The sequence below is a fragment of the Hakea prostrata genome, chromosome 1 (assembly GCF_041222555.1).
Source record: "Hakea prostrata isolate BN-2017 chromosome 1, UWA_Hpros_2, whole genome shotgun sequence".
Lineage (NCBI taxonomy): Eukaryota > Viridiplantae > Streptophyta > Magnoliopsida > Proteales > Proteaceae > Hakea > Hakea prostrata.
Window position 1 is genome coordinate 22,385,108 of NC_142600.1, and position 64,788 is coordinate 22,449,895.

At 37.2% G+C, this 64,788-nt stretch overlaps 2 protein-coding genes across 3 annotated transcripts; one reads left to right on the forward strand and one right to left on the reverse strand.

Annotated features, from left to right (window-relative positions):
• Positions 1–11,920: 11,920 nt before the first annotated feature.
• On the reverse strand, positions 11,921–46,289 carry LOC149028286 (serine/threonine-protein phosphatase PP1-like). The gene is made up of 4 exons (XM_089135766.1): positions 45,641–46,289; positions 28,245–28,804; positions 27,941–28,162; positions 11,921–12,411 (listed from the first exon to the last, which is right to left on the reverse strand). Exons 1-4 carry the CDS (start codon positions 45,813–45,815, stop codon positions 12,388–12,390), a joined length of 981 nt encoding a protein of 326 aa, XP_088991892.1. The 5' UTR covers positions 45,816–46,289; the 3' UTR covers positions 11,921–12,387.
• Positions 46,290–52,639: 6,350 nt separating this feature from the next.
• LOC149028287 (RNA-binding ASCH domain protein) lies at positions 52,640–56,994 on the forward strand. Of its 2 annotated transcripts, none has more exons than XM_089135772.1 (7): positions 52,640–52,981; positions 54,189–54,332; positions 54,681–54,748; positions 54,862–54,912; positions 55,029–55,088; positions 55,211–55,666; positions 56,501–56,994. In XM_089135772.1, exons 1-7 carry the CDS (start codon positions 52,858–52,860, stop codon positions 56,588–56,590), a joined length of 993 nt encoding a protein of 330 aa, XP_088991898.1. In that variant the 5' UTR covers positions 52,640–52,857; the 3' UTR covers positions 56,591–56,994. The 2 variants fall into 2 exon arrangements, with proteins under 2 accessions (XP_088991898.1, XP_088991900.1); XM_089135774.1 differs by having other exon boundaries at positions 56,550–56,994.
• Positions 56,995–64,788: the final 7,794 nt, after the last annotated feature.

Sequence of the window (64,788 nt, forward strand, 5' to 3'; positions counted from 1 at the left end):
AATACTTGACAGCATGTAGATACGCCTCTTTGGCACATTATATGTATACATTTAACCATAAGAATTTCTTATGCATGAATACGATAATCAACAGCTATTACAAAAGATCTTGTTACTTCAAAACAACTGGCCGAAATCCTTGGTGGATTCTCAAAGGATTTAATTCGACTAACAAACAATATAAATACTTGCCTTTATATAAAAAAATACCATATGTACTTTAAAATATAAAACCTTTAGAAAAATATATAAGAGGGAAATAGATCTAAATTGTGTCTTTCTATTCCCTCATTTAAAATGAGAGAAAAAAAAAAAAAAAAAAAACAAAAAGACAAAAAAAAACCCCCCCCCCCCCCCCTTTTTTTTTAAAAACTCCACCCACCACCCCCCCCCCCCCCCCCCCCGGGGTTTTTTTTTTTCAAAAAGAAAAAAACCCAAAAAAAAAAAGGCCCCCCCCTCCCCCTTTTTTTTTTTTTTTTCCCCCAAAACCCCCCCCCCCCCCCCAACCCCCCCCCCCCCACCCCCCTCCCCATCAATTCTCCCCCCCCCCCCCCCCCCCCCCCCCCCCCTTAGAATATTAAGAAATTCCACATAAGGGGGCCAGATGTGTACACTTGATTTGGTTCTTATGGCCCGATATGGGTAATATACGGTACTAGAACCTTATATGGATGGCTAGGTGGGTATAGGAACCGTAGATCTTGATGGACGATCTAACGGATTTGCCTATATAAAGGATGCAGGTCCCTCCTCAAACCCTAATCATAATCACAATCACATCCGCAGTGGAAAGGATATACCATCAAGCCGGTGAATAGGGAGGAGTCTAAAGGAGAAGATCCAACATCAAGTTGATCATAGAATCAACTCCACCTCAAGTTTGTTCCAGTGGGAGACATAAGAAGATATTCCGCGGCCGCCTCAAATGAACCATAGAAGGTAGCTCATCATCATCTTGTGTCATTATCATACTAAGGTGTTTTTAATCGATCTATGAGATCTTGGATAGAAATATTCTTACATGTGGTATCGAGCCTGATAGAATCGATTAAAAACCCAAGGATTGTTGACTGATGAACTTAGGGTTCTAGAATGGAACCTATGAAACTTGTGAATTTGTTCTCCGATTTTTTCAACAAAACCGTGGGGTTTTTGTCAATAACTTTTTTCTAGAAAGAATTTTGAAAATCTAAAACTACCACTGCGAGATCTCGGAAAAACGAAGAAATTGATATATTATGGGTCTCCATCGGACTTCGGACCGCCGGCAATCACGCCGGAATCCGGCAGCATTTTTTGATTTTTTAATTTGTGCGATGCTGACGTGGCAGTTTGACCGGGTCAACGGGTCGGGTCAACCCGACCCATGACCCGCCAAGGCGACCCGATTTTGAACCCGTCAGGTCAAACGGGTCGACCCGGTTGACCGGTCATCGGTCCAACCGAATGGATTAACGGGGAAGGATTATGGAACCAGGAAAAGGACAGGAGCAAGGAGAATAGAGATCGGTAAGATAAGATGATGATGGTCAATGAAGATAATAGATATGGTAAGATGATAATGTGATGATGGAATTAGATTTGATAATTGTATTTGGTTGAGTTCGGCCTAATAAGATTTGATTTATTAGACGTTTTTATTTGTGGTTGAACCAGTTTAATAAATAAATAAAAAAAGAATAATAGTAGTATGAGAAAAGAAGGAAAAAGGGGGGTAATTGGATCAGAAGAATGGAACCATCAAGACCAACACCATATAGTGAAAATATATATCAGTGGTGAACGAAAGGAAGATATTAGTAAATGAAAGTAAGGAATAAAGCATTGGGGAAGTGGATGGAAAATGGAATATCAGACCAAATAAATGTATGAAACATGATATGAATATATGTGATATGAATTAGGGGGAATTTAATAGGATTTATAAATGGCTGTATTGTAAGCATGTTATATGATATTATAAATTGTAAAATATATATATGATGTTATAAAGGGGATAGGAAGGAGAAAGAGAGCGAAGGAAAAAGGAAAGGAGGGAAGGAATTAAATGAGATGATTATAAGGATGCGGAAGGGAAGGAAATATAAAGGGATGATTTATAATGGAGCGGTAAGGATTTCAAAAATGATTAGCATATTGTGGGAAATAAAGTATATCCAAATGAGAATAGAGCTGATGGAGTGAGCAAAGTGGATATGGGGGAGGAAGAAATATAGTAATGGGATGTTTGATGTAATGCAAAGAAAGGGGAATATGTGATAGCATAAGAGGGAGACAGAAAATGGTGGGAGTTGATTAATAAGAAGTTATACACCAAAGGTGGAAAATAAGGGGAATAAGGAGGAGAAAGGGAGTATAAAATATGTATGAAGAAAAGGTGTTATGATGATATATGTACTAAAGTGATGACTTATAAGTTATATGACCCAATGGAAAAAAGGAGACGATATAAGTTACATATTAAAGTGCTAATAAAGGAAAAGTGATGAGTATCACAACTATATGATGAATTGAAAAGTGTTTTATGATAATATATGTGTGCTTTTCTAGTGATGTACTTATAAGTTACATATTAAAGTGATAATAAAGTGATGAGTATACAAGATGCATGAAGCCAAAGGTGTTTCATAATGATATATGTGTGCTTTTCTAGTGATGTACTTATAAGTTACATATTAAAGTGATAATAAAGTGATTGAGTATCACAACCGATGTCATGAATTCTGAAAGGTGTTTTCATAAGATATATGTGTGCTCTTTCTAGTGATGTACTAATAAGTTACATATTAAAGTACTAATAAAGTGAGGGAGTATCACAACCGTATGTCATGAATCGTCAAAGGTGTTTTCATGATGATATATGTGTGCTTTCGTTAGTCACATTTTTGTCTATAACAATATGATTGTTATTGAGATTCTTAAAAAGTAAACTTCAAGAAATTGTTGATGATGTGTTGTTAAAACATTTTTGTAGAGTAAGATGGATATGATATAAGAGTATAGAAGAAAAAGTTGTTTGAGAGGTGAAAAGTAGTTATGTTTTTACGCCCATTAAGAAGTCCATCAAGGAACACTGATGAATTGTTACCAGAATGCAGTTGAAATTGTTGAATGGAGGAAAGATATAAGTCATCTAGTGTTGAAATAAGATATTGTAAGAGTTTTTTATCATAAGGTGTGATGGTTTTGGAGGAGTTAAGGATTATTTCATGGGATGATTATTTTTAAGATAAAATTCATGATTCTAATGTTCTTTTATTACCTTGCTATTATCCATCAATGCCTTGCATCCTCTAGAGTTTGGAATTATAAAGATCAATACATTTTTCCAAGAAGAAATTGTTTATGAGCATCAATACCATAAAAATGCAGGGTAAAGACTAAGAGTGGGGAAACAATTGGGACTGGAAAACTCTATAAATAAAGATGATTGTTGAAGAGAAGTTGAGAGTAAAGGTCGTAACTAAGTGAAAAATGAAAGTAGATATGGGGAAGATGATTTGTAAGGTGAGATAGTGGTTTTATGCAATCTTCGATAAATTATTATTTCAATATTTGGATGACAAATTTTTATGCCACTCTTAATGGTTTTTGTATTCAATTAAAGAATAATCTAAATCTCTAAGATCTTCAAGAATTTTTAGTGAAGTTAAGAAATTGTTAGATCGATGGAGGAGAGTATTATGGCTGATATGAGGATGGAGGCAAGGGAGAAATACGGAAGAGGATATAGTTGGTCTGCTCACTATGTTTGATAGTCCGAGAAAATTGTGAACGAAAGGCTAATAAATTTGGAACATAGTGAAAAGATGGTATGAAAATATTTTGTTGAATTATTTTTTATAAGGTGAAGCGATAATAGCCTCTATATCCTTGATCATGTCCTAAATATGTTCTTTTTACTCCTTTTCCATGCAAATTATCATAAATCTAACTTAAACCATTTTAGCGTTGAGTTGTTGAAACTAAGGTTGAATAATCAAGTATTGTAGAAGTTGGAACATAAAAGTTTTATTGTTAATTTGTTTTTACTCAGATCTTGTTTTATCATCATGTTAAGACAAGAATGGAATCTAAATAGTTTCGGAGTTTGATATAGCAAGAAAGTAGCTTGTTCCAAATTGATATAATGAACATGAATATAACATTGGCATTATGGTTGACCGAGTACTAAAAAGTTGTTTTTAATTAGATTTATGATTGGGGAACGAGATATATGATATAGTTGATGAGACAATATGATGTTTGGGAAGCTTGTTAAGTTGCCCAAAGGCTTTAAACCCATTTATTTTAAGTGGGTGTATAAGACTAATAAATATTCACGAAGAAAGATTGTAAGGTTTAAAAAGAGGAGCAAAGAGTTTACTCATAAAGAGGAAGTAGACTAGTGAAATTTCTCACCTATCTCTTCTAAGGACTCTTAGAGTTATACCAAATAGATGTGAAGATTGCCTTCTAATTGAAAACCTAATAAAGAAGTCCATGTATTTAGCGAGGATTTTGGGTTGATGACCCGAGGATTTTGCGGTTGATGATTTTAATCATCTTGGTGTAGACTCAAGAAGTCTAATTTGTGGTTTTAAGTAAGCTTCCAACTATGGTGTTTAAAGATTAATAATATTGTGACTTCATCGATTTTGTTGAGAAACTGTAGATCAATATATATATATGGCAAGGTCGGTGGGAGAAATTTTATCTTTCTCATTATTTATGTTGATAATATTTGCTCACTAGTAGTGACGTTGGCACCGCAAAAGACGAGCAATTATTATTTGAGAATTATGATATAAAAGACCTTGGTAAGGCATCTTTGTCTTGGGCATTGAGATCCATAGGGATTGTTTATGCTATTTATTGGATCTTTCTCGAGGGCATATATAATTTATATTTAAAGAAGTTCAAGATGTAGATTGCATACTTGAGAATGGTTTGATTCTCAAGGGAGATACACCGAGCTTATTACAGTTGTCCTATAAAGGATAGTGAGAGAGAACAATTGAAGAAAGTATCTTATCTTGAGATACTTGAAGAGGACAATTGATGATAAGATAATCTACAAGCTTGTTCCGACCATAGCATAAGGTATATATATTTGACCTGCAATTGTCGAATAATAAGAAGTCTACTTGAAGTTGTTTTCCTTGATGGCATGAGGGATAATATTGTGAAAAGTGTAAAATAAGGTAAAATTACTTATTTCATCATAAAGGTTGAGTTTGCTACATGTTATGGGGTAGTTACTCAAATTGTTTGATAAAGAATCTCAGGATAATTGAGGCTCTATTTTAACATTTTGCATAGATCCATCCAGTTGTACTATGATCACAATCAGTTGTGTTGTTTATTAACAACAAGAAAGTGTGATCATAGGGTCTAAATACATGATGGTCGAGTATTTGACCACTAAAGAAAAAGTGTGGTTAAGGAACTCATTAGACAGTTGACATTTTATTGTGGATAGATCTATCCATGACGTGATAACAATCTGTTGTGTTGTTTGTAAACAACAATAAGGGTATCACAGGGTCTAAACACATGGAAATTAAGTATTTGACTATTAAAGAAAAGGTTAAAGAATGTGACACCACAGAGAGCATATTTGTACAGATAATATGGTATAGATCCCCAACTAAGGGTCCCGCCAGAGCTGATAGACATGCGGTAACTATGGGTTAGGAGGAACCTAGATGGGTTGTTAGTGGGAGTTTGAGAATTTTGCTCATTGTGTAATAAGGTATCCATCGACTTGTCTCTTGTATGCACCGATAATTTATTTGAATTCAATAAAGTTCTTTGGTGACATATTAATCTTCACATTATTATCATGTTGCATGTAATGAAAGTCTTAAAGTATGTGTTAACTTAAGCAAAAGCTAAGGCATCATGTAAGCCTAAGGTGTGTCATGTAACACATAAAGTAAAACTCGAGTTATAAAGATGACACGGGCGGGGAACCATAATGTACATATAATTCAGTGGCATGAGTCACGGGTTCGAACCAAAGTACATGCGGGATTGAGTCACAGGTCGAGGAACCGAAAGATATTGTGGCAGAGTCACGGGCGTGGGAACCATAAAGATACTCGGGCATGAGTCGGCGTGGGAACCATAAAGTGAGAGATTTGGATTGACAAGGAATGACACATGAGGATTCTATAAAGTGTCATTAGTGCCACACTACCATATGCATCCACAGAAAGTTAAGAGTATTTGTGACCAGGATGGCCGGGCAAAAAGAGCAAGAGACGGACAAGGCTCAGTGAAGGGATGAGCTCTAGGATATCCCGACCAATATAAAGTTGTGCACATAAAGGTCAAAATGTTTTCAATGTATCTTTTTCAAATGTTTTCTTAAAACAAAGAGATGTTTAGTTTTACTGAGTGTGTCAAATCAATATAGCCCAAGTGGGAGAATGTTAGAATATTAATTGAATATTCCACATAAGGTGGGCTTCATTGATTGTGTTACACTTGATTTGGTTTAGCCGAAGGGTAAAACGGACTAGAACAATGGAGCAGGGGGCAAAGGAACCGAGATCTGATGGACGATCTAACGGATTTGCCAAAAAGGAGAGGTCCCCCAAACCAACAAATCACAACACACCGCAGGAAAGGAAACCATCAAGCCGAATAGGGAGGAGTCTAAGGAGAAGATCCAACATCAAGGACAAGAATCAACCCACCTCAAGTGTCAGTGGGAGACATAAAGAAGAACCGCGGCCGCCAAATAGAACCAAGAAAGGTATGCATCATCATCTTGTGTCATTATCATACTAAGGTGTTTTTAATCGATCTATGAGATCTTGGATAGAAATATTCTTTTTAGCTGAAATCAAAAACTACATAGTCAGTTGTAGAGGTCTTGGTCTAAAATCAGAGTCTAGATCCTGTTGTATCTCCAAGAATAGAGAAAGAATATAATTTACTACTGATGCATTAGCACAAAACATGACGCAGGAGAGTTTGGGTAAGATTATTAGATATCAAAAGTGGAATTGCAAAGAATGACCAATTCCTAGTAGGATTTTGAGTGGTATGTTTCATCGTGATAGAACCAACTAAAGTTACAATTAGATGCATTGTTTTATCCAGCCAGATCTTTGGTATAATGCCTGAATGGAGATGTCAACTCCTTGATTTGAAGATGTAAAATCACGTAGAAACTGTGAGGGGTTGCTAGTTAGCAATAAATTAATGTCAATAATTTGAAATCCCTTGAAGACGAGGGGCAAATTGTAGTCTTTTTATTTAAATTTTATAAGTAAGCTATACTCCGTGAGGATTTAATTGAGGTGCACATAAGTTGGTCCAGACGAATCTCAATTCTAAAATATTAATAATAATAGTAAACAGATAGTTACTAACACCAACATCTCTTATGTTTGAGTTTATCCAAAAAAAAAAAAACATCTCTTATGTTTGAAAAAGAAAAGAAAAATAAAGACATACATGAACGAAACTCAAAAATTGTAGTTACTTAACTTACGAGTTACGACTTACGTTGTAAATTAATTAAGTAGATCATCTTCCATTGGGATTAACGGATAAGCGAGTGCTTAATTATATTTTTCAATTGGATTGATGATTTGTTGACAAGCAACCACTGTTATTATCCATTATTTGCTTTAAATTAAAGCTTAAATAAAGATTAAATTCAATCCATAATGATGTTGTCTTTCTCCATTTGTTAAGCTTTGTTTCTGTATTTTTCCCACGTTGCAATCCTTGAATCGATGTGGAACCAATGCAAAGTATGTTCAGATTATTGAGTTGGATGCAATTTTTCTAATCCCATCAAAGAGTAAATGATTATTTGGCTACTCATGTGTCTAGATACCACTTCTCCAAACAAATTTCTTTTTTATTTTATGATGATGGCATGTCTGGTCCCAGTCTTGCACTATATCTCCCTCTTTCCGTTTGGTTTTGGTTCATCAAAAAATACTGGGTTTGCGGCGTTTAATTTGACCCAATGAGTTGCATGCCCACCTAAGAAAACAAAGCTTTTCATGTATTGTGTTGTGTGTCAAATTTGGTTTAGGATGGAACGGAGAAGAGTGGGAGGAAGGGAGAAGGAAGGTAACAACCACCAATCTGCTCTACTTTCCCTGTTAATTAGAATGGACAGGAACTGAAAAAAGAACGCCGCACTTGCTCTCCGCCGCCCACCACCCACCAGGCACAACCCGCGCCGGCCCACTATAATCTATATAGCTCGTGCGTGTGCTGATTGACAGCCTCCTTCATCCAGACGCAGATGAATGAATCCTCGCTACACCACACAAAGTCACCAAAGTGGTGTTCTTTTCAAGCTCTGACTCAACCTTAATTACATGCCTTCACTTGCTCTCTTTTTTTTTTCCTCGATTAAAATAAGTTTTATGAACAAAAGCAGATAAACAAAAGAAAATTATACTTATATTTCTGCAACTCCTTATTAAATTGTCATTATTTCTAGAAAGGTGACTGGGTGAGGAATGAGGATTGGATGGTTCAACTCCCAACCTTCCGTGGAGTCATACACTCATACTTATCCACTTTGCTGACAAGTTGTACCCTGGAGATTATATACTTATTAATTGGAAATCTGATCATTAATTTGTAGGTTTGACTGTGTGTGTGGATTCTAACTTCCCAAGGTAGGACTTGGACTTAATGTGATGTTAAAAGCTCTATCTCTATCTCTATCTCTCCTCCATCTAATGGCTGGAGTGGGTGGGTATCTTTGAACACAACCGAGTTGAGAAGAATATTATTACCGTGAAGAAGGTGAGAGAAGGACCCATGACCTAATGGACAATAATTTAAGCGCAACCATTTGTGTTGAAGTAAGGACCACGAAACCCAGACAAAATACCAGCAAAACCAGGACTGTGACAAGTCTTGGGTTCCTTAATTTCATGATACACAGAGAATAACGCTTATAGCTTGTGGACCCGTAAGCTTGCAAGTAGTACAATGTAGCTGAATTTCTGAATTAGTCAAGCAAAGAAAGAAGATTAAGCAGAAGAGGGCCACTTGTATGGTGGTGACACGGACAAATATAGCAAGGACAACTTAATTAAAAGTTAGCAATTTGAAGTGTCATCTCCGGAATCTCCTTTGAATCTCTCCCGCTTAAAATCTCCTGTCCTATGCGGAATCACATGAGCCTATACATCTCCATCTATTATCATGTTTGTTTTTTTCTTTGGGTAAGTATACATCATGTTTGTCACATTACATTTGGGTCTACGTTCCTATCGAATCCACAAACCAGAAGACCTGCCAAAATTTGGTTGACTCTCTGTCCAGTCTTCATCGCATTTATCCACCAGATAGAATTCTTTGATCAGACACTAGATAACTAATTTTAGGGTAGGTGAAATTTGAAAAAGAGGGTCTTTTTCATTTTTTATCCTTTGTAGTTGATGAAAGTTAATTATGGTAATAAGGACAATACAATCTTATCTCAATTCAATAGAGTCAACAACATAGATCTCTGTTATTCGATACCATACATGCCTTTCGCCATATGATAAGTGATAAGCCATGAATGGAAGAGAAAGTTGCCTTCGGTGGCTACTAACTTTTCACTTGGTCTTGTTTCCATTGTGGTTTTTCTCTTTCTTCCCCCCCTTTTTCCTGTAGCTTAGAAAGATTCATCTACTTTGTTATAAAGTCAAAAGTAGACAGTAGGTTTGTTTATGGAAAATTTAATAATTCACAAAATTCAATTATCAAAGTATCACCCCTAAGGCTTTAGTCAAGTTACTCACCATCAGACTGGCTGTTTGGTTTGATTAAAAAGAAACGTTTTTCCCACTTTCACCAGTTGATGAAAAGTCAAAAGAGAAGTGGGCTATTGTTTTGTTGTACAGTGTTTGTTGATTTAGGAAGGAATACCCTTCTAGCTAATTTTCATCAAGAGTGAAGAGGGTGTTGTTTGGTCTATCGTCTATAGCGTTTCTTCATTTAAGACGCAAGGAAAACCCTTCTAATTTCTCATCTTCTGGCCGATGTTGTTTGGTCTACAGTGTGTGTTGATTTTGGACGCAAGGAATACTACTACTATAATGGAAAATAGATAGGTAAATTTGAGAAGAAAGATACAGGTTAAGGAGACCTCTATACAAGTCAACACACACCATTGCCAACTATAGGAGAAGGGTACGTACTGTAAGTTTCTGGCTTTGTTGAATTCTTGAAAGTTGGAGATGCTTTAAGTTAACCAATAGTGGTTCTATCTTCTGAGTCTCTATTTTAAGCATCAACTCATCTCTTCTTTCGCCTGCCTTCGGTGGTGGAGACAGATGCGGAAAATCAACACAGCACCGTCGTCAGAATGCGGCAAAGGACGCCCTCATAGATTTGTTACTGTTGTAATCTAAGAGTACTCAATTGTTAGTCAAGATTGCCGGCTCATTTTGTTATGAAACTTCAACAAAGAAGAAAAACGTTTCACCAAAAACAAAGAAGAGAAGAAAAAATGAACAAGACAACGACGCAGCCATTCCCCATAAAGCCTTTGAATAATAGGCTATTATACACATGATGATACATTTCGAGAAAACTTTGGATGCTTTTGCCTACTCCATTTCATTGCGCATTAGGCCTTGAGACTATTACAGGAAAATTGGTTGTGTTGACAACCCCACTGCACTGCCCCACATACCCACTTCAAGTTTAACCCAAAAACATACACACCCACTTCTAGAAGCACACATTATTTGAACGCCTACCAAGAGAGGCTAAGGCAGGCGATCAGTTGCCCAAAAAGGTAAGATTCTGACAATGACCTTCTTTTATGCAATCCTGTAAGTGTGTACACAAAAGAGAATCCAGAACGGACAGGTAGGTTCTAATAAATTTGAGATTCCTTATAGCCAGCCATATATACACTGTAATCAAGTATGGACCGGATTATTGGACACGCGTCAAGATTCGTGTTTGTATACCTAACTGGGTTTTCAGTTCAATGTGGAAATGTCAAGCCATGCTGCACTTTCCTAAACCCTCAACGGGAGAAAGAAGATAAGAAAACGACGACCACTACAGATGAGTCCGTGGACGTTAGGGGAGAACTTAAATGCTTCTGAAACAACCATATTGTCTATGGAATCTCTTGTGAATCTCAAGATTTGGCCCACAAAAACAAAAGAGACACCGAGAAATGGATGGAACTGATAAATTACCAATGGACGAGGTAAACATGCCCATCCATGATCCACCACTAGTGCGCAACTCACGGTCAGTCTCAGTCAAATTGTCAATATCTCATACACTTTGTTAACATAGTCAAAAGTAGATTTTGTCCGTGAAAAAAAGAAAAGGGATCATTCACCTAGTGGTCCTTGGTTTGATCTAAACTCCAAGAAAAAAACAAACAAACTAAAAAGAAAAAAAGCAACTTGTTCCCACTTCTCCAGTTGACAATTCGGAACCGGTGGTTGCTTTTTGATCTTTCCAATTGCTGGATTAGGCTGGGGAAAAAAAATACTACATTGCATTCGTATTCGTTTAAAAGTATCCATATTCGAAATTTCTTTTACGAGAAAATATCCGTATCCGTTCACTAAGCAACCAGGATTCGGATTCGGATAATTGCTTATCGGATCCGATAAATATCCAGATAAAAATTTATCCAAATGGAGTAAAGTATTTAACAATTTGTTGTTCCCTCTAAAATGGATGATATCCGGTAATCGGTAGTCAAAAATTTTAAATTTTAAATAAAAAATTTAAAAAAATGACAATCACCAATCAATAAACAGATAGTTTATCACATCAGATTATTATCGAATATCTGATAAAATTTCGGATTCGAATTCGGATGCCTTCTCTAAATTTCTGCTGGATTCGGATAGCGGTTTTGCTATTCGGATTCGAATTCTAGTGTATCCAAGCCGTATCCAATCTGTTTACAGGGTCTAAACGTAATGTTGGCTTTATAGGAATTTTAGTGTAGCGTGCACCTAAAAACAAATGATGGTCGACGGCCAAAATTTTCATTCCAAGAACGGGCATTCAGGAGGTTCAAGCTTAGAAAATAGGTTACCGAAAAGGGGCTAGAAAACTCAATATAATACTCAGCAAGAGCAAGTAGCAAGAGCAGTTACCATTCATAATCCACATCTGGCAACTACTTCAGTGCTGAAGAGTATACCGAACGCTGCACAAAGGTGTGGGGAGATAATAACACATTCTAGTTCACAAGTTGCTCGTTCATAGCAGTAGCTAGCGTACACGGAGTAAGCCACCTTTATAAGTGTAGAGAAAAGAATCTTTGTAATTCTTTTTAAATGAAAGCTTCTTCATTTCTTTACATTTTTTTAACTAAATTCATGAGATCAAATTCCTCCAAGATAGCAAGACAAACACATGCAGGGAGTCGTCTCCATCACAGAATCACGCTTTAGCACCAAGAAAAGACTGCAGAGTGAAAAAACATGCACACGTTGCCTCAGACAAAATTTTAGCCATTGCTAAATGAAGATTTGAACTAAACTTTTGGGAAAAGAATGCAGCATTCCATCTGAGAATATATGACTAATGAAGTAAAGTAATCAAATTTACGAGACAGTCTGGATGACGTGCATTTTAGCCAAACAAAACAATTTCAAACAAAAATTCACGAGGACATTAGCTGATAGTAACAGCCATAACACAAACACAGTAAGTGTAGCTATAGAAAAAGCTAATAATCAGTAAAACCCCAGAAAAACTTGACAAGGGATGGGATGAAGCTTAGGGGAATTTATGAAACTTTCAAATTCATCTATGGGGTAAGGGACTTAGTAAGTTCCTAACTGTATAACACCTGTGCCTTCCATATTCAATTACTAAAATAGTGAACCATAGATCATTTACAAGAATGGTGTACAACCAATGAAAATCAATTCAAAGCAGGGAATAAATGGTATAACTAGGCAGGCTCTTTGAACTTGTCACTGGGACCAGTATGTCTCGATAGAAATGAGCTAGCTGGTGTTCACCAAATGTGACTTTTAATCCTATTTGAGTTTCAGAGACAGACTTAATCGCTAGATTTATAGCTAGACAGGGTGATGCATAAACAAATAATTAGTTTATTAACATAAGAATAAATAAATAAAACAAATATATGGATATTTTTGCAAGTGTGTTTTAAAACTGGCATGATCAGCAATTCCCCCCCCCCCCAATCCTTTGGGATATATTGAGTATTTTTAATTTAGGACTGTAAAATTTAAAGATATATTCAATGCTGAGTGTCTAGTAAAATCAACCATCAGTTTTTTAAATTTACGCACGTATCTACCCTGCCTGCTTTTCCAAAATAATTAGTAAGTAACCCACACTCTTAACTGTTCCTGTTGAGTATCTAATATAACTACAGATTTAAGTGTAACTACCCTGCTTTCCAAAATAAGTACTAACTAAACCAACTTAGTAAACTGTTCCCATCAGCTGTGAACAGTAAGGGTATTTTAGTCACAAAATGACCAAAACACCTTGCTAGGTGAACAAATGCCCTTCAAGAAAGGTTCTATGCCCTTCACTGAAGAATCATCACTTACGACCATGCATCCGATCTAAACCCCAACTAATTTGTACACGCTCACTTGTCTCTCCTTTTACCTTCTTGACTTTGGCAGGGAAGGGTGGAAAACATTGTTCCTGGATCTAAAACCACCCGGCTACTTCTGAATTCCCAGGATTTGTCATCACACAGCCTTCTCTATCCCCTTCGCATTTCAAATATTCACCCCCTTTATTCTCTTCCAGCTTGGAGGAGATGTCTCATGAAGCCGATGCTCTGATGGGTCTTTGAGTCATTCCTGTAGGCATTTGCAGATTGCTGCCTCAAATTGTTTGATGTCTTGTGAAAAGGGGGGAAAAATCATAGTTTAGTAGTCACATGTAGACCATACAGATGCCTGAGAACCCATGGAAGTATACAATACTTTGAGAGAAAATTATGGTTTTTCTGGTTTATCAGATACGAGTGGTGACTCCAAACTACTTCAAATTTCTAAAAACTTTCACTCAATCAGTCCCTTGCACAACCAAAACCCAAAAACAAACTAAAGACACGCAATCTACATGGCTATACCACAAACCAACAATGGGAAAACAGACAAATCTGTGTTGCAAGATTTTAATGAGATAAGCTTCTGAATTCCCCCCCCCCCCCAATCTCTGTGCCTTGCGACAAGAATCTGGGAAGAAGTACAAAAGAAACAAGGGAAAGACAAGGGTATGATAAAGGATTTCTGTTCTTTTAGCATTTTGATCTCTGACTCGCAGTTCAGTGAAAAACCAAGAGCACTTTTTCACTCTCTAACTTTACAAAGGAATTCAGACAGATCCAGCACTGAATAGGCAAATTCACTTTGAAATTAATTTAGGATTGATAGAATGGGTTTGGGCCTTTGTTTCAAAGGTTTGTCAGGTCATGAGCCTATTCTATGGGCATAAAAGTTTTAATATCTAAGCCACAGAAGAATTTAGGAGAGTCAATTGATAAAATTGATCTAATTATGTAAATTCTGCTCAACTTAAGTTGTAAGGGCAGAATTTAGCCAATGTTTTATTCCAGTAGTTCTTTAAATTAGAAATAAGTCATTAAAGGGCCCATGATTTGGGATCCCAGTCAATGTAAAAGTGTGAGTCATAAAGACCTAATTGAGTCAGTATTTCTATTTCCTAGACTAGGTCAGTTGGTTTCAAATTTGAGTTAGGGTTAACTTGGGAGTTCAAATCATATCAGACCTCCTAAGTATCACGTATAAATAAGCCACTCGACTTGATTGATAGGGGAAAAAGACAATTCCCATTATCAAAAAAGCATTCTTAGTTCAAGACCCCTTTGTGAGCATTTTTGTTGCAGCAATGTTTCGTTCAATTTTGTAGGTCCAAGATTGAAAAAACACTGGTTTGTGTCAGCTTTGGTCAGAGGTCAAAGAGTTGAATATTCCACCAAGGTTCTCGGCAAAAATCCAGCCAAACCATTGATTTCAAATCTCCACAAGGCTTTCCATCCAAATACATGGCAGCAGAGCCTATCTCATCTCCTTCTCCTATCACCTTTTTTTCAAATTTTCTTGAGCTTTTGAGCTTCCAAAGAAATCCAAAAATTCAGCAGAGCCTATCTCATCTCCTTCTCCTATCACCTTTTTTTCAAATTTTCTTGAGCTTTTGAGCTTCTAAGGAAATCCAAAAATTCAGCAGAGCCTATCTCATCTCCTTCTCCTATTACCTTTTTTCAAATTTTCTTGAGCTTTTGAGCTTCCCAAGAAATCCAAAAATTCAGCAGCAAATCTATGCCAACCTAACTTTGGATTTGTCCCACACTTACGTACGTCATTCCACCAACCCTAGCGACCTTAGATCCTAGATCCTAGTCTGGTCTCATTCTAACCATCTAATTCCAAGACACATTTTCTCAGAATTTCTTATTTCCAAGAAACCTTGAAACCAAGAACCCTCATATCATCCAAGTTAATCATCCTAATTCCCCCCCCCCCCAACAACAAAAAAAAAAAAAACACACACAACACACACAAAACTTTGCAGGATCATATCTCTATACCATTAACTACCCTCCAAGTTTCATCCCATTCTAACTCCTATGGATCCCAATTCCCAATCTCAAAGAAATTATTACACATTTCCCGTGGGCCTAGTAATTATTGATACCCTTTTCCTGTGAACTCTACCTAAACCATCCCATATAAACCTATTATAACCTATTTGTCACAACCATAGCTTCACAGGTCACAGATTCAAACCCAGTTGAGGTCATCCCCCATAATTGATCACATAGGCAGCAAGAATTTCAAGAAACTTTTTCCTGGTCCCATTTAGGGGAGCCTAAGGTCAAGACATTGAAACAGCCTCTCAGCAAAAAATTGATGCTGTCAGACTGCATACGAAAAACTGCCCCCCCCCCCCTCTGAGGTTCCTCCTTTCTCTTTTTTAAGGTCCCACTTGGGTTGGTTCTCCGAAAGATCTTCAAAGAACTAGCCCTCATTCAATTGAGGCTACACCAAATTTTGTATCTTTGGCATTCTGACCTTTGATTTGAAATTCTAGGGGAAAACGAAAACAGCTCCATCTTATTCGTTCAGTTTGTCATTTTAGCACAAGGGGTTACAAATGATTTTTTATTTTCTATAGTATATAATAGTTATGAACTTAATAAGAGGAGGAGATGAAGAAATCGATTGCTCTTTCCAACTATTTTGAGAATTGGTGTGAAGATCCGCCAAGATATCAGCTTTCTTTTCATCAATGGAAGTCTTTCCAAAAGTCCCTCTTCCCATGTCCTTCTAAGGAACTCCGACGATGTGTGGAGTATGCTATTTCACCATAATCTTTTGGGAGAGTAGACCAACTATGACTTGGGCAGCCGGAGAGAGTAATTCTCCTCATCTTTATATTCCAGGTGCTCCTCCTGGCGAGATGCTTTAGCATTTCAACATCATTCCTGAGAGAGTCATGAAAGGGAAGATCCATCTCAAACAAAGTGGATGAGAAAGAGAGATTGAATGGAAGGACATATTTTTTGGGGCATTTAGGTCAACCTAACATGATAAAAGCTATGCTATGGTGTTGCCTGACAAAACAAGAGGCGTGCTACACTATAATGCGAATATAGTGATAAGTGGGCAAGGGTTAGCAAAGGGTGTTCCCCGTAGCCGACATTCACGCCCAGAAGCAATGAAAAGTAGGTGAGGATTCCCATGCCATAGGTGAGTGCGAGTAAAGAAGATAATCCATAAACATGGGATCAAATTGGCATCTTGGAACATACAATCTTTAACAGTAAAAGTTCAAAATTAATAAGGTTATGGGGAAAAGAAGGATTAATATAGCTTGCATCCAAGAGATTAAATGAAAAGAGTAAAAAACCAATGTTTGGACTAGAAAATTTGGTATATTGGGGATAAAAGCAACAAAAGTGGAGTAGGCATATAGTAGATAAGGATTTAAATAGTGATACTGATGTGGTAAATATTAAAAATTAGGCAATAGGATTATAGCTACTAGGCTTGTGTTGAAGAAAGACATAGTAAATATATAATTAGTGCATATGCACCCCAAGTAAAGCTAGATGAAAGTTCAAAGTTACAACTTTGGGAAATGGATGAATTAGTACAGAATTCATCAAGGAGAAAAGATTATCGTAGGGGGTGATTTAAATGGAAATATAGGTATATATATATATATATATATGGAGGAAATGGTTTTGGAGAGAAGAATGAGGAATGAATCTTAGTTTTAGATTTTGTTGTGGCTTTTCATTTATCTACCATAAAAACGTACTTCAAAAAAGAGAGAGGAGCATTTAATTACCTTCAAAAGTGTACACCATAGAAGCTAATAGATTTCTTCCTAACTAAAATGTTTGAAAGATTGTTGTGCAATGATTGCAAGGTGATACCAGGGGAAAGCTTAACCACAAAGCATATATTGGTGGTCTTATATGTGTTCCTCACTCCATGAGCTCATAAAAAGTGTGAGGTTAACTATCCTAGGATTAAGTGTGGGGACCTAAAGGAGATTGCTTCAAATCTTTCACTAATGAAAGTAATCAAAAAAATAAAGTGGGAATTTGAGGGGGACACTAATACAATATGGAATGAGATGGCTACATGTATTAAGAAAGTCACTAAGGACATTATAAGTAAAATCAAAACGAACACACCATTCTTATAGAGAGACTTCGTGGTGGGATGGTGAGCTTCAAGCAGCCATTAAGAGTAAGAAAGTCAGCTTTACAATATGGCACAGGAGTAAGGATGTAGAGGATATACAAATGTATAAGTTGGCTAGGAATGAAGCTAAGAAATTATGGGAAAAGCAAAGGAGAAGAAATATGACGATTTATGTAACAAGCCAAGCACAAACGAAGGGGAAAAAACTACTTATAAGAGAGCTAAAAAAGGGACATGAATACTAAAGATCTAGACCATGTTAGATGTATTAAAGATGAAGACGAAGAAGTACTATTACGTGATTTGGACATTAAAAAGAGGTCAGAAGTTAATTTCTCTGGCCTACAAATAATTCAGGTATATATGACTCGGACAATTACACCTTCATCATGGCACTAATTTTTGAACATATATATGGAAAATCATAGAGTTTGAAGTAAATGAAGCTCCAAGGAGGATGAACGTAGGCAAGAGACAAGGTCCTAATGAAATCCCAATAAATGTATGGAAGAGCTTAGGAACCTATGGGCTAGTTTGGGTGACCAAGTTATTCAACGAGATTATGAGCACACTAAAAAATGCTTGATGAATGGAAGAGAAGAATGGTGGTGCCCATTTAGAAAAATAAGGGGATATTCAAAGCCATAGTGGCCATAAAGGCTATAAAGGCATGAAACTAATGAGTCATACTATAAAATTATAAAGAGAATAACAAAAACCCATTTGAGACAAGAAACCACTACTGCAAAGAACCAATTGGTTTTATGCTGGGAAGATCCATGAAAAGATATAGGGAGTGCAAGAAGTATCTTCACATGGTCTTTATTGACATAGAAAAAGCTTATGATAGAGTCCCTAGAACATTAATTTAGTACATACTAGAGAAAAGAAATGTTGCTAGTAAATATGTGGTTATAATTTAAGATATATACATTGTTCGGTTAAAGTTTTAAGAAATGTGGGGGGACAAGGTGGAGAATTTCCAATTACAGTTATGTTACATCAAAAATCCACTCTAAGCCCATATTTATTTACACTTTAAGATGGACGATTTAACCAAAGACATTCAAGATGAGGTACCTTGGTGTATGTTTTTTTCTAATGATATTATTTTGGTAGATGAGACATAGGTAGGTATTTATACCAATTTAGATCATGGAAATCAACTTTGGAATCAAAATGCTTTAAACTAAGTATAAAGAAGACATAATATCTAAAATGCAACTATGGTCACGATTGGACAAAAGATGAGATGGAGAGACTTGATGAGAAGATCATTCCACAAAGCAATTTAGGTACCTAGGCTGAATCATAAATCAAAAAGGCGATATAAAGGATATTGTTTCCCAAAGAATTAAAATAAGGTGGATGAGGTGGAGAGGTGTGTCAAGGGTCTTATGTGATTGACATATTCCTTTAAGCTCAAAGGAAAATTTTTACAACATTTACGTTTGACTAGCTAAGTTGTATGGTGAGAACTATTGGGTTGTTATGAAGCATCATACAGATAAATTCAGTGTAGCAGAAATGAGGATGCTAAGATGGCTAGGAGGCAAAACTAGGAAGGATAAGGTAAAAAAGGATCATATTAGAGCTGGTCCAGAAATAGTTCCAATAAATGATAAGCTACTAGAAAGTTGATTAAGGTGGCACAACCTCAGTAGAGGCCTTCAAATGCCCTTGTGCAAAGAAGTGATTTAATTCAGAAGGAATTAGAAGAACTAGGGCATAGGATAACCTTAAGGAAGTGGTGACAAAGGATATGCATACCTTAGGCCTTATATCTAGTATGGCCTCAAATAGAACTAATTGAAAGGCAAAGAGTCATATGAGCAACCCAATTTAGTGGGAAAAGGCTTATTCTTGTTGTTGTTGTATTATATCCATACATAAAATTTATGAGAACCTTGACAAAAAATTACTAATATTGAATTTACAAGGAGGTAAGCAAAGATTAACCAAAAAAGAATTTCAACAATTATAAATTTGCCAAAACTTAGTTATGGAAGGGGGAAAAAAGAAGAAGTATGGGGGGAAAGGGGGATATGCAAGTGACAAAGACATCTTACATTCAAAACCTAAATCGATTATTGGGTTTCCAATTAGGTGGGAGAGAACACAAAAGGGGTGTAATCTCATTACTAAAATCCTTCGCAAAGCTTAAACTATTTGTATGTATTCTTGTGTGAACTAAGCTTGGTTGTCACGGCAGCAAGGCGATTTAGGCTAGTTGAGGCACTAAGGCGAATAGGTGTCCACCGAGGCAGTCAAGGCATTTGAAATGACATTTGAAGTGTAAGTACAGTTCCTATTTCTAAGCCCATATTAGAGCACTGGCTATATGTTGACAACCCCCATGATGCCTCGCTTCATCTCTTTTTCTTTTTATTATAAAGTTGTAAACAATGGAAAGGTCTTTGAAATTATGAATCATACTCCTCGCATAGAGGGTATGCTACTCATCGGTATGTCAAGCCGCTAAAGGGCGCACAACCAAAGATGCTTCCCAGGGCGTTACTAACCATTAAGTACTTAGGACTCTACTAGAGATGCTTATGGTGCCGATGGGCATACCAAATATTGTGCCCTAGTTATCCACCTCATCTAACCATCTATTATCGGGTCAACCAAATCCACTCCTATTCCAACTACCCCTGCTCTAGCCACTTCCCATTCCCGTGCGGGTTATGCCTCTCAAGCTACAGGTAGTGCAAGTGCTACTTAATCGGCTAAACCAAGTGCATCATAGTCGGATTAAAGCCCGAAGCATCCTTGCTAGTTACAACTCTCTCTCATCCGGTTCCACCCCTATCACTGATCCCTTCATCCCTATCACGATCTCGAAAGTCTTCCATTTCCTACTAGGAATATCTGGGAAGTTTTCGTCGTCCAGGTAGGTAAAGAGCGAGGGGGTCTTTGATACTATGAACCTTTCATCTCTTCCCCTCCCACAATAAGGACATGCCTAAGGATGCTACTTTAGACAGGCGTGCTTCTTTCTATGGAGGCGCGCATCACTTTTAACGTGCTTTACCGGCAAATGCATGAGTCGGAATGTAATAGCTAGGAACGTTACGGGGAGGAGAATCCAAAAAATATATTGAATAAGTAAGAGTCAACATCTCTCTAATCAAAATTATCATCACAAGCAATAGTTAAAACAGCTAGTTGATCCACCGGATCAACTTCTGCCTACCCCGCCCGATCAAGGACCGTCAAAGAGTGTTTTTTATTCAACATGAGGGTCAGCCTATTATCCCACCCACATCTATCCATAAGTAGTGAAAGCGAGCTTGGTTCTCCATTTCCTACTAGCAAATGAAGAGTAGAATGTGGCGGAACACATTGAGCAATGTAAAGGGCTTGGGGTTGGAGCATGGACATATGCAAACATTCAAACAACCTCCATTATAAAAAAAAATTTTAGTAGTACTTACATATTGACGTACAACCAAGCCCTTTACACTGCTCCATGTGCAAACATTCAAACAACCTCCATTATGAATCAACACTACAGGTACTATCTGGGCTTGACAAGACACCAAAATAGAAAGCGGGTGTGTGTGGGTTGTCCCATCAGCGGGGATCTCCCTATCGATGAAGGGAATCACCCTATGTATTGTGATTTGAATGACCAAGGGAGTTAAATAGTCTAAAACAAAGGCCTTTTGCATAATCTCAATCATCTACTCTCAGTGATGTTCCAAGATTATCAATAAATCAACAATTAAAATCTGCACGAGGATTTTCTTCAGTTGTTCCGCCACATTCTACTCTAGCTTCTTGAGAGCCTTGTGAAAGGCCTTTATTATTGGGTCTTTCTCCATTGCTTTCTCCTTTCTTTTGTCCTTCCGTGGTTCTCAAATGGTCAAGTTTGGAGCAATGTCCCGACCTACACATATTTCCTATCTCAGCACATTCTTCACCTTCTTTCTTGTTCACTTTCACTACTATCATCTTGGTTTCATACGTCCAAGGCACCTTGAAAGCCTTACCTTCCCTTACTTATAGGTGGGGTTGAGATAACGATAGGTGAAGGTTTAGAGATAGTGATGGTGGCTGGTGTGGGGTTCTGAGAGTTTTGTGGAGGCGTGGTAATGGGAATAGGAGTTGGGGTAGGTTGAAGAGGGACATGGATTGAATTGGTGCTGGCCTAGGTTGTGGGATAGTAATGAGAGCTGATGCAGGCCTTGGTTGATGGTTGACATGGATTGCGACAGGTTGGTTGAGTGCAAATTTTTTGTTCTGTGGTTTGGCTGGTGGGTATTTGAGAAGTCTTCACTGAGCTAGCTCCAGCTTACTTTTATGGGGTCTGCCTTTAATTGAATTGAATTTCTGTGAGGGTCATTGTGTAAGGGAGGCTGATAACTATGGGTAGCTATCTCGGGATAGCCGCCATCAAGAATACTGCATGTGGGGCCTTACTAGTGAATGGTGTTGAAACCTAGCCCTATATGGGAGTGTTGGACCTGCAAAGCCTAGTACATAGGGGCAAGCATATGTTTGTGTCTATCTAAGCAAGCATATGTTTGTGTCTATCTAAGCAAGCTATTTGTGTGCACCGATTGATAGAAGCGGCGAGTTTTGGTTGGGACAAGCTATCACATGCATGGAAGTGAGGCAAGCTAAAATAGCTTCCTTAGTTGTGGTGTTTTGGAATTAACTACTCTAAAAACTGAAAAAGAAATTTGATCTTGTGTGACGGCTATGCGTCAAGGCTCTCCCTCAAGCCCATACACTCTTGTTCATCATAAATATCTCACATCTTATAATAACGAAAATTATTTTAAAAAAAATACACACACACGCTAACATTATGCTACCTCAAGTCATCAAACATACCAAAAAACCACATACAGTAATTAACTAGGTCCTAAATAAATTACAATATGTAAGTACTACTTAAATTTTTTTTATAAAAGCAGTAATTCATAATTTACTATAAGTATTAATGTATTATACTATCATCAACTATTCAGTTCAGAATCAAAAAACTGCTGGAATTGGACTTCGCAGGTAACCAAAGGATCAAGGGAGCTACACTTTCTGCCAAAGAAGAGCGGGAGTCAGGCTACGGGAAGAAGGTGAGTGTTGAGGGTTTTTTAGGTTAGAGATGTTAAGTGTTTTCTATATCACATGCAAAGCGAGGGAAAAGATAAAATGGTTTTCTTTTTTTTTTTTTTTTTTTTTGGGGGGGGGGGGGGTAAGTGATCCCATGTATCTACTATACGGTTTAGTTTTGATACATTATCCAATTAACATTGTTAGATATGCATCTAAATTGATAGCTTTTGATTTAGCATCTTTAGTTTTTTTCCCTTAAAAAAAATGGATAAGGCAATCGCCTTGACCCTCAAGGCGTCTAAGGTAACACATAGGCGACCGGCAACAGCCTTATGTATATCATATAAGGTGAAGGTCACCTCACACCCTTGAGAACCGCCTGGATGCCTATACTCACTTTGTTGACACCTAGGCAACGGTTTGACAACTACAGAACTAAGAACCACTAGCCCCTTAAGTCTCAGGCTTCACATCAACAGCCAAACAAGCTTAGTTTCTACAAAACCCTTACTATTTTGTTACCTGGATGGAAACCCAGCTATGGGTTCTTCTTCTAATTGCAACTTGTAATGAGCTAGGTCCCCTCAATTGACCCTCAAAACCCAAAGTTTAAGCTAGTATCAGGGATTTTTCTCTTCACCCGAGATTGAAGGACATGGAATCTTTTTCTGTTGAGTTACAGAACCATGTTCCTTGCTTTGATATTTCAGCTTATCCGGCTTTCAGAGAAATCTTGAGGATGTCAACGTTGTAAGTTAACACTGGGTTCGAAATATGATGCATCACTTCAAAAGAATTGCTTCAAACAAATAAGATGGGTCTTCGACATTCTCATGATCCATCATAGGAGTGAAAATTCTGGGAAAGCAAGCTACCAATTCTGATAACACAACCACCCAACCCACTATTCCAACGTCACATTTTCTGGCACCAGTCACTACCACAAACAATCACTAGTAGGAACAGGTTGAAGCTTTGAAGCCCCTTTGGTTGTGCATGAAACAACACTAGTAGAGAGGGAGAGGATGGGGAATATTCCCTATCTGAAAATTTTGAAAACTAACGGTTACCACCGTGAGTCGACAGTCTATCCTTAGTTGGCTATATTTGGGAACCCAGGAGGTACAAGTGCAAAATTTAACAATGTTTGAAGCAACTCTGACTTTCACTACATCTCAGGCAGTCCAGATAAAAAATAAGACAAAAGCCCCATCTATTATTAAACCCCATTGTAAGAACATCAGCTAATTGATCTCCAGGCTTACCAAACAAAGACTAATCCGCCCCTGTTCCAGCTTCTCTTTGATGAAATGGGATCAACCTTCACATGCCGGACTGGATTGTAAGCAATACTACTAGCAGATCTATTGTCACAGTAAAAGCCTCACAGGTAGGAAGCATGAGTAGCAAAAACTTCAGGGAAAATTACATACAGACAGATTTGCAATCAATTACATGTACTACCTCTAAAAAGAAATCAATTACAAATATCCCCTTGCTGTTAATATCATCATTTAGCTTTACTACTTTACAGTAAGGGGGTATTTGTAATTGATTTTTTTAGGGGTATTAGATGTAATTGATTGTAGATCCAGGGGGTCTATGTAATTTGCCCAAAACTTAAAACAGTCCCAAGAGACACATTAACTCATAAATGCCAAGTGACCCAGTTTCAACAATTAGATCTGGCAACAACCATCTGTTTGTTACTTTGCCTAGTAAGTATGTTACCTCTAACAAGGTACAATAACAAGATGTGGACCATCTGTCATCAGGATAACTAACCAGTCATAATGGTAAAAGCTTCCACCTGTAAGTGGTCATGTAGCAAGAAAACAATTTATTTTCTATAGATGATTTTAAATATCATAATATACAAATCACAGCCTCCTACTGTGAAGCATAGGGATCATGCATCTTTTGACAAGCCATGTTGATGGCAAAGGCAACGTTTGGAGAAGTATGGGATAACTAGATCAACTTCCCAACCAACCATTGATGGTAGTTGATGGTAATTTTTATGAACGTATTCACCAGTCATACTAGTGAGACGAACATTGGCTTCAAGAGGAGTGGCTGAAGGCTTACAGCCACACATACTGGTGTCAATTAACAAGTGCACCGTGTACTTTGTTGAGAGAGAAAAACAGAATGGGGTTAAACAAGAAACCTCAATGCAAGAAAAATGCCAATAGTGAACATCTTTGGTCTCAAACTCCAGATCTTACTCCAGATCAAGATAGGACTTGAGACTAATGATTTCCTCAATGTCGTTGCAGGTAACAATAATATCTGTTAAGACACCATGTGAGGGTATAGGGGCAGGGGTGTTTCAGGTTATCCAAATAATCCATGTGGAGGATCACATGGGAGGGGAGTCATTGGGTCTTTGGGGGGCTTTATAAAATGAACTTGTAAAGGGAAAAGCGGGGAATGAGTTCCGTTTTGACAGGCAAGCTTGGCTTGCAGTGAGTGAACTGGGGTGAGTTCACTGGTCTGGTAACGTTAGCAGTTTCAGGGTGAGATTTGTAGTTTGCTAAGGGAATTCATTGCATTTGTTTGTTCATTTATTCCTTGTCAATTCTGTTAAATGATTTCAAAAAAGCGTGCATGTGAAATTCCTTCGATGAGGAGTGAATTGTTGCCAGAAACTTGTAGGTAAGCAGAGAGAGGTTCGCCAGAAATTGTAGTGGTATTCCCAGGGTCTTAACAAGGTGGTATCAAAGCACGTCGATCCCAGGGTATGGTTAGGAGTAGAATGGAGGCAAGAGTGGAAGAGTTGGAAAAATCTGTGAATGAAATTCAGATCCAGATCGGAGCCTTATGTTAGCAGTTGGAGAGAGAGCAGCAGAGCAACAACGAGTTCACATCTGAATTAAGGAGCTACCTGATGCGTGAAAAAGCTCATGAAATCGATTCACCAGCGCCAGAGGTGACAGAGGAGAGGGTACCGAACACTCCACAACCATCAATTGGGACTAATTTGCAGAAAGGGAGCATTGCTGATCTGGTGAGTGTAGAGGAAGTCATCCATCAATGTGACTTCATTTCCTGGCAACTAGAGATGCCAATATTTTGTAGGCGATGATCCTTGGGGATGGATCACAAAAGCAAAGAGGTACTTTCACCTCTACAGGCTTGACGGCAATGAGATACTCAAAGCAATGACGTTGTGCTTCGATGGTCCTGCTCTCGGGTGGTTACAATTTAGGAATTTGCAGGTGCCAATTTCTTCGTGGAAGGATCTGAAAGATGCGATGGTGAGAGAATTTGGTTTGCCTCAGTCGAAGTCTCAAAGACTCCTCAGGAAGCTCTGGTAAGCCTCTAGCAGCAAGGAACCATCGAAGAGTTTCGTGAGCAATTGAGACCCTTGCGGCAACGTCGGTTGTCAAGACAAAGCCTGGATTCACAGTGCTTTTCTGTCCAGTCTAGTGGATGACATACGGCCTAAGGTTCAGTTGTTCAAACCCAAGAGCTTGATCCAAACGATGGAGTCGGCCTAATCATTCAAAGCTAGGAATTGGGCCCTTAAAGGCCTTTACTGGGCCACTATGGCACAACCCATTCCATTCGCCCAAGCATTAACCCAACGAGTCGTCTATATTAACTCAATAACTACGAAAGGACCAAAGTCTAGCCCAGCGTTTGGTACCTTGAGTGGGGCTGAAACTAACACAACTAGGTTGACTGGACCAAACCAATTCAACACCCACAAGCCCTTCATCTTCTCCAACTTCTTCTCAAGCAGCGGCAACTTCTACGGCAAAGAACCAGTGTTCTCGTTGGTTGATGCTGGAGGAATTCAAATCGAAGATGGATCAGGGCTTATGCTTACATTGTGACGCGCCCTCCTCTAAGACCCCCAGTGCCCAAACAGCTCAAGGTGCTGATGGTACATGAGGAGGATGATGATCAGGCAGCGGCTTCAGAGGATGTATACAATGGAGATATGGCGGTTGCAGGTGCAGGCACAAATTCACCTTGAGGGGAAGGTGAGACTTTAGGGGGGGAGTATTTTTAAGACACCAGGTGAAGGTATAGTGGCAGGGATAGTTCAGGTTATCCAAATAATCCATGTGGGAGGATCATGTGGGAGGGGAGTTGTTGGGTCTTTAGGGGGCTTTATAACATGAACTTGTAAAGGGAAAAGGGGGGATCGAGTTCAATTTTGAGGGGCAAGCTTGGCTTGCGGTGAGCGAACTAGGGTGAGTTCACTGGTCTAGCAGCGTAGCAGTAGCAGGGTTCTTGTAATGAGATTTGTAGTTTGTAAAGGGAATTCATTGCATTAGTTTGTTTGTATATTCCTTGACAATTCTGTTTACCGATTTCAAAAGATTGAGCGAGTGAAATTCCTTCGGTGAGGGGTGAATTGTTACAGAAAATTGCAGGGGAGCAAAGAGAGGTTCACCAGAAATTGCAAGGTTATTTCCAAGGTATTAACAATATCACTCACATAAACAAGAAGAAGTGTGACATAGACCCACATAACTTCATAACGAGGGTATAATCAACGGTGCCTAGTGAATAATCAAAGGGTACCAACACAATATGGAATCTCCAAAAAGGCTCTTGAGACTGATTCAATCCATTTAGAGTACATATCTACATGCATACTTTTCCATTAATCTTCTAACTGGGAGAACTAGGAGGAACATCTAAAATACCACTTCCTGAAGTTCACCATGGAAGAATGCATTTTTCACGAGCAAATGTTGCAATCCCACCCAAGGTTAAAAACACATGAAAGACTCACAAGTAGCAAACCTCTCCTATCAGTCAAGACCATAGGTCGATGTGAATCCCCTATTGACCAATCTAGCCTAGTATTGATCCATTCTACTACTGTGCATATTCTGTTATAAAACAAACACCCATCTACAACCCCCTAATTTTATTTTAAGGATGAAGACATTCCATGTCTCAAGTACACCATTCTTTTCCAACACCTACATCTCTTCAATGAGAGCTGCTTTCCATCAGACCTTGAAGAGACTCCTATTAGTTATTAGGAAGAGAAAGAAAGGACAAAGAAGACAACAAGACACTGTAGGAATGTGGAAATTAACAACACAAATATATGCAAATTTATTCCTAAAAACAAGAGGATGGGGGAGGTGACTCTAAAATAGAACCACCATGGTTATAGAACATCTTACTAATATCCCATTCATGTCAAATTTAAGTGTTGAATATACCTTGACTCCTGCTGGAGGGGTTCCAGGCTTTGCTGTAGTTGTGCTCCCAAAACTCAATTTTCCTTTCTTTCCTGAAGGCTTTAGTATTTGGAAAGAGCACATCAGAGTCTCATCCACACTCATCATGGCACCTGAATTATCAAACTCCCCACAGTAATTAGGAGCTGAAAAGATTGTTACAAGTTGCCTATTAGCAAAAAACTCATATCCATCCTCCACAACCTGCATAATATGAGAACAAGTATGTCAAGCAAACCCTGGGAAGTCCAAGTCTATGAAAAAAAACCAAATCATAGCTTAGGACCTGGTGAGCACGACAAACAAGGTCAAGATCATGTTTCTGAAGAAATTCTGTCACTTTGTCAGCACCAAATGTATACGAGACTCCCCTATCATTCATTCCCCACCCTTGAACTTCTTTACTTGGATCAGACCAAAGGAGATCACAAAGCAAACCAGTATCTGGGACATCAGTTGGGCGTTGTAGGTTTCGTATAAGATCCAAATTATGGAGGTCAGGAGAAAGGCCACCATGCATGCACAGAATCTTTTCATCTATGAGAGCTGCCACTGGCAAGCAGTTAAAGCAATCAGTGAAGACTTTCCACAGCCTAACATTAAATCTCCGCTTGCATTCATCATAAAAACCATATATACGGTTTATTGAAGCACACTCATGATTGCCCCTCAAGAGGAAAAAATTTTCTTGATATCTTATCTTATAAGCAAGAAGAAGACAAATGGTCTCCAGGCTTTGCTTGCCACGATCCACATAATCCCCCAAGAATAGGTAATTTGCTTGTGGAGGTAATCCACCATATTCGAAGAGCCTCAAAAGATCAGAATATTGACCATGAACGTCACCTGATCAGATACAAAGTACAACATCAGAAAGAAACATCCAAAGTTTCTTTTTCAGCATTGAAAAATCATTACTTTACAGTAGCCACGTAAAATGAGGATCACGTATAGCTAGTTTTCTGTAAATGATATATAAATTGCATTCACATTACAAAGCTATGGACGTGAATTCTAACAAATAAGATTTTCACTTAAGAGTGCATACGAGTTCAACTATGAGCTCATGCATAAATTACAGCTCATAGTTTTCAAGTTCTCTGTGAGTAATCCAAACCTTTAAACAGATAAACACACTTTCACAGTTTTCCCAATCAAGTTCCTCGGGTAAAGCATAAATTAAATTTGAAATTTGTAGCTTACACTTCTATTAAAAAAAAAGGACAAATGAAATTTGATTATCGACTAGTCATGGACAACATCCGACACTTTCAAAAGGATGAATTTTTCAAATCCAGAGCCTTAAGCTTCTCCACTCATCAGGAGAAAGAGTTAACACAAAAGACTTCCTGGAGATAGAAATTAATTGCATGTGGATCTCTCGAGAACACAGTATTCACATCCAGAAATAGCACATATTTTGTTCCCCCTTTGGCCCTTTCTGATAAATGGGAAGTGACATCTCTACTCGAAAGTACAAATTTGCATCAGACGATCTCTTTTTTCTTTTTTCAGGGGGGTGGGGAGGTGGTGTGGTGGTGTGGTGGTCTTACAAGCTTATCTCCTGAAAACACAGTCAACCATAAATGGGAAATGACTCCTCGTCTTGAAAAAATCCATCTTTCCTCAAATTTTATTTTTTTTTTTTTTTGGGTGGGGGGGGGGTGTGTGGGGTGGGTGACCCAAGGAGAATCCTTACTTCCTTGGTTGATAGCAAATACCCTACCCTACTAATTGCATCATAGCTGAAAGTGAAAGCTCTATAGACACTTCATCCAAAATAGTATCTGCATTAAAGAAAAAAAAATAAAAGTAAAAATATAAAAAAAATCTTGGTTGATGCAGGAGCAGTCCACCAGAAAGTCAAGACCATGTACATTCAGCTGGTTATTTTGCTTGATGTCAACTCTAGTGTTTTGCACCCAAACTGTAATTCTTTTTATCATAACAAGTTGATCACCCCACCTTATAAATGGAGTTCCGGCCTTCTTTACTGAATCCTGTTCACAAATATCAATATGGAATTATGACAAGCAATGGTCTCCTGGTACTAGACCTGGAAGTCACAATGGTTAAAGGTTTCAGTGGTCTGTTCACTCTCAAAGTGTGGGCATTGATTTTCTCTCCTTCTTACTTCTTGCTTCTTCCTCTTTTTCTTTCTCAGCTGTTCTGTGCATACATATGGGTTAAGACACTCAACATAAAGAGTCATCCACAAAAGGGACCCATATGGCTATTTATGGTTACAGCATATGGATTAAGAGTCTCAGTATGCAGAAGTATCCCAACAAGGGGAGTTATTTAGTCATGTTAGAACCAGTTGTTCAGTTGTCACAGAAGTCATCTGTTAAGTAACTTGGGTAAGTAAGACTACTAGCCATCACTATTTTGATAAGGGATGGAGGTAATATAAACTTGAATGACATGAGTCCTTACAAGTTCCCTTTGAACGTAGGAGGAGGAAGGCTTCCTCTGCTAGGAGCTGGGACAAAGTAATGTAACCAGGGTTGGGCCCCAAAAACCATACCCAAAAGACCCCCTTTAAAGCCGGCCAAATACCCCGGTGTAATTCTGGTCATTTCCCGACCCTTTTAGGGCTCAAGTGGGGTATGGTTGGAACCCCCTTGATCCAACGGTCATGGATCTATCTTTATTTTTTTTATTTGGATTAGTATTTTGTGAGTTGTGACAAAGTCCCAATCTATGTAAGACTCTTAAGTTAGAGTCCAATTTCAATTAGGACTCCTTCTCAGGGTTAGTAATTTGATTCCTTCAAGATGTCTTATGTAAGAGTCCAATTAGGGTTTCTTTTAAGAGTCCTTTTGTTATTAATTAGTTGAGTACTTTTCAAAAGGGGAATCCTTTATGGATAAGGTTCCCCATGTCTTATTCAAATTGCTTTGGTTGTAAGGTTATAAATAGCCCTTCTTATTATTGAATGAAATCAGTTCAGAGTTCAAGCAAATCAGAGTCTTGGGTCGTGGGGAAGAAACCTTGCAGCCTCAGCTGAAAAGTGTTTAAGTTTTGAAATTTTAACCACATCATTGTCTTCTTCATCTTCATCCCTGCGGCAGCCATTGAAGCTTCTGAGTTTCAGCAACTTCTTCAAGGAACACCCTCTACAAGTACAGACATTCCCCAACCCCTACCCATCCTTCCCTACCCTTAGCCACCCTTCCAAAACCCTAAAACCATACCCTAATGCTCCAATCACACTTTTCCTATTTTTCTGGAATTTTTCTACAATTTTCAGACTTTTTTCTTAGACACAAAGGCAGCAGTTAGAGGCGAGGGACAGAATAGAAAAGAGAATTCCTTTAAGGGCTAGGTATGATGGACTAGTTGGGCCTGCCGGCGCCTAGCTAAGAAACTAACTTCTTATATGGGGGCTTTGGAAGCCTAATGGCCACCCTAATTCTGGAGCGGGACAACTCTCCCTGTATCTGTTAAAATTTCTAACCATTAGATCTGTCCCAAACTTTAGGAACATCATTCGCCTAACCGCAATGACCTTCCCTCCCAGATTCAGCCCAATTAGACCAACCCAAACCCTAGCATAACCCTAATCTTAGTTCCATTAAAACTCTCATAACTCCCAAAACCCTCAACCAAACCCTAAAACCCTTTAGGATTACCTTCTCCTATGCCTTCTCTACCTCCCCTCCCAAACCCTAACCAAGAGTCCTAAGCCACATAGGATACCTGTTTTGAACCCTAGCCTTAAGGGATCCATTCTGAAATTATAAAATAATCAAATCAGAGTTAATTCTAGCCCTAAAACATACAAATCCTAGTTTGTAGAATTCTGCAATTACCTCTCTGATAAAACAGAATACTTTTCATTAAATTCCAGTGATAGACCTAATCTAGATGAACCCCAATAATGTAGTACTGTATTTGATTGATCAAAACAGTAGCCAAATAGGATCTTTCACAGGGAATAATTTCAGATTTAATAGACTTAAGATAAACAGAATTCAGATATGAAGGGAGGCTGAAAAACAGAGTGGTAGTACAAGGATCTTAGCTTAACAACATGGACTGATTAGGTCTCCAAAACAAATGCAGAACTATGAAGAAGACATGGAAGGAACAATATAAGAGAACTGAGAGAAAAATAAGAACACAAAGTACACCCGGGCTTCACACAGCAAGGTGGATCAATTGGATCGAACACCAATCTTCCTTGATCAAACACAAGAATTCTTCAAAGAGGAAATAGCTAACAAGCAGTTTGATTTCAAAGTTGAGTGTTGAGTCATGTGTCTCACCCTCTTACATAAGTCTCTTTCATATAGCATTCTAAAGAAACATAAACATTAATTGTAACATCCAAACACTACCTAACACCTACCTATTAATAACTCAACTACTACCTAATTCTTGACAAAGGACAACTCTTTTGACAATGAGTTCTTTTTATTTTCAAAGCATAGTTGTCAAGGCGACGCCTTGGCGTCCTTGCGGTTTGAGAGAGGGTGTGGCGAGAGGCGCCTCAGAGACAATGCATAAGGCGTCCACCTCAGTGTATGAGGCGTCCCCTAAGCGTCCAAGGCGTCGCCTTGGACACATTTTACTGCTAGGCGACCGCCTTATGGCTTTTAAAAATTCACAATTTTATTGATTCCAAATCAAAGGCCAAAATTGAATTGGAAACTAGATTCCAATTGGAACTCATCTAATGGCTGAATGGTTACATAAATGATACTTAAGAAACATGGGATCAGTTTGTAACATTAATTCAATAAAAATAAAATTAAAAAAACACACAAAAGGAAAAATTGAACGAAACCCAAGCCAAATCCCTAACTCTCATTTCCCTCTCGATTCTTCGCCCTCTGCAACTCCTCTCCCTGAGCGTCGGCGACATCGACTACACCCTTTGTGACACCGGCGACGAAATATAGTTGTCTGATTCTCCTGATTCTTCCTCTCTACTATTGTCGCCCTCTGCTACTCCTCTCCTTGAGCGTCAGCGACGCCACCGGCGACATTGACAACACCACCAATGACATCGACGACGCCCTTTGTGACACCGGGACTCTGGAGTCTTCTTCCTCTCTGCTACTCTCGCCCTCTGCTACTCCTCTCCCTGAGCATCGACGACGCCACCAGTGATTGCCTGCGACACTGGTGACAGTCAGAGACATCACCGGTGACAATCAGCGACGTCGGCGACAGCCCAAAACATCTCAAGCGACACCAATAGGGTACTGTACCCTGTTTTTCAGTCCAAATTTTAATTAATTGCTCAACTTCTGCAATTTTCATGCTATCTCTCTTACTTTTGCTTCTTCTTCTTTTTTCCCCCTCATATGCCACCATAGTTGCAGCGACCAAGTTGCAGCGGCGTCGGTCACCATCTCAGGCGACGATATGTCGCCGGATTTTTTTTTTTTTTCCTGCGATTGTTACACCTTGCTTTTTTTTTCCTTTTTTTCTGGTTTGGTTGTTGCATTCTTGATATACTCATATACTGCTTGGTGTATGACTGTATTATCACTGTGTGTTGCCTTTTTTTTTTCTTTTTCCTGCGATTTGTTCCCAAGCATGAATTTTGGGTGTGAAATTGTGAATCTGTGACTGTAAACCTCGTTAGATCTTCAAACCCTTTTGGTAATATGTCTTGGTTAGTTGGTTTCTATGGTTCAAACATGTGTATGTCTTCAAGGAAATGCTTAATTCTCCATGGAGCAGTTGATTCTTTGTTGTTGATGAGATGAATTATAGCTTCATTATCTCATTCAAATATCAAATTCTTGATGTTGTTCGATATTGCCATTTGCATAGTAGTCTTGATGGCTTCGGCTTCAGCTTGAATAGCATTCAAATTCTGAATTGTTTCCACACCTGTCTAGCATATATACAATTCATAAATATATGATTAAAGTCAGCTGTTGATGAACATAGAGAGCATATACCCTGGATTTTGCATCCTCTGCTTTTCAAAAGAGTGGGAGTAGGAAGTCTTTTATGCAGTGGCTTCCATAGGAAGTGTATGATTCTTGGAAACAATGGAAGATGCCAGAGTTTCAGCCACAGAATGCTGTTAGAATTAAGCATATCCTTAAACTGATATAATGCTGATTAAGGTACTATAGAGTTTAAAATTCAAGGGAACTTAAGTGAATGGATGGGGCTTAAGTGTATATACGTCAAGCACTGTTCTGGATATTAGAACTATAGCTAGTGAATATCAGGAGGGGTATTTTTGGGTTTGCTCATTTCTCTTTTTTAGTTTTTTTTTTTTTCTTTTCTTTTATTTTCTTTTCTTTTTTTGGTCATCATCTTCATCTTATATTTTCTGATTTTTCAGAATAGAAGCTTGATTATCAATTTATCACGAAGTGAGATGATTAGATGAATGCTAGGATTTTTATTGTGGTGCGGAATGGTGCAAAATTAAAATTATACGGTATTATTATCAACTTTATTATTGTTTTTAATTTTGGCTGATTATATGTGTTTCATTTTTTATTGTAGATATTCACTAGTTATTTAAAATGACCTCAAGGCCCTCAAGTGATAATCAAGCGGCTGCTTCTAGTCAACCTATTCCTAGTGGGAGTGAAGCTTATGATCCCTCAAAAGACCCAAAGAGAAAGGCCAAATCAAATGAACCAGGGTGGAAATATGGGTATTGGCCAAATGTTGCTGATAGGAATACAGTCAGATGCAGTTTGTGCAACAAAAACTTTAAAGGAGGAATTAAAATATTGTAGCAACATCTAGTGGGTGGATATGGGGATGTTGTGAAGTGCACCAAGACCACTGCAGCAATTGCCCAAGAGATGAATGCAGTGTTGGTGAAAAATAAAAAGAGAGCTGTTGTTACTGATTTGGATAATGAGGAGTATGATGACATTCAAATTAGAGAAGAACATCCTATTCCTGCCTCTAGGCCCTCTAGTGGAGGAAGTACATTACCTAGTGTAGGGTCTGAGGTTGAGGTGTGCTCCAAGATACCAAGCTCTGGGGCTGCATCAAAGAGACTGAAAAGAGCCCTTAATAAGCCACCAGTAGGGGTCCCATGGATATGCATGTTAGATGCACTCCTGAAGAACTTGTTGAAGAAAGGAGGGCTAAGGGTGCTACTCAAACAACCATCTTGAATAGAATGAGATCTCCTGAAGAAAAGAAGTGAGTGGATAACCACATTGTTGAATGGATGTATCAGTGTGGCATTCCATTCAATGCAGTTAAAGCTAAAAGCTTTGAGGTGATGGTCGAGTCTATTGCACAATATGGTTCTGGGTATAAGCCCCCAAGTTACCATGAAGTCAGGGAGCCTTTGTTGAAGAGTGCAAAAGAAAGAACAATGGAGATGAGGAAAAAGTATGAAAAGTATTGGAGGAATTATGGATGCACACTCATGTCTAATGGGTGGACTGACAAAAAGGGTAGGCATCTCATCAATTTTCTTGTCAATTGTCCAGAGGGAACATTCTTCCTTGGTTCTGTGGATGCATCTAGCCAGATGCAAGATGCAAACATGCTCTTTCAGTTATTGGATAGCAAAGTTGAAGAAGTTGGGGAAGACCATGTACTTCAAGTGGTGACTGATAATGCCTCAATTACAAAGCAGCAGGGGCATTATTAATAGAGAAGAGGACTAGATTATATTGGACTCCTTGTGCAGCCCACTGTCTTGATTTGATGCTAGAGGACATTGGGAATTTGAAACAATATAAGAAAGTGATAATTCAGGGGAAGAGAATTACCACTTTCATTTATAGGCACACAAGATTGCTGGAGGCCTTGAGACAGAAGACAAATGGCAGAGATCTTGTGAGGGCTGCAGTGACTAGGTTTTCCACTTCATTCTTGACATTGCAAAGCTTGTTGAAACACAAGGATGATTTAAGGCATTTATTCATTTCTGAGGAGTGGACAAATTCCAATTTGTCCAAGACAGAAGCAAGGAAGAAAGTAGCTGAAACAACTTTTTCTATAGCATTTTAGCATGGTGTGGAGGATTGTATTAGAGCATCACAACCTCTTATGATTGTATTAAGGATTGTGGATGCTGATGAAAGACCCGCATTGCCTGAAGTGTTTGTAGCCATGCAAGAGGCCAAGAAAAAAATAACGGACAATTTTGGAGGCAAAGAACGACTCTGGAAGAAAGTCATACAAATCATTGATAGGCGATGGGAGTGCCAGATGGAGAGACTTCTATATGGTGCAGCCTATTTTTTGAATCCTGAGAAGTTCTACAACTTAGATGATGTAGATGATTATAAGTTGATCACTTCTCTCCAAACTTCTTTCAATGAAGTTGTTGGAAGACTAGTGCCTGATGCACATCAACAAGATAAGATATTGTCCCGGGTAAATGACTACAAGGAAGCTAAGAGGTCCTTTCTCCACAGCTATGGCTATCAGACAGCGAACAACTATGAGTCCTCGTAAGTTTTTACTTGTATATTTTATTATTAGTTATACTTATTTGGTTTGTAACTCTACCTATTATGTTAATCTTCTTTTTTTTTTTAATACTATAGTTACATGGTGGGATACATATAAAGGAATTGCTTTTGAGCTTACAAAGATTGCACGGAGGATACTAGGCCTTTGTTGTTCTTCCTCTGGTTGTAAACGGAATTGGAGCACATTTGAGTTTGTAAGTATTAAGTGATTCAAGTATTTAAAACACTTTTAAATTTAAATTTAGAAGAATGACTCGGGATTCTTTTCAATTGCTTATGAATTGAGATTCACACCAAGAAGAGGAAGAGGCTGGAACATGAAAGGTTGAATGATCTAGCTTTTGTTCAGTACAATCGTCGTCTTCAAGAAAGGTTCGATGAAAGGCGATTAAAGATTAGAAATTATGTGCCACTACTCCTTAATGAGCTTGTGCGGGGAGTGAGTGGATGGTTAATCAGCCTGATGATTTAGTCCATCCTGAGGGTGATCTTACTTGGAGCACTGTTGATAGAGCTATAGGGGCATCTTCATCACTTGAGGGCCAAAATAGACCGAGGAGATGTCAACCAAGTGGATCAACATCTGGTGGAGTTAATATATGTTACTCACGTCGCAGGTCTTTGGAGAGGGTGGTTGAGGAAGAGGAACATGACTCTGAGTCTGATGGAGACATGGAAGAAGAGGAAGATTTGCATGATGATGAGAACATTGCACATGATTTTGGTTTGAGGTCTACCTCTTTGGAGCAACAAGAAGTTCAAGAAGATCTCCCACTTACTACCAATTTACTTGATGATGATTATGACTAGCTGACTTATACTTTTCTATTGGGAATTTTGGATATGGATTGTGGATTTTTATTGGGAATTTTGGATATGGGTGTGTTGGTATATTTGGGATTTGGACTTTAGATTTTAGATATAAGTGGGACTGTTTGCTTAAATATTTAAAATTTCTATTTAGATATAATATGTTTTGTTTCATTTTCTTCTTTTACTAGTGAGGATATTTGGTTACAGCTCAACAATGTAGAAGAGGTGGAGTTGTAAGTGATGGTGGAGGTGGTGCTAGTGTTGGTGACATTTAATGAAGGTATGTTGTCTAATGTTTATTTGTTTTGCACATGCATCTATGTGTTTACTATTTAGTTACATTTTATCGTATCTTGATTCTTGTTAATGATAGTATGATACTTGAAATTTATTTAGGACCTACTATGTGTGGTTTGTAGTATGTTGGATGACTTGAGGTAGGCTAAATGGCTAATATTAATTTTTTTTATTATATATAAGATATGTTTATAATGAATTAGTGTATGAGATGTACACTAAAACGCCTCGACCGCCTCAAAAGCGCCTTGAAGGGCGCCTCAAAAGCGCCTCGGAGGGCGCCTCATCGACTCATCGTCCCAACTAGCTAAAACCGCATCGCATCGCCTCGTCGCCGTGACAACTATGTTTCAAAGCACCATAGAAGAAAATTTGACCAAAATTGTCGAAATGTCTGCATTTTTGAAAGACGAAATGCAATTCCAATTATTTCGGAAAAGTGTCAAGAAAATTCAACCAAAATTGTCGAAATGTCTGCATTTTTCAAAAACGAAACGAAATTCCAATTATTTCGGAGAAGTGTCAAAATTTTGACCGAAATTTCGGAGATTTCGACCATTTCAACATTCCAACTTGTTTTTCCTTAGTTTTTGTTGATTTCTATCCCATTTTCACTTAATTTCCATGACTCCTTCGCCTTCAAACACCTCTTTTGCTCATTTTTTGCCTCCAAACACCTCCTAAGCCACAACAACTACAAAGGAAACTCCAGCAACAATTGAATGTGAAACATGAGCCATACCCAACAATTCCAAACTTTCCCTTTTTTTATTTTTATTTTGTTCATACCTTAAATGATCTTGTATTGCCATGAAATTAATATATGTTTAACCTAGGACTATGATCTATGATTGTGTTTTGTTAAACTTATCTTTTTATTATTTGCTACCATTTTTTCATTTTCTTATTTTAATAATTATTTTCTAAAATTATGTAAATTTTTATTTTATGTATATATGATATAAAGGCTTCAACTTAATATATGTGAGACACCATCACTTGATCTAGTCAGTCATTTTATTTTGTTGACTTGTTGTATATATAACCATTCTACCAAATAATTCATGTATGTTGATGATTCTATGCTTGTATACAATACAGTTCGCACTTGTCGCAACTAGTCATTTATTAATATGCTTTAATGATAAATTTTCAATGGTATTTTTTTTGGGCAAAATACTAGTTCCATTGTGTTTATTATGCTTGAAATAGGTAGTATGCAATAATCCAAATCCTTTTGAGTCCATATGAGACCCGAAATTGAAATTCCAATTTCCATAAAAAAGTGTATCGAAATTTCGGCCTTTTCCAAGGTCGAAATTCATGTTTCGGTCGAATTTTCTTCCTTGCAAAGCACAACCCATTTTATTGACTTTTCAAGAACTAGGCTTGGGTCTAGACCATGGAGATCAACATATGTGAGCTGACTTTAACCCACTAAAACAGTCCTAGCCCATGAAAGCCATGGGCTGATTTGGGTGATAGCTTTAGGCCTTTGATGGGCCTGACCCACTGGGTTTTTCTTTCTTATATATACCTTCAATTCTGCATCACCTAAACCCTTTCCCAATTAACCTTAGACTACCCTAAACCTAACCCTACGACTTGGGCTTCAAATTAGCCAATCAGTGAGCTGTTTGGAGTATTATTTGCTGCTGTCTTCTGAGATATTGACCTAAACAGCGAGGTCTTAATCCTATTAGTGCTGCTGGTTCTAACTGAGAGGATCCTGACGACTGAACCAGACCGTAGGTTACATCAGAAAGATTCCAACCTTACACCATAAAGCTTTTTTATCCTTTTCCCACTTCATCTTCCTTCTCCGCTACCCTATTTTCTCTACTTCCAATCTTATCCCTTCCTCCTCCAATGCAGGCATCCTCAGATCTCTGCAGGTGCAGGTTCTTAGCATTTTCATATTATTACATCAATACTTAACAGGAAGAAAAAAAACCAAAAAAATCACTGCTTTATTCAACCAACCATTTAATTTTGCTGATTTCAAGTGGGTATGGAAATAGATCAGGATCTTTTTGACGTTGTGGACCATACTTAGCATAATGTCCAACCTCTTGACAACGGAAATATTGTGCTCAGTTGCCACTTGCCACTAGTCATAAGAGCCTTGCCCTTATCTTGTTGGGTAGGGACTGTGGGTCGAGGAGGGGTTGTTGTAGTAGGTTTTGGTACTGGAAAATCTCGCTTAGCCTCCCCATCTTGGTATCCAACTCCTTGCTATTGGATGCCAATAGTTCTTTAGCATGTAGGGCTTTCTCAAAGCTGTCCCACATATTCTCCACATCCACAATGCCAATGGCTCAATTGATTTCAGGCCATAAAGCCAATCTAAAACGTGACAAGATTTGGATCTCTTTCTCTCTAATTCCTGTACAAGATGAGAGGGATTTAATTTCTCCATATACTCTACAACAGACTAGTTCCCTTAATGAAGAGAACTTAACTTGCCTAGTAGTCGAAACCAAATAGTGGGTGACAAATACTTTTCTCTCCATTCTTCCTTCATCTGCTTCCATGTAGGAGCTCTACCACTATCCTCTAACGCATATTCACAAGTTCTCCATCATTCATGTGCAGCTCCAACTAGCTCTATACGTGCTAGCATCTTTCATGCCTCTGATAGTTCATACCAATAAAATAGTCATCCAACGTTGCCAACCAATCATAGAATACTTAAGGATCATGCGTATCCGAGTCTCCTTGAGCTCAAGCTTAACATTTTGAGAGTCACCAACATGCTTATTGAATGTAGGCTGTTCTCCACTGAAATAACTCCATAGGTGCTCTTCGTAAATTGCTTGCTCAATTGGAATCCTCTAGGGCCCTCCCCTTATATTCCTCCAAGTAGGAAAATTGGCTAAAGAGTGAGCTGGCTGGGATTCTTCACCAAGTGGAGGATGTGGGGCATGAGTAGAGGTAGCAACTCGTGCCTCCATTACTGGGAGCCTCTCTTCCACCTACTTTTGGTTCGCAGTGATCTGGTTACTCAGCTGTTGAAACATCTCCACTATTATTGTCATAAGACCAATTGTACTGGATGGTCTAGAATTTTCACTCCCTATCATGGCTATGATACCAAATAATGTAGTACTACATTTGAATGATCAAAATAGTAAACAATCAAGATCTTTTCATAGGGAATAAATTTTATATTTGACAAACTAAGTATAAAACAGAATTCAAGTGTGAAACACGACTGAAACCTGGAGTTATATCACAATGAGAATAACTTATCACCAAGGGCATAATAGCTCTTCAGAGTAGGGGCAAAACTAGGACCTAGACTTGAGTTAGGCTAAAGTGAAGGAAACAATTATGAAATGAGAAAGACATCCTGAGATCTATATCAAGTAGATGGCAAATTTCAATAGTAAGTAAAGCAAAAAGGGTCACCAAACTAGACTTGTTAATAGGCAAAAAAAGTGCGAGAACAATATGAGGGAATTAACAAAATAGTGATAACAAAAAAGTAACAACCGAACTTCACACCACAAGGTGGATTGATTGGATCAACCACCAACTTGCCTTAATCAAACAAAAGATTTCTCATAGAGAAGAATGGCTAGAAAAGCAACTTTGATTCAATTGATGAGTGAGTGATCCAGCCTCTTGCATAAGTCCCTTTATATAGTCAATCTGAAAAACATCAACATCAAATACCCCATCCAACCACTAGCTACCCACCTATCAACCACTACCTAACTCTTGACAAAGGAAAGCTCCTTTTGAAATAATTTTCTTATTTTCAAACTATAGCTCTTTTATTGACTTTGATGAATTTCTCAAAGGACTACACTTGGGCTTAATCTAGCCCATAAAGATCACAGCATGTGGGCTTGACTTTAACCCACCAAAATAATCCTAGCGCATGAAAGCCATGGGATAATTTGAGTCATACATTTATGACCCATTGGGGTTCTTTTTTCTATCATGTCTACAGCCCTGCATTAGGTATTCTAATGATATTATGGGCAGTAATGGAATCAGTTAGGGGTTAGTTATTGGTGAGTGCTTTGTTGTCAAGACTCAAGAGAGAGGATGAGTAGGAACGTGAGAAGAGTTGTATTGGGTATGGGCAAGGAGACTTGCAGGAGAGTAGTGGCCTCTCATAGCTAGGGTGGCTTTACTTAGTTTCTGTTAACACTAAAGTCTGTAGAGTTGTTGTGCTCTGTTCTGGGCTGAACTATTACATTATATAGTATAATCTAAAGTAAACCTTAAGGAGGATAACATTGTTGTAATTAGGTCCCTAACAAAAACCATTTGTCTGATGGAATAAATGGGGTGAACAAAAAGGAGTGGGAAAAGTGTACTATTCGAAATAAAACCCAGAAGTTGAGTTTGTTTGGTTCATTGGCGTGGGAGAATGATCAGACAAACTTCATTAAATTAAGGAGCTAGTATGCTGATGCGGCACCTACTTTTTTCCCATCCTATACCTAAAATATCCCACCCTTTTTTGTAGCATTTTATGGAAAACAAAAAGTATGTGGGACCCACATCTTTTACTTTTTCCTCACTTTTCCTTTACTTTTTTGTCCCCTCACCCACTTCATATGGGTCCCACACTTTTTACTACCCCACCCTTTTTCTCCTGCAAAGAATGGCCTCCTATATTCCAATAAGAGAATCTTCTTCCGAAATATTAACATCCTGGTTGCTATTAGCTCATTCACATGCATCTCCTTAACATTATTATCAAGTTCTTTTCAGAAGAGTCTCCATCTACAAAGGAGCCAAACAATTATTGTTGGCTGATCGATCCTCAACTAAGCTCTTCTATCAGCATTTGTTTGAGCCAAACAATGGAAACCCACTGTAAATTTGCCACAACTCAGAAAAGTCTCATTTGAAATTGCTTCAGCTATGCAATTGAAGCAAAATCTTTGTAAACAACCAATCTCTTGCAGGGAATCATGGTCCTGTACCTACCACTTCTAGCTTAAAGAGTGGAATAACACCTTCACAAGAGGGTGGGCCATCATTTCTGTCCAGGTAGCCATATAGCTAATTAACTAAGATTTCATACAATGCACGTAGCATTGAAGCCATCAAAGTGGATTATCTAAACAGGAGGTTGGATTAAAACCTTAAATGGACCCAAATTAGCCAAGTTCCCTACAGCTTCATTAGCTGGGCAGTCCACAAGCCTAGTGATTCAGCATCAACAACTCCAATTAAATATGATGGAATTGATGTTTCAAACCCAACAAAGGCATGGAATAGGGACAGCTCCACCGCTGTTTCCGGATTTACTCGATGATATAAGCAAGTAAGGCTTAGACATGTATTTGGACGAAGACATGGGTCCAAATTGGTGAGATAATTAGTTCTGTAAAACTTGATTCCAATTGTTTAAGGGGAAAGCAGGCAAAGGGGTTGGTTGGGTCACAAGGGAAGGGAGAATCACAGGGAGAGGCTCAACAAGAGGTCAGTCCTAGAAAGTGCAAATGGTAGAGGTGTAGTGAGCTTCTTCTTGAAAGTTGTCTTCTTGTATTTCAAGAACACTCTGATCTTATTCATTTTTATGTAATTTCAAGATAGCAAAGCTCAAAGGAACTTTTGTTAAAAGATTGAAGAGTAGTACTTCCTCCCCTTTTTGTGCAACAATCTCCCATAACCCTACTTCAACCCTGCTAAGCCTCTCCCTCTTTGGGTCTAGTCTCCCTGCGATTCTCCCTTCCCTTGTGTCCCAACCAACCCCTTTGCCATCCCTGCTTTCCCCTTAAACAATTGGAATCGAGTTTTGCAAAACTAATTATTTCACCAATCTGGACCCATGTCTTTTTTCAAATACATGTCTAAGCCTTACTTGCTTATATTATCAGAGTAAATCTGGAAAAGCAGTGGAGTTGTCCCTATTCCATGCCTTTGTTGGGTTTGAAACATCAATTCCATCATATTTAATTGGAGTAGTTGATGCTGAAACACTAAGTCTGTGGACTATCCAGCTAAATGAAGCTATAGGGCACCTGACAAATTTGAGTACACCAAGGTTTTCATCCAACCTCCTGTCCAGAGAATCTACTTTGATGGCTTCAGTGCTACATGCATTGTATAAAATCTTAGTTAATTAACTAGATGGCTGCCTGGACAGAAATGATGGCCCACCCTCTTGTGATGGTGTTATTCCACTCTTTAAGCTAGAAGTGATAGGTACAGGACCATGATTCCCTGCAAGAGATTGGTTGTTTACAAAGATTTTGCTTCAATTGCATAGCTGAAGCAATTTCAAATGAGACTTTTCTGAGTTGTGGCAAATTTACAGTGGGGTTCCATTGTTTGGCTCAAATAAATGCTGATAGAACACCTTAGTTGAGGATAGATCAGCGAACAATAATTGTTTGGCTCCTTTGTAGATGGAGCCTCTTCTGAAAGAAACTTGATAATAATGTTAAGGAGATGCATGTGAATGAGCTAATAGCAACCAGGATGTTAATATTCCGGAAGAAGATTTTCTTATTAGAATATAGGAGACCGTTCTTTGCAGGAGAAAAAAGGGTGGGATAGTAAAATTTAAGAAAACTTTGATCTTATTCATTTTTATGTAATTTCAAGATAGCAAAGCTCAAAGGAACTTTTTGTTAAAAGACTGAAGAGCAGTACTTCCTCCCCTTTTTGTGCAACACGCTCCTGTGACCCTACTTCAACCTTGCTAAGCCTCTCCCTCTTTGGGTCTAGTCTCCCTGCAATTCTCCCTTCCCTTGTGTCCCAACCAACCCCTCTGCCATCCCTGCTTTCCCCTTAAACAATTGGAATCGAGTTTTGCAAAACTAATTATCTCACCAATCTGCTGGTCGGCAATAATTGAAATCTCCTCTCCTCTCCCACATTTTCGTGAAGGTCCAAAGTTAACACTTCCTTGAGAGAACTGGAGAAGGTTTACCCATGAGGATTCCAACAGAATCATGCATGGCCTGTGTAGAACTAAATCACTTACAAGGTCCAATATTAAATCTGATGAAATCTTTCCTTCCTCCACCTGCTGTGTTCACATCTCCTCCCCCACCCCAAAACCCCCAAAGGAAAAAGATTGGCCAGCCCCATCCAACTGATGCTCCTAAGAGGTATGGATGCTGATTCCCACAGTGGCAACCAGAGAATTTGGTTTGGAGTTCTGCTATTATTTAGAAATGAAACTGTGGTATGAGTTTGCAAAGCTCCAAAAAAAAAGTGTAGAAAGAAAACTGTTTAAACTAAAGCCCAGCCAAAATCCTAAAGAGAATGACCAAAACACTCAAGCTTCACACATGCTTTGTGTGACTTACTAAATTAGAAGATTTCGATTCAATTGGTTGAAAGATACAAATATTATTAGTACAGAAGTTGCATTTAGTTCAGTCAATAACCACAGTATGGATTCATCAGCTAAAAAAAATTTAAGAGTACAAACAGTTTGAGCTTCAAACTCATACCGGTATATTCTAATGACACATTAAGCGTCTCCACAAACCAAATGAAGAAGCAACCAGATGGATGACCATAAAACTATCTTGTACACGGTCCATAATAAACACCATGCAAAGAGAACATACCCTGCCATACCATACACTAAGGAAGCCTCTGGTAAAACCAGTTGCATGTGATCTTTCCCCTTTGGCTTTTGGGCGCGGGTTGCATACTACTACTAGGCATGGGGGGAAAGCCTTTTAGAGTGCAGGAAGTGAACGAAATACGTTTAGGCAGACGCTATAAAGCCCACATCCACGACAGATTGAATCACCTTGTGAAATTATTCTGTCATTTAACTTATTAATACCAAAAACTGAGTTCAGAATCCTGTTAGGCGGGCTCCAAATTGTAAAAACCAAAAGTAGGGTTCAGAATCGTTTTTTAGGGGCTAATTCTCTCTCCAGAAACCTAGAAAGAAATTAACTTTGTTAAGTTTCAAAGAGATGCCCATGAAAAGAAGAATCAGAAGCAATTCAGCCTCCAAATTCCTCATTCATGCACAGTCCGTTGCGGCAGACCGAATTTAATTCTTACCCAGAAAAGTTGTTTCTAAAAGGAAGCCAGAAGTTGAAGGGAACCCTTTTCAACACAACCAATTAAATCCACACCTAGAGTCTAGAAGAGTCTAGAAGAGGTGTTGATGAGAATGAAATGTGGGTTGACGAAGATTTACCGCAAATCTTGATTGGCGCCTCAAGCTCCAATAGATTGGGCTGCTGCAAGAAAATGTCTTTGGATACAACACACAGCTGCCGGATCTCCGCCTCTGAGAGCTGGACCTGCTTCCCCGGTCGACCTCGAACTTCAAGAAGTCGATTAATTATGTCATCGAGAACAGCAGGGTCCATCCCGCAGTTGCCCCAAGCTCGATCTCTCCAAACAGCAGCAACCAAATTTGATGATAATTGCAAAGGAAAATGAAAAAGCAGAGACAAAAACCCCTCACTTTTATGTTGTACTTTAGCTTCTTTTATTTCACTCGCGTAAGAGCCAAGAGGAGAATTACATCATTTGTGGATGAAAAAAATTCTTTATCTTACTTTACCATTAGGCTTGGCCTTTCTCTCCTACTGACGACCGAAGAGCTTTTCAAACATTCCCCTCGATCGCTGATTCCGAAGGCTAGACGATTACAATAAACTGAAAAAGTAACCAGTTCGCAAGTATCTTTAAAGGCGAAGAGAGAGAGAGAGCATGAAAGAAGGGAAGCTTAAGAGTCTGAACTAGTGGTGGTGGTGATGGTGGTGGTGCCGCCGCCGGTGACGCACTCGAAACACCTTTCAACCGGTACGGCGTTTTCATCGTCCACACTTTCTTTTTAAGTACCATGAAACCGTACAGGAATCGTCGCTGGAAGTCTAATTTAGTTAAACCGTAGACCAAAATTACATATATACCCATGTCCAAGAAATTTTTTTCTAAATTCTAGGAATCGAGCCGATGGTAAAGGAACCTTATCCTTCGACAAACTTTCAAAGAAAAAGATTGTTCTTTCGGTTTTTTTTTTCTTGAAAAAGACTTCCCTTCTTATGCTTTTCTTCTTTTATATTTTTCAGATTCTTTCTTGTGTCTAACCCCGTCACGTTGCTCTTGCTCCCCTATATTACTGCGCTTTCTCTTCTTTTTCCAATTTCTTTTGTGCTTTAGGGACATTTACATCATCAACAAACTAAAAAATAAAGGGTAGACCTTAATATAACAGTTGATGTACATAATTGTACTATGAGGTGAAAATATCAAAAAAAAAATCAACAAAAATTATTAGAATAAGACTGTGTAGAAAAATCCCCTCCTCCACTCTCCCTTTAAATGCATTGAGAGGCTACAAACTCATAAATGCATTGAAAAAATACAAACTTGTTTTTGAGTACAATTCCACAAACTTCATATTTAATTATCAAGTCATTATAACATAGAAATTGATACCTATTTGGAACTAAATTTATTATCAAAATGAAATATTTTTTGTGGAGATATTGCATTAATTCTCTAACTTGTTATTTACTAGTAATTATGTTGGATAAATTTATTATAAATTCCTACAATTACAAGAAATAAAATTGAGATTTGAACATCCATAGCTAATCCAGAAAACTTGATGTTGTATTCAAAGTAACCACCAACGAACAAAGTTGAATCACACCTTGAGTGTTATTTTTAAGGTAATTGATGCATCTTACTACCAAGGGTTCTTCTAAACCATCACCTTTCAAGATAAAATAATTATTAACTAGAAGATGAAGCAATAACCTCTCCAAAGAACCAAAAGTTACAGCACAACACTGGAGTAAACTCAATAAAGAAAATGAACTTTGCAATGAAGTAAGTAAATAAGAATGCAAATGTGTATCGTATTGTATGAATTACCTTATTATGCAAGGATGTGTTTGGTTTATGTAGGCCCAAAACCACAACTTACACCCATTGAATTCCTCATGCTAACGAATTAGGTTATTAACTTACGTCACCCACTTTCCCCACTGAGTGGAGAATTAAATCCTTATTAATGGAGAATCAATAACATTGTCACTTCTTCACTAATGGATAATAAATCACCTTCACCCAAAATTTCTTACTAAATGGAAAATTAATTCTCATATTCACGTCATGCCTATAAATTGGAATTAATCTATTCAATTGCTTAACTCCACCCAAGGTAATGGCCATGAATAGTCATGAAAATACCAATAAGAATTTATAGTCAGCAATGATTTACACTTGAATTTGAGTAAATTGTTGTATTATTATTTCTAGATTTACTATTAATAAAAAGGAAAGTGATCAAAATGTTCTTCATAGAAGTATTATCGTCTTTTAACTACTGGTTGTTTTATTCTTGGAGGTTTTGCATGAATAAATATATTCAAAATGTTCTTCATAGAAGTATTATCGTCTTATAACTACTGGTTGTTTTATTCTTAGAAGTTTTGCATGAATAAATATGTTCAAAATGTTCTTCATAGAAATATTATCGTCTTTTAACTACTGGTTGTTTTATTCTTAAAAGTTTTGCATGAATAAATATGCAATTGATCTAGGCATGTTCACAAGTTTCTTCACAGTCAAGCATGTTTTTCAGGTTATTTATCATTTTTAACTGGAATTTTGGTTGCCAAATTCTGGTTTTGGAGGTGGAGGTGGGTGTCATATTTTGATTTGTTTGATAAGATACTACTCATTGCATTGTTGTCGCAACACAATTTGTCTACCTTTTATTTTGTAATAGGAGAACAGAATTGCAGTTGCTTTCTTCTGTGGTATTCGCAACAATCCATCTGCTTCATATTTTGCAGTTACAAGTTACCAATGCTTTTCACCAAACACCCCCATCAAAAAAAAAAAAAAAAAAGTTACTAACGTCCATCCTAACTGCTATGTGGGCAATTTGAATGGTTAGGAGTTGAAAACAAGATTTATTCAGTCAATTAGATTTTTGTTTGAGTATATGTCACGCATGGGTACAAAATGGATTGCAATGATCCATGGCATGGCAGAAATGAGTATAATAAAAATCTAGCTAGATCACCATTTTAATAGAAAGTAATTTTTTGAGAGCGATAAGAAAGAGACTATCAAGTGACACATTTGTACATGCTTACACACACTTACATATACACACACTTACATATCAGTCTATATGAAAACTGGGTGTCTCTCTAGTAAAAATAAGAAATAAATTAAAATATCTCTCTAGTAACAGAGATGATTTGGTGAAGATGATTTAGACGGCTGATGAAAGTGCACAAGAGAGATTGGGGAGCGGCTTTATAAAATTGTAGCAAACTCAAATTTCAATTGAAATTTGACATCGATTAACAATCAGTCACCTCCAACGATTACATCGATGTATCTATTGATCATGTTGCTAATCAATCAAAAATAAAACCCTATACTAATCTAGCTAGCAGAAAGTACGAGGTCGAACTATGGGGAACTAAAAGGCTAAGTTACTACGATTGAAATCAACAAAACTAAATTTAAATTAAATCTATTAATTAATGCAAAACTTTAACTATGAATACGTAAAGATCTTTGGGGTTTCGAATCCCAAATGCTTTTCACTAACCGATATAACTCTACACTTCAAAGCAAATTAAGGATGGTCTTCCTAGATATGCCCTATCTTCGCAAAACTATCGTCCTTTGCAAAAGCTTGGCACACTTAGTTTCCTGAGCTATAGAACATCTTTGGCCAGATCTGAATACAATCAACTAGAAGATATAAAACAATCAAAAAAATAAAATAAACATGGTTCATCTACATACCAAATAAAAGGAACTAGCTACTCATTATCACAAAGTTCATAAGACCAATGAAGATGAAACATAGAGAGAGAGAGAGAGAGAGAGAGAGATGAGAGCCAAGATCCGTGTTCGCCGTCTCCTCTTGTTCTCTGTGACTGGCTTCTCTTTTATGTATCCCGCACACAATGAATTCCCTCTCTTTACCCATCAATTTGACCTTTATTCGTTCAGGTTTTGAAAAAATTCAAAACTATAAAGTTGTAGATATTTTTGATATCGTTCCATAGTATCTTTAATCACTACAATCCGAGCTCATGCGAGAGAGATATGCTCAAATACTAAAGGTGGGTCTGTTTACGCGATTTTCAGATTTATTACCAATTTTATTCCTTAGACCTCTACTTGTTTCCAATTTGGCTAAGAGATGCTCTCTTGAGCAGCAAAATTGAATCCCATGATTTAAAATCCACTAATATCTAATGTACTTGTCAACTTTACTCTACATTATCTCTAATAACCAAAATCACATTATTCCTAAAAGATACACAAAATATTCAATTATCTCTCTTTTAATTAAATAAGTATGATAAATTAAATCAAATAAATAATGATAAATGCATACTTATCATATATTCCCTAGTAAAGAGTTCTGGTTTGAACGTTAGAAACTGCAACCAATAAGATACTTGTATCCAACAAAGGCGCCTCTTTCAACGCACCCAATAAGAAACCAGAGTGAATCAATATGCATTAAAACTCACTCAAAACAAGAGAACAAGTACCAACACGACACAAGTTGGATTTCTCCCAACGTGACTTCCAGATTGAAGCATCACACCCAAGGGCTATGAGTCCATCTCCAAACTTGTAAAACTTGTGCCAATTCTTTGCAATTTCTTCCAAGTGAAGAGAGAGAGAGAGAGTCATAGAAGACATGAAAAAAAATCGACAGCCAAATGGATCCGGTAGAAAATAGAGAGAAGAAGAGAGAAAAGGGTACATAAAGGGATCATCGGTGGAATCTGGTTGTGGAGGCAAGTTTTGGAGAAGAAGAAGAAAAAAGAAGAGATGCAACGGTAGAAAGAAAGCATAGATTTTGGATTTTCGAAAACAAATGGTTCATTTAATAAAGGAGTAAGCTTTTCTATTAACAATTTTTTTAGAAGTTAGTGATTGTTTGGATCCTACTAAAAAAAGGCGATTGTTGGGAAAAGGGATACGAAGGTTGGATATAATTTAATAATAGTAATTACATATCATTAATTATCTAATAGTTACCAAGAATCCAAGATAACTTGTAAAGAGGAAAATTATTTATTATAAATAATATTATGAATATTATGATGTTTCAATTAATGAGATGGTTCTATTCCTTGGGTTTGGGGAATAAGGTCCATATAATCCATTGGGTATTTAATTTAGAAGCTGGTCAAAAATAAACTCTAAGGTTTGTAATTGTACATGAAGACCCAAACCCCCAAAGGATGATGCACAACATCAATACATGGGTAAATGGATCACAAGTTGCAACCTAATGCAGCACATGAGCCTCTACACACTAATCATACAATTCACCAACCACAAATAACATGCTTTTGTACTACTAAATCTACTAACTCACCCATGTTAATGTGTGCAGGAGTATCTTATTAATATCTAAAGAAGAGATATGGAGTGTGAGACTTTTTTGGGACAATATCGTCTAATTTTTTAGCACAAGTTTGACCTAAGGAGGATTGATTCTAGAGGAAATGCTTAGCACAATTATGGATGGGATCCACATGGCAATAGAAGAAGGAGTTGAAATCCAACAACTTTGGTGTGATAACAAGCAAACTAAGGGATCTAATTCAAGGGAAACATGGCACACAACGCCCTCTAAAATTGATCCCAACTTAACTCAACTTCAAAGTGCAAATTTAAATGTTCATAATTTCAAATCCTATGCCCTTATGTCTTGTTTGGTTATCTGAATTTAGGGATTTCAGATTCATGAATCGGAGATTTATACATGTTTGGTTGTAAAACATCCGTAGATTCATGAAATCCAGAGATTTTACTTTTTTGCCTAAAAACATGAATTAAGTCATTCTTGGGTATTGGGTGATATCTATGGATGTCATCCTAAGTATAAAATGGTTGAAATTTGCAGATTCACGCGAAGTAAATAAACAGTTAATTTTTTGAACCATGAATCCATAAATTTGAATTCCTATTTCATTTCAAATCCCTTAGACAATGGTTACTAGATTTACGACTAGGAAATGCAAAATTTTATACTAGAATGACCAAGGTTGTTCTTAAGTGTCATTATGATCCTCAAGTTTAGTAGTAAGTCATATTTTGCTCATTAATATTTGGGGTAAAACATAGGTTAAATTTGAACAATCACTAAAAGCGTTATTTGGGTTTGAATGAGACGATTCTATTCCCTGTGTGTTTATCATTATTTTAATTTAATAGTTAAATTTTAATTAATAATATTTACTAATAATTATTATTATTATACTAATGAATAGAGAATTACAATTTCAAATATCATTTATTAGTGACTTAACTGTCTGACTGATATAATAGATAAGGGCATTTAGGGAAACAAAAATGTAGTTGTGTCCTTTGAGTTCATGCTATTATACTATACTAGTAAAAGTTCGCATGTGAAAAATCACTTAGCTATACATAAAAAGAATTAGGAAAAATATTGAAGCAATCGTAAGACTGAAAAAACATATGAGAACAATCATATTCAATTATGAATTTTGAAATCATTAATTGATGTCTATTACATCAGCTATATACTCTTAAGAGTATGGCTTAACTTAAATAGTAATACAATTTTTTATCACATTCATATTCATTTATAACACAATCTTTTTAATGTATACTTTTTTTAAAAAAATTTATTATCACATTCATATTCATTCATAGGCAATACTGATATGATTCTGAGTAGCTTTGTTCACAAATTCCCACTCAAGAGCTTCGTTCACTACAAATTGATGGGAAAAGAATTGTTTCAACTTTCTTTCTTCCTCATTTTAAAGTTTTAGATTTTAATCGTATTGCGTATGGCAATCAACAAACTATCTATCAAACACAAATCTCTAAGACAGATAGACAGAAGTAGAATTGTCTGTTTTTGTGTGAATCTGTATTAATCAAAGATACAAAAATTAAGATCAAGTGGAGATGTGTAAGTAAAAAATATAAATAAATAAAAATATAATAAAGACAAATTGATCATAAAAGTGATAATTTATTTTTAAATTGACTTTTTTTATATACATGGGAGTTGGATGTAAACTATCAATTTTTTAATAAAAATAACAACCTCAGGGTATCGTACTTTACCCAAGGGTAAAGCCGCCAGAGTAACAATTTTATTACTTAAAAGGGCTATTCCGAATATCCCAGGGATTTGAATTCCTCGATCATAGAAGTCTAGAAGGGAAAGTGTACAGGAATTCAAGATCGAGTTGGACTTCCTTAAATAAATATCAATCCATCGCTATTTTTCTGTAGAGGGTTTCGATCGTTTTCATCGGCTTGATCTGTTCTGTTGCTATTTCTTGCATTCCCCTAGATTTCAGTTGTAAATCTGCAATTTGTTGAGGGAAAAATTAGATTTGCTTGTCCGGAGAAAACATGAGAGGTGGAACGCAGGGAAAATACAGAAACCCTTGCCTGACAATGCATCAACCTTGGGCTTCGCTGCTGGTTTACGGCATCAAGCGCATCGAAGGAAGATCATGGCCTGCTCCCATCAGAGGTACTGGCTTCGTAACCTTTTATAACCTTAGAACTGATAATTTTTCTTCGAATTTCGAGTTATTACTACTCCTGCTAAGTTCAATTCTATTCCGGTGGTAACCTTGGATTTCGTTTACTTGGGAATTTTTAATCACCATTGGTTTTGGAAAGTTATGTGATAAGGTTGTTGGAAGTTGGAACTTGACATGCCTTCTTTGGTAGAATAAAGGAAAATTTGCACATTCCAGTTTTGCTGTTAGTGTTGATGCTGTTTCACTTGTTTTAGACTCTTTATGTAGGTCACATGGACGTGTTTTCTTTTTCCATTCTGAATTTGTCCTTTTTAATTTATACCGCTCCCCCTCTCTTTATGACTCTGTTTTATTAGTAGTTTAATTTATACCGCTCCCCCTCTCTTTCCTAATTGGCTTATATATCTCAAATCCTTGAATATAGGTAGCTAAAAGCCTAAAACTACTTTCCACTTAAATAGAAGAAGATTGATATTACATATGTAGAGTGAAAGAGGCAATCATTTGTTATGTACAAATTCAGGTGAAGTCTGGGAACAGAAGTCTTGTCTAAGAAAACAAAGTTATCCTTCTGTTTGATAATTAAAGAAACAAAGACAAATTAGCTTTGATAAAATTTATAACCACAAACATTTATTCATTGAATTGTCAAAAAGAATGAGTTGAGGCAACCTTTTGACAATGAAGATTGTAAAAATAAAGAAAATAATAAAATCAGTATGTGATTTAGAAAAGGGAACAGGTTTCTGGAAAATTATTCAAGCAGCTTGGAGGTTTCTGTGGATGCTACTATTATTAATAAACACAGTTTGTCATTTGGAGGGATTTACTGTAGGAAATGATACACCAAGAAAGAAAACCACGACCTCTAATAGTTGCAGTGTTGTATAGATACAAAACTACATCGAACCCTGTATGCACAGCATTTGAGTTCCAACTGCACTACCACAAGGCAGAAAAGCTTTTCACGCCATGCCAATGCCTCCTCTTTGTTTATTTTAGTATTGTTTCTTTTTCCATGTATTGTATTTACAAGAGGTTCTCTGTGTTGTGTTACTTCCCTTCCCCCAACCCCCCCCCCCAAAAAAAAAAAAAAGAAAAAAAGAAAAAAAGAAAATCAATTCTTACTTTTTAGATGATTCCTTTTGTTGAGACTTGAGATGATACTGAGTATCACAATTTCTTCCTTTGAAGGCCGACTGTGGATTCATGCTGCCAGTAAGGTTCCAGAACCAGCTACAATTAAAGCAATGGAGGACTTCTATAGAGAAATATATGCTGTGAATGGTATTATGGACCTCAAGTTCCCAGAGAATTATCCGGTTTCAAGACTTCTAGGTATTTAAAATAGCCTTTCCATTTTTATTTACCAACATAAACAATAAATTTGTCTCTCTTTTTTATGCTTTAGTGGGACTATATAATGCTGATGTTCTTGATAGTTCATGCATACATTAATCTCTAGCAGCTATCATATTGTAGCTCATCTTTTCTGCTAGTAAAATTACCTTGGTTACCTATGGTTGTGGAAGGGAAGATGCATATTTTTCTAATGCTTCATAAGAATTTTTTTTTTACTTACTGTTTCTTCTTTGTATTCTGCATAAACATGTCCTAAACTCTATAAAGTTCGTATTTGAATACCCATATTCTTGAGGATATTCTAACCTTGCATCCTTGTGACAGGTTGTGTTGAAGTAGCTGGGTGTGTCAAAGGTGAAGAGCTGGCGAGCTGGGAGCAGCTTCCTCAAGGGGTATGTGTTTTTTAACCACACTATTTACATTTCAATATATTTTGTATTATAGTGCATTTTCCTCTGTTATTTAATGTTCTCTAGTTTTACTTAATATTTAATGTTGTTAACAGGTGAGGTTGGAAGCGCTAACAAATTTCTGTTGGCTTTGTGAACAGCCACAGGTATGTTTGGAAACTAGGTTTTTACAAATTATGGGTTGGTTCTTTAATGCTGAAGTTTCTTATTTTTCTGCATATGCATTTCTGATTGGATGGTTCAACTTTCTCAATTGACACAGAAGTTGGTAATTCCATTTGAGATGCGAGGTTTTCAAGGAGTTTACAACCTGGAAAAGAAGGTATGTGGGCTGTTGGTTGACGTGCTAGCCTTTTCCTATCCTTCTGTGGTAGTGCTAAATCTGGAGAACTCATGTTCTTTTTGGGCTTTTGATGCTTAGTGTCTTTATACTTTTTTTGTTAGATATATGAAGCAGCAGTGAGAGGCCTTCGTCCAGTTGATGTTCCATTGCGTGTAAAGTTCCCACTTCCAGATCCGCAGGATCCTTTTTCTTTGAAGCCAGGATCATGTAGTGCATCCTTTGCTGGTTCAAAGTCAACTGTGGATAAAACAGCAAGTCTTACTGCAGCCATAGCTGGTGCACGAGCAGCAGCTACACAGTTTTCGAAGAAGGATAATAAGGATGAAGCTTCAATTGTTCGTAGAGAAGATGCGTCTAAATGCACAATAACAAGTCAGTATGCGGGAAGCAGTATGGAGAAGGGTATAAGTGTATCTGGGGATCAAATATCTAGTGAGGAAACATCTGCAAGCACTTACAATAAACGGAGTAGAAATATGTATTATGAAGGAAATAGCAGCAACCAAAGTTATGCTAGTGCCAGAGATTCGAACCACGATTCTGTAGGTGCTTCGAAGGTCAGTTTTTTGAATCTTAGACTTGAATCCATGCATATTTAATGCCCCCGTTTTTCGTCTATATACACAGCATGGTAAAAATATAATAGATTTTAAACCTTCAGTAAATGAATTTAAGGACAATCTTCTTTTAACCACGGTTTGGGATAGTAAATTGTGACCATCTGTGAGGCACAAACAATAAATACCAGTCCCAGATAAGTAAAACCGTTGATGAGGGTATCTTTATTGTTGGCCAATATATCTCCTAATGGTACAGGGCTTCAAGTTGAAAGATGTTTGCTCAGTGTGACCAACTGTGCTTGCTCCAAGCAAGACCGTAATATAATCTAATTACTTCTGTTGAACTAGTAATATTAAGACCATTTGGCCCCCATATCGGCACTTAGGAGCATCTGGCAAGGGTTGTCCAAAAAGTCAAAATCTAATGCTCACATAAGAGTGCACTTGTTAGTTGCTTGCTACAACAGTGTTTGGGTTTCTGAACAATTGATTATGGGATTCTTTGCACTGGAACCTGCTAGACTACCTAGTGCAATGATTAGCTACAAATTTTTTAGTGAGAAGAGTTCAAACAGTGAAGTTATTGTTGACAAATGTGAGATTATCAAGTTCCTCATGGCTGTAGCTCAGATTGATATTGCATGTTGCTTATAGCTTAAAGATAATGGTAGTGAGCATATGTTAGACAAATTTCAGCATGTCTATAAAATGTCTTATATTGTATTTATAATATGAGAAGGTTATATTATTATGCACTTTTTTGGGTTCTCTATATTATTACACTTTTACAACCGAGATTGAGCTTGCTCCTGACAGAATTTTTGAACACAGATTTTCTCCACAGCAATTAGGGGCCTTAAGCCGGCTTTTTCTCATGCAGATCAGGTGAAATGCTTCAAGGATTCGCAGTTCAATTGTTGAGGTTGCTTCTTGAAGAATCAGAAATGAAGTTGTACAGTGTATTTTCTTCTTAACTTCGTTTGTTCTTGTAGCCTATTCAAGTGTAGCTCCTTTCACTTTCTACCTCGAGGGGATAATTACGAGAAGTTGTTAGGAGATTGTTTATGGAAGTTGGATGTATTTGCTTTCTTTCCTTTCAGTTTGTTTCAAGGGAGAAAAGAGGTACACTTTAGTGGTAGAATTGCGGTTTATTTTCAGTGTTATGTGACAGACCTATGTTTCATTTGTTGCTTGCATCCGTAGTACGGTTGAACTCCCGACACCTTTAAAGCACAAAATGTTGGGATGTATATTTTAGGGCTCGACTTGGCTAATGATAGATTAAGAAATGAAAATTTTGTTTTCTGGAACATGAAAGTTTTATATATAGGGGATGAAGTATTATACATGCCGTCCAATCATTAATCTCTTTATTAAGAAGTATGAGCCTTTATTATTTTACGAACCCTACATTGACATTAAAAATTACTTTGATGACTAGTCAATGAATTAAGGTAAGTTTCTTCGAAAGTAATGAGTTATAAAATTTAGTTGTGTAAAATATTTTAATTATTTTGAACAAAGAGTTATTGAAAGGACGGATCATCATTCAAAAATTAAAATTACGCTGAATCAGTTAAAGAAATTCGAAGGCAGGTAATTTTTTTTTGGGTTGGCCAGAATCTGGTAAATTTTCCCTTTATAATATTTGCTTGGATGGATTAATTTTCATACTGGAAATTTCGGACGGTACGGATCCAAATACTAAATTACTAATACACATAAGAACCTTAAGAAATCTTAAAATTAGAAAAATCACAGAAAGAATACAAGTTAATGATGGTTTCACCCATTGCCACCATTATCATTACTTTCATGATTGGATTTGTAGGAATTGTGTGTCCTAACATAAAGGTGTCAATCAATACGGTATAAACTTTGAATACTGAAAATTCGAATCTTATAGTATTAAATTTACACAGTACAATATAGTTTTGGTATTTGCAAAAACGGTTCGACACAGTTTAGGTATTAAATCAGTGCAGGAAAACGGTTTAAACATGATATCTAGTGCAATACAATTTTAGTACAAACGAACCCATGCCACTTTTGTTATTAGTTCATTAAGATCCTAATGAAATTGCGATCAAACAATTGATAGAATCTGATATTAATAGAGACAAAACAAATAAATCTATTAACAGAAACAAAGCAAGTCGACTGCAAATCTCGTGTGTGGCTTCAGATGGCAAGAAAAAGGAGAAATAAAATGTAAGCAAAACTCTCTCTGGGCTTTGGCGCTTTGCCTCTCATAGATTCAAAGAAGAGGAGTGAAGGATGAAATGAAAGACTGAAACAGGGTATTAGGGGTAGGGTAAAGGTAAAGTGTTTTTTAATTGTAAATTATATTTAATATCCTTTACTTTGGTACGGTACCAATTCGGTACGGTTTCAATACATACTGACGGTATGAGTACCTGAAATTGGTACCATACTGTACTGAATTTTGAATGGTGCGATTTTAGAAGATGCGGTTCGATACACAATTGACACCCTTGGTTCAATGTGTTATTATGTTATTTGCACATTCATATTAGACATTTCTAAGATTATTTTGTTTATATGTGGCATTTATCATTTATGGTGATTTATGTGGTTATTTGGTCCATTGGATTGTTTGGACTGATTTTCTGGATGATCATCGGGTTTGAACCACTTTGTACTCCTCGACTTAACTGCACCCATCATAATGTATTTATGTGTAAATATACATTGTTAGGCTATGATGGGTTTGAAGGTTGCAAGTTAAAATTATTCAAACTTTGAGAGATATGAGGACTAATCTCTATATAGTTAGTACACTTTGAACTTGTAGAGTCCATCAATGTAAAGATTATATGTACATTGAGTGTTGATCTTAGTGATCTCCATTGCCAGTGACTTTACAATTACGTACGCATACCTATAGACTGTCTACTGAAAGGATATATCGATAAAGTGGTTGCAAATTTGTTTTTAACCCATTAGTAAAAAACTTATCTATTTTCTTCTTTATTTTTGCAAAACCAATATTGTTTTGTTTTATATAATGACAGTTCTATAATCTCGTTCCCTAATTCTTTTGGGGGCATTTTAATAATTTTCAACGTAAGCTTTAGAGGCATTCTAGATATGAGTATTAGGGGACTAGCATCTCACTTAGGGTGGACTTTATGGCTAGTCATCTCCACTCTAGAGATATAAATATCTCAAGATCACATAAGAAAATTATCTTTTTCTTTTAGAAGCTCAAAAATACCTAATGATATGGAATTCCAAGGGAACACAACGCTTACTCTCTTTAAGCCCCAGTTCGATATTATATTTGTTCGCTTGGGGTGAACACTCTATTTGCTTATGAGATCCTTAACATCAACAATAGTTCATCTTATAGTGCTCATTTTCAATCTTGTCCTTCACATTGTTTTGCTTATTTGGTGCATGATCTTCTTTCTTTTATATCAATTCTATAAGGTTGGAATACATCTTTAAAGAGGTATGTTAATTCTATTGTAATTTTATCAAATTGAATTTTTTCTTTTATAGATTAAATAATCTTGGTTCTATGTCGTATTTTAGGTAGTTTTTCTAATAGGATTTTGTCCCTTTATTTCAGGCTCTCACATCATCACTTTAAAAAGATTAAATTCCTCCTTTGTAGTTTTTGTTTTTCTTTAATAGTTAAATTATAGAGCAAATTACATAGAATAAATTATATATACACCACCTATATATGTTTGTAGATTTACATCTCTTCGAATTTAATTCTATTACATTTACATTTACATGCTTTATATTTCAAATTGTATATGTTGGGTATCGTTATTGTAGAATAATAGGGTTAAGTTATGGGTTAGCATCTATTGTATTTTGAAAATTTCTATATATTATCCTTTCTTTTTCCCAAACTCTCAAAAAAAAAAAAAAAAAAAAAAAAAAAAAAAAGAAAGAAAGAAAGAAAGAAAGAAGAAAAGCAAAGAAGAAGAAACAACAGAAGAAACAACTACAACTGCGTGAAAAACAGTTCCCTCTCCCTGTTACAACTTTATCTTTCTCTTGGTTGTAGCTCAGGTAACCTTATGTTATTTTACCATGTTTTAAATGAAGTTATTGTAATTTTTTCGTGTTATTAATTGCACACATTCTTTTGGATTCCACCGAGTTGCAAAAGACCCTCTCCACATTGGAATCCTTTGTAGGAGCTTCCATCATCCCGCAAGCGTGGGAATGGCAGAAATTCAGTGAGAGATCTTCTCGAATGAACCATATTACGGAATAGAGAAGAGTCACAATCAAAAGCATGTCTCAATTTTTTATAATAGAGAATGATCGATTGTTTCATGATTCTTGTGGAGTAGATGTAATAAAATTCATGTAAAGATATTTCAGGAAAAAAAAAAAAACTTGGGCAAAAAGGAAATAGGGTTAGAATTCGAATTCTTTCAAGGCTAGGGGCAAAGTCTTCTTTGTATTTAAATCATATGTAACACCTACCCCTCTAGGTACACTTAAGCTACCTGAACAGTTTATCAAAAAAAAATAAAAATGAACTGAATAAACCTCAAGAGTTTAAGAGTTTATGTTATATTATTACTGTGGACTTCCCGAGTGTAATCCTCCAGGTTGTCTCAAATACAGCAGCCTCTTGTTTCCCTGATCGATATTGGATTTTTTACACCACTAATTATAAACATTTATTGCGGTAAAAAGATCAAATAAAACGTGACTTACATAGACCAGAATTTTGGGAAAACCAAGTTGAATCATAAAACCTAATTTCGGAACAATGATGTATTATGTGACATATGCATAATTAATCACCACGTACATGTACAGGTACAGGTACAGGTACATAACAACATACAGGAGAACTGAACTGGAGACCGTCATGCTAAAATTTCTCCCAACCTACTGCTAAACCGGATCTCACCATGCATGAATTGTTGAACAAGTGGGTTCTTGGTATAGCTTGGGATGCCAATCCATCTATAAAAAGTGGCAACCCACTCGACTCTGCTCATTCACCACCGATATCTCAACCTGAAGAAGAAGAAGAAGAAGAAGAAGAAGATGATGATGTCTTCTCTTGAACTTCTGCACTTGCCATTGCTGCTCCTTGGACTTCTTCTGGCTGTCGCTGTTACCCTCTGCGATGCCAGCCGTCTGATGTCGGAGGAGAAGCCGTCCTTCACTGGCACCGTGAAGACGTCTTCAATGCACGAGGCGTCAAGCCCCACAATGCCAGTAGTACTCCAACAACAGAAGATGATGCAAACAAATAACCTGAAAATAATGCGGCCACATTTTGGCCACAGACCCAGTCACCCACAGCAGCAAGGTTTGTTCCCCACCGACACCGACACTGACAGAGCACGGATCTCCACAGCCAATATGTCAACTACTTCACATTATGACAAGCCTTCATTGCCTTTGTTTAAAGCACCCAGCTCAGACAAAGGCTCGCTGGGGCGCTTACCGGTACCAACAGCAATGAAGCTGTTACCAGAAGCACATTACAAGAAGCCATGGACATCTCTTCACAGGCCACTGTACAAGCTGAAACCTCCATCTGCTACAATCCACCACCTCTGAGGCTCTGAGTAGATTGCATCACAGTGTCGTGTCTTAGACAGATAGCTAGGTCTTAATAAAAGGATCGATGTAACTCGAGGTGCTCAGTATTTTTAATGTAGCCTAAATTTCTATGTACGCGTTCGTTCTCTCTCTTCTTCATTTTCTTTCATTTTTCTTCTTCTTGTAAACGCGAGGCACCCTCGAGAAAACAAATCCCCAGAGTTTTTTTTTTGATAGAAAATATATTAATTGAGGTCCCCAAAGCTATTGGGGGCATAGGCAGTCAAGAAATAATAGTTGATTATTCATATCTATTTTACAAAATTAATGACCATATAAGGGTAATATATTCTTTGATCTAACATATAAGGTTAATATAGACTCACCTCCATTTGACAATCGTTCAACCTGGTGAAGAATTTAGATTTTGTTCTTGTTCAGCAACTTACTCTTATAAGTAAGAAGAGGTTGGTGATCTAAATGAACGTTAAAGCTTTGATAGTTTTTTAAAAGTCATTTTTGACCCCTTATGCCAGTATGCCATATTCAGTTTTTGAGAATCTACACCTAAGGTTTGGTTTTTCAAGGGCCGGGTGCATCGTGTTTAGTATGGTGAATCGGAGGTAGTGCATGTAAAAATTTTTCTCTTTATTTTTTCCTTATTTTAGAATGACACTTTTCCTTCATCGGAATAGAATGACTGTAAAACTCTCCTCAAATGCCAATTATATCATAATAATCTTTTTTTCTTCTGGTACAAACACATTAGTAATTTCATATAAGGTGGAGTTGAAAGTTCAAACGATTTGATGAAACATCTCAGGACAGGGTATAATGGCCAATCAAACTAGAAGTTTGCTAGATGATCACTTGTTAACTTGCGTGTGGTTAAGGTTGATATTTTCTTTCCACCCTTAATCTATAGGGTGTTGATTTTGAACCGAAACTAATAATGGAACTAGAACCATTGCATTAAGAACCAAGATTGATCGATTGATTGGTTTATCACTACAAGAAAAAGCACTTACGGCGGCGTTTCGAAAACGCCGCCATAAGCCAAAAAACGCCGCTATAAACATTTCCCGGCGGTTTGAAAACGCCGCAACAAACGCAGGCAAAAGCACTGCCGTAAAGTTATAGCGGCGTTAAATTGAAGCGCCGGTGATGGGTACTTACGACGGCACTTTTAACGGCGTTTCATAGAAACGCCGTCAAAAGTACCTTTTGCGGCGTTTTCTAAAACGCCGTTAAATATGTGTAGAAACGCCGTGAAAAGTTATTTTAATGGCGGCGGTTTTGAGAAACGCCGGCATATAATACATTATGCCGGCGTTTTTACGCCGGTATATAATACTTATGCCGGCGTTTAGAAAACGCCGGGATAGGTTTTTTTAAATAAAAAAAAATTCCAAAAAGCCAAATTCAATTCCATCAAAATCTAAATTCAATTTACAAATGAATATCCAATTCCATCAATCCAAATTCAAGTTTACAAATGAAGTCCAATATTTAAAGGAATGCTCTACTTTACAATCTTCATTTTTATACTAATGGAGTACTGGAGGAGATATTATGATCTGTCATCTACCTACATCTGCAGCGAATCCCAAAGCAGAGACCAAGCTGGAAGGTGCTTGTAGCATCACTGATGTAGGAACAGCAGCAGAAACTCTTTGTTTCAATTAATGGATCAAGCTTTCAAGAGTCCTCACAGCACTTGCACCAACACACTTTGTGGAATTACTTTTTCACTACATGATACAATCCAGTTAATCTGTCAAAAAGAGAAGACATGAGCTAAACATGACTCAGCTCCTTAAATTAAGAGTAATAAAGAGGATCACATGATTAAGGAAGCAAATTATAACAAGATATATGGCTAGAATTTACAGCAGAACAAAATCCATTACATGTAATGTAGTAGCTAGGAATAAGAGTATAACTTATCAGGCACACTAAGATGTTAATTAAGAGAAATAAAAAAACAGCAGCATTCCAAAAATGAAGCTCTTGTGAAAATCAAACCCTTATCAGAAAAATCCTTCTCCAGAATTCCCTGAAGCACCTTTCAAGAGATTAAATTTTGAGATTTTTTTTTCTCAACTTTATTTATTCTCACCAAGGGGTCATATATCTTATGGTACTTTAGCCATCTTGCTTCACAGTTAACTAACCTATTTTTCACTTCTGAAATTGAAGATCCTCACTTAGTATCTCATGCTTCTAATTAAACAAAAAGATACCATGATAAGCTACCTCTCTCACACGCATGAAATCCACTATCATGTGAATGCCAGAATAACCACCAAGTATCTAGCAGAATTATACCTGGTGTCTCTCTGTACTAAATGCATGGAATTCAAGACTAAGTACTTCAGACATGCCTAAAGATTCTCACAAGTCAACTAGATTCCAAAAATATTCCACTTTCATGAAGATAAACATTTCCCTTTTTGTTTTATCATATCCTTGGTCTAGATTTTCTATGGTTAGTTTTCTTGTTTCATCATCTGACAGCAAAACCTCATATATTGCATGGTCCATTTGTAGGCAGTTCAATATTTAAAATATCCAGGAAAAGAATGACGCATTCTCAGAATGTAGTTTGGGATAATTAACATTGACTATGATACATTGGATAACTTCATCCAATGATTGCACTTCTCTACCTAATAGCTAAAGATTTGGTCAAATAGTTCAACAAAAGGGGATAAGGAACTTGCTCAAAGCAAAACTTGATCATTCAACAAATCATTTGGGAGCCTCTACAGGCTGTTGCACAGAAATAGACAGCAGGGGATGAATCAAAAACAAAAAAGGAAACACAATAGCAGTCTCTTATTTGTCTGAGACATGCTTTGAAAGTATTAAACTGAATTTAGAGACCAACTGAAATAGAAAGTCTGCTCGTCCTTCCCCAAGTGACCAAGTTCAATCTTCATTGAAGACTCCAAGTTGCTAGAATTTCTGCAAGTTCAGACATCTTTGACTTTAATTTTCTGCTCTTTAATCAACAGTAAGTTGAATCATCTCCAACCCCTCATCTTCTTCTTCTAATACTCTACAGCCCCAGGCCCCCAACCTTTGGGCACATATATGTCATGTACACATGCATAAGCTGTAGGCTGTGCTTGTGGAATGTCTCCTAGTTAGATGCATGGTTAGTTTAATTGTCCTTGGTTACATCGTGATTCGTTGTTAGGTCCAAGTTAGTGTTTCCTATTGTGAAGGATTGGAAGCTTCTACCTTGCCTTTAGTTTCTACACAAACTTAAAATATTAAAATATTAAAATATTAGGTCATGATCTGCAAACAAGAAAAAATAAATAGAATGGATCGCATCTAGCAAGCCCTGCTTCGTTCTAAAGGAAGATAAAACTATGGATAAGATGACTTACCTTAGAAAGAATAGAACAACTAAAATTTGAGAATCTTAAGGTTTATTTTCCTTGATCATGAATGAATGAGAAGACCTCAGCTGTTTCTCAATAGCTCTGTAGCCATTTAACTCCATTTAGTGAGACAAACCTTTCCTCATTTAGTGATGCCCCATCAATATAATCTAT

Bases quoted from the DNA above. Each gene is read 5' to 3' on its own strand.
- LOC149028286 (XM_089135766.1), bottom strand. From the start codon at position 45,815: ATGGACCCTGCTGTTCTCGATGACATAATTAATCGACTTCTTGAAGTT. The intron at 28,805-45,640 runs GTAAATCTTCGT...GTATCTGATCAG, and splicing joins GGCGCCAATCAAGATTTGCG to GTGACGTTCATGGTCAATAT. The intron at 12,412-27,940 runs GTATATTCAACA...TTCACTCTGCAG, and splicing joins CCCCTCCAGCAGGAGTCAAG to TCTTTTCTTGGTGCTAAAGC.
- LOC149028287 (XM_089135772.1), top strand. From the start codon at position 52,858: ATGAGAGGTGGAACGCAGGGAAAATACAGAAACCCTTGCCTGACAATG. The intron at 54,749-54,861 runs GTATGTGTTTTT...TGTTGTTAACAG, and splicing joins GGGAGCAGCTTCCTCAAGGG to GTGAGGTTGGAAGCGCTAAC. The intron at 55,667-56,500 runs GTCAGTTTTTTG...TTTTGAACACAG, and splicing joins ATTCTGTAGGTGCTTCGAAG to ATTTTCTCCACAGCAATTAG.